This window comes from Oncorhynchus gorbuscha, linkage group LG06 (assembly GCF_021184085.1).
Source record: "Oncorhynchus gorbuscha isolate QuinsamMale2020 ecotype Even-year linkage group LG06, OgorEven_v1.0, whole genome shotgun sequence".
Classification (NCBI taxonomy): Eukaryota; Metazoa; Chordata; class Actinopteri; order Salmoniformes; family Salmonidae; genus Oncorhynchus; species Oncorhynchus gorbuscha.
In genome coordinates, this window is record NC_060178.1 from 21,618,468 (window position 1) to 21,690,556 (window position 72,089).

At 42.8% G+C, this 72,089-nt stretch overlaps 2 protein-coding genes across 3 annotated transcripts; one reads left to right on the forward strand and one right to left on the reverse strand.

Moving 5' to 3' along the window:
• The first annotated feature begins 8,321 nt into the window (after positions 1 to 8,321).
• Positions 8,322 to 28,463, forward strand: LOC124037681 (SH2 domain-containing adapter protein F-like). 2 transcript variants are annotated; one of them, XM_046352635.1, is made up of 7 exons: positions 8,322 to 8,587; positions 9,444 to 9,825; positions 11,463 to 11,613; positions 13,851 to 14,075; positions 21,566 to 21,737; positions 25,158 to 25,277; positions 27,477 to 28,463. In XM_046352635.1, the coding sequence occupies exons 2-7, from the start codon at positions 9,490 to 9,492 to the stop codon at positions 27,661 to 27,663; spliced, it is 1,191 nt and encodes a 396-aa protein (XP_046208591.1). In that variant the 5' UTR covers positions 8,322 to 8,587; positions 9,444 to 9,489; the 3' UTR covers positions 27,664 to 28,463. The 2 variants fall into 2 exon arrangements, with proteins under 2 accessions (XP_046208591.1, XP_046208592.1); XM_046352636.1 differs by lacking the exon at positions 27,477 to 28,463 and adding an exon at positions 25,472 to 27,467.
• Positions 28,464 to 49,053: 20,590 nt separating this feature from the next.
• LOC124037052 (sphingosine 1-phosphate receptor 3-like) lies at positions 49,054 to 53,876 on the reverse strand. The gene is made up of 2 exons (XM_046351679.1): positions 53,555 to 53,876; positions 49,054 to 52,374 (listed from the first exon to the last, which is right to left on the reverse strand). Exon 2 carries the CDS (start codon positions 52,187 to 52,189, stop codon positions 50,996 to 50,998), a length of 1,194 nt encoding a protein of 397 aa, XP_046207635.1. The 5' UTR covers positions 52,190 to 52,374; positions 53,555 to 53,876; the 3' UTR covers positions 49,054 to 50,995.
• Positions 53,877 to 72,089: the final 18,213 nt, after the last annotated feature.

A 72,089-nucleotide genomic window follows, 5' to 3' on the forward strand; every position in this document is an offset into this window, starting at 1 on the left:
TATATACATTAGTGAGACTATAACAGTAGCGAGGCTATATACAGTAGCGAGGCTATATACAGTAGTGAGGCTATAACAGTAGCGTGGCTATATACAGTAGTGAGGCTATATACAGTAGCGAGGCTATATACAGTAGCGAGGCTATAACAGTAGCAAGTCTATATACAGTAGTGAGGCTATAACAGTAGCGAAGCTATATACAGTAGTGAGGCTATATACAGTAGCGAGGCTATATACAGTAGTGAGGCTATATACAGTAGCGAGGCTATATACAGTAGTGAGGCTATAACAGTAGCGAGGCTATATACAGTAGCGAGGCTATATACAGTAGTGAGGCTATAACAGTAGCGAGGCTATATACAGTAGCGAGGCTATATACAGTAGTGAGGCTATAACAGTAGCGAGGCTATATACAGTAGTGAGGCTATATACATTAGTGAGACTATAACAGTAGCGAGGCTATATACAGTAGCGAGGCTATATACAGTAGTGAGGCTATAACAGTAGCGTGGCTATATACAGTAGTGAGGCTATATACAGTAGTGAGGCTATAACAGTAGCGAGGCTATATACATTTACATTTAAGTCATTTAGCAGACGCAGTAGTGAGGCTATAACAGTAGCGAGGCTATATACAGTAGCGAGGCTATATACAGTAGCGAGGCTATATACAGTAGTGAGGCTATATACAGTAGTGAGACTATAACAGTAGCGAGGCTATATACAGTAGTGAGGCTATAACAGTAGCGAGGCTATATACAGTAGTGAGGCTATATACAGTAGTGAGGCTATATACAGTAGTGAGGCTATATACAGTAGTGAGGCTATAACAGTAGCGAGGCTATATACAATAGCGAGGCTATATACAGTAGTGAGGCTATAACAGTAGCGAGGCTATATACAGTAGTGAGGCTATAACAGTAGCGAGGCTATATACAGTAGCGAGGTTATAACAGTAGCGAGGCTATATACAGTAGCGAGGCTATAAAAGAAGCGAGGCTACATACAGACACCGGTTAGTCAGGCTGATTGAGGTAGTATGTACACGTAGGTATGGTTAAAGTGATGAACAGAGAGCAGTAGCAGTAGCATAAAAAGAGGGGTTGGTGGGTCCTCCAGGGTGGGACACAATGCAGACAGCCTGGTTAGCCACTGTGCGGGAGCACTGGTTGGTCAGCCCAATTGAGGTAGTATGTACATGAATGTATAGTTAAAGTGACTATGCATATATGATAAACAGAGAGTAGCAGCAGAGTAAAAAGAGGGGTTGGGGGGGAACACAATGCAAATATTCCGGGTAACCAATTGATTACTTGTTCAGGAGTCTTATGGCTTGGGGGTAAAAACTGTTGGGAATCCTTTATGTCCTAGACTTGGCACTCCGGTAGAGCTTGCCATGCGGTAATAGAGAGAACAGACAGGGGTGGCTGGGGTGTTTGACAATTTTTAGGGCCTTCCTCTGACACCGCCCGGAGGTCCTCAATGGCAGGCAGCTTAGCCCCAGTGATGTACTGGGCCGTACACACTACCCTCTGTAGTGCCTTGCGGTCAGAGGCCGAGCAGGTGCCGTACCAGGCAGTGATGCAACCAATGTTCTCTATGTTGCAACTGTAGACCCTTGAGGATCTCAGGACCCATGTCAAATCTTTTCGTTTCCTGAGGGGGAATAGGCTTTGTCGTACCCTCTTCACGACTGTCTTGGTGTGTTTGGACCATTCTAGTTTGTCGTTGTGAACACCAAGGAACTTGAAGCTCTCAACCTGCTCCACTACAACCCCGTCGATGAGAATGGGGGCGTGCTCGGTCCTCCTTTTCCTGTAGTCCACAATAATCTCCTTAGTCTTGGTTACGTTGAGGGATAGGTTGTTATTCTGGCACCACCCGGCCAGGTCTCTGACTTCCTCCCTATAGGTTGTCTCGTCATTGTCGGTGATCAGGCCCACTGTTGTGTCATCTATTCGGTCAAATGTTGCATTTTTGGACGACTTCAAGACATGGATAGCCGACATTATTTGATACATTCTATCTTGCCCAAGGCAGGAAGACCAAAGCAAGAAGATGTAGCAAATGATGATAATTGGGGGTGGTATTTAAGATCAGCCCGGAAGTAGTTGTGCACTCAGGGCAAAGCTAGTCATTACCAAAGTCATAAACCACGGCCATTTCTACAATTTTTCTGAAAACATTTTAAACCTAATTCTAACCTTAACCACTCTGTCAACCTTGTGTCTAACCCTAATCTTGAAATCAGACCACAGAGCAATTTTTTTCCATAAAATTTTACTGTAGGCCAGTGTTGACTTTGTGGTAAACCCAGGACAGGAGATGGAAAAGAAAGTAAACAAATAAAATAAAAGTGCATTTGTCACATGGTTTGTAAACAACAGTTGTAGACTAACAGTGAAATGCTGACATACGGGTGCTTCCCAACAATGCAGAGAGAAATTAAGATAAATAATAGAAACATAGAAATATAATAATACAAGGAATAAATACACAATGAGCAATGAAAATTAGCTTTGTAGTCTTTATTTAAGGCTATATACACAGGGTAATAGTACAGTTTCGATGTGCAGGGGCACCAGGTATTTGCAGTAGATACAGTTGAAGTCAGAAATTTACACACAATACACTTTAGCCAAATACATTTAAACTAACTTTTTCACAATTCCTGACATTTAATCCTAGTAAATATTACCTGTTTTAGGTCAGGGAGGATCACCACTTTATTTTAAGAATGTGAAATGTCAGAATAATAGTAGAGAGAATTATTTATTTCAGCTTTTATTTCTTTCATCACATTCCCAGTGGGTCAGAAGTTTACATACACTCAATTAGTATTTGGTAGCATTGCCTTTAAATTGTTTAACTTGGGTCAAACATTTCAGGTAGCCTTTCACAAGCTTCCCACAATAAGTTGGGTGAATGTTGGCCCATTCCTACTGACAGAGCTGGTGTAACTGAGTCAGCTTTGTAGGCCTCCTTGCTCACACACACTTTTTCAGTTCTGCCCACAAATGTTCTATAGGATGTGTAACAGCTGCGTAGTCCCATGGTGTTTATACTTGCGTACTATTGTTTGTACAGATGAACGTGGTACCTTCAAGCATTTGGAAATTTCTCCCAAGGATGAAACAGACTTGTGGAGGTCTACAATTTTTTTTTATGAGGTCTTGGCTGATTTCTTTTGATTTTCCCATTATGTCAAGCAAAGAGGCACTGACTTTGAAGGTAGGCCTTAAAATACATCCACAGGTACACACCCAATTGACTCAAATGATGTCAATTAGCCTATCAGAAGCTTCTAAAGCCATGACATCACTTTCTGGAATTTTCCAAGCTGTTTAAAGGCACAGTCAACTTAGTGTATGTAAACGTCTGACCCACTGGAATTGTGATACAGTGAATTATAAGTGAAATAATTTGTCTGTAAACAATTGTTGGAAAGATTACTTGTGTCATGCACATAGTAGATGTCCTAACTGGCCAAACCTATAGTTTGTTAACAAGAAATTTGTGGAGTGGTTGAAAAACAGGTTTTAATGACTCCAACCTAAGTGTATGTAAACTGCCTACTTCAATTGTATGTACATAGGGATAAAGTGACTAGGCAATAGGATATATAATAAACAGTAACAGCAGTATATGTTATGAGTTAAAAGAGTTAGTGCAAAAAAGGTCAACGCAGATCGTCCCGGTAGCTATTTAGCAGTCTTATGGCTTAGGGGTAGAAGCAGTTCAGGGTCCTGTTGGTTCTGGACTTGCCGTGCCGTGCGGTAGCAGAGACAATCGTTTATAACTTTAGGGCCTTCCTCTGACAAGTCCTGGTACAGAGGTCCTGGATGGCAGGGAGTTCTGCCCCAGTGATGTACTGTGCTGTACGCATGACCCTCTGTAGCGCCTTGCGGTCGCATGCCAAGCAGTTGCCATACCAAGCGGTGATGCAACCAGTCAAGATGCTCTCAATGGGGCAGCTATATAACTTTTTGAGGATCTGAGATCCCATGCCAAATCTTTTCAGCCTCCTGAGGGGGAAGAGGCATTGGCGTGCCCTATTCACAACTGTGTTGGTGTGTGTGGACCATGATAATTCCTTAGGGATGTGGACACCGATGAACTTGAAGCTCTCGACATGCTCCACTACAGCCCTGTCGATGTGGATGGGGGTGTGCTCGGCTATCCGTTTCCTGTAGTCCACGATCAGCTCCTTTGCCTTGTTGACTGAGAGGTTGTTGTTCTGGCACCACACTGCCAGGTCTCTGACCTCCTCCAATTAGGCTGTCTTGTCATCGTCGGTGATCAGGCCTAAAACCGCTGTGTCGCTTTGTCGTGGAAGATTCAGAATTTGTTGGTAACATACTGTAAGATGTTTAATATTCATCAAATGTGTGTAAGTTACTTCTCATCAGAATGGTATTTTTGTATAATACTGTGGCGAGGTTGCAGTTATCTGTTCTATGTCAAGACTAAGTTGCATGGGCCACAGAGAGGGGAGAGGTCAAAGTGTCATCATGTGTAAACATATCTTTTACTCCCTACCTTTTTCTTTGGGGAAAGGAGGGTGGCAGTGTCTGGAATCATTCTCATTCTCCCTTTTATCTTAACCTATAGCCTCACTCTCTTCTCCGTGAGCTTGTCCAGGATTGGTTGTATTTAGAGTTGGTTGTATCTAAATGACAATTTGATATATGCCTGTTGATATGGAGGATTGGTTTATGGTTCTGGGGTTTGAGAAAGGAAACAAAGCTGAACGATGAATTATGTCTATGCTGTCTGACTATGTGTGTCTTTGCTATTAAAGGAACTCCGTGGCATTGTAAGGGGGCTCTCAGAGGATTCATTGAGAGACACTGAATTTATCTGAGAGTCACAGGATTGTGATAGAGCTCATATAATTAAAGATGGACTTTTATAACTAACTCTGACTTGTGTGTGTGGTTTGCTCCCATGATTTGGTAAATAGAGGAAATTTCCACGACAGCTTGCAAACTTAATGATGGTGTTGGAGTTGTGCGCATCCAAGCAGTTGTTTTGTCCAGGTGCAAAAGTGGAGTTCAATAGAGATTGTGTCATCTGTGGATCTGTTGGGGCAGTATGCAAATTGTAGTGGGTGCAGGGTGTCTGGGATTATGGTGTTGATGTCAGCCATGACTTGCCTTTCAAAGCATTTCATGGCTACAGATGTGGGTTCTACGGGGCAACTTGAACGAGCTGCAACAAACTTTCAAACTGGGCAGTTTTATCTCAATCTCTTCATTCAAAGACTCAATCGTGGACACTCATACTGACAGTTGTGGCTGCTTTGCGTGATGTATTGTTGTCTCTACTTTCTTGCCCTTTGTGCTGTTGTCTGTGCCCAAAATATGTGTACCCTGTTTTGTGATGCTACCATGTTGTGCTGCTGCCATATTGTGTTGCTACCATGTTGTTGTCATGTTGTGTTGCTACCATGCGGTGTTGTCATGTGTTGCTGCCATGCTATGTTGTTGTCTTAGGCCTCTCTTTATGTAGTGTTGTGGTGTCTCTCTTGTCCCGATGTGTGTTTTGTCCTATATATATATATATATTTTTGCATTTTTAATTCCAGTCCCCATAAGAATTTGTTCTTAACTGACTAGCCTAGTTAAATGAAGGTTAGACAAGGGGGAAAGGGGGATACCTAGTCAGTTGTACAACTGAATGCCTTCAGCTGAAATGCGTCTTCCGCATTTAACCCAACCCTTCTTTGGCACAGGGACTATGGTGGGCTGCTCGAAACATGTAGGCATTGCACAGTGTAACCTAATAAAGTTAGAAAAGTCCGGAGCAGTTTAAATGACATTTGGCTTGTATTCATGTTTCCCTGCCCCCCACATTTTTGCTGTCAAGTTTGTGCCAATTTCAGGCAATTATAACACAATAAATAGACCTACACTAATTTACAGGGAACTAAAATATTGGAACTAAAATATGTATCTATCTAATTGAAACTACTGGATCTTCAGTGTGTAACCCTCCAAAGCTAACTTAATTATACCTGAAATGTGTACTTCACAGAAGGTTGGCTGTGGCTATGTGGATGGTGGAGAGCAGAGCACTGTAGGGAGAGACACAATCCCAGGAACAGCACAGACAAACCACACCAGCCAAACAGTCAGGTCAGCTTCTCCTATCATACAACTTAATCAGAGAAATTATCTAACAGGTGTCATTATGAGAATGATGGATACATAATGACGTCTTTATGCAGTATGTTCAAATCACCAAAAGGGGGCGATAAATGCCAAGCATTAGTATTTGCTATTTTGTCACTGGTCTTCATTGATGATTGTGTTAGAAGTCTGTCCACCACATCGATTTTCATTCAACTGGATTTGATTTCAGTCTTTGGGAGAAAAAACTGGAAGATTGTTTATGCAAACACAACATCGTATCAATAAATGTGGTATTTTCTTTGTCCTCCTCTCTCTGCAGGGGGTTCTGCCTTTTCTTCTGTTTCTTGCACTACTTCACTCTTTTGTTCCCCACTGTCCCTCCTTCCTGGCATACCAGTCTGGAAGAAGTCATTTGGGGAGTATTGCGGGGGAGGCGAGGGGGAATTGTAGCGATGGTGGTGAGGGCTGCTGTTCAGCTATGACCTCATCCTCTCTTTCTCCCGTGGAGGGAGTGAGATCATGGCTGTCGTAAAGAGGCATTAATGGTGTCTTAACTGGCCCAGACAGTACTGGATCACCCACCTAATTGCTGAAATCCAATTGGCTCCTTAACAACCGTGCGCCCAGGATAAATGGACATTTGTGGAAGTATGAAGCACACTCTGCCTAGATGACAAATGTGCAATCCATTTTAACATAAATTATGTTTTCTCTTAGTGTGCAGACCAATTATGTGGTTTTCTTTGCAGATGTTGCATCACCATGCTTTTGCATTGGTGGGCATTTCTTGGAGAGTATGGCAGGCAGGCACCTCATGTCTTCCATTTGCTTGCTCAATGTGTGTGTGTCAGACTTTGCTGAGGATGACAGTTTGTGGGTGTAGGTGTTAATTATTGTGCAGAGGAAATCCTTCGTTCTCTTTTACAAATTGTCCCAAATCATTTACATAATTTAGAGTGGCATAGCCTAACTTGTTATCAAGCCATACTAATCAGCAAAAGAGTGTTGGAACAAGGAACATCTGAGAGGAAAAAAGAGGAAACTTTGCAATTATGCAAAGCTTTTAGTCTCTTTTGATGAGTTTTCAATTGTTATTCAACCAGAACAAGCATTTCATTAATCTGGTCAAGTGTCTGAAATTCATAGCAGCAGGAAGTAGTTTTGGGGTATATAACTGGTCCCTAATATAGGACTAGTAAAGGCCCAGGGCACTACTTTTGTGAAAAATGTTAACTAAATGTACTTGAGTTTTTACCAGCATTTGTAACTTGAGTCTGATAATTATCTGTACAAAACAGTTAATCTGATAATTATTGTGGAAAATAAAAACAGATGCTTGATATATGTTTTCCAGTTTCTTGAAATACTTCTTTTCTATGTGAAAACTGAAGTGGTCTATTAATTCCTTTAAAGTAGACACTCTAATGCCAAGAATACATATTCATACTGGTCCCCTGTGGGAATTGAACCCACAACCCTAGTATTGCAAGTGTCATGCACTACCAACTGAGCCACATCATATCATCACAAACCACTTGATGTCTCTATGTACTCAATGACCAGCCTATGTACAATACATTTACATTAAGTTGTTTGTAAGGATGATTTTTTAATACTGCACAAAAAGTGGCTGTTTTCTATGTTATTTGTTCAAGATAAATATTTCCTTTGATGTGGATGTTTTGTGTCTTTACCCAAAACCTTGCACCTTTTGATGTAAAAGTTTAAGGACAGGGTTTTGTTCTTTCTGAAACCATTAGAATGTCAATCTCAGAGAAAGGGACAGGGCAACAACTCAGAGACACTGAAACATTTTTTTTGCACATGCTACAGAAGTCTATAATCGATCTGATAATACTAGTAAAGGCCCAGTACACTACTTTTGTGAAAAATATATATTTTTCTAACAATAATGTTATTATTAATGTTATTATTATTATTTATATATATATTTTTCAGAGGGTGCTGCTCACCCCTACTTCCGTGGCTATGCTGAAGTTATTTTTTTTTCTTCCTTTAATTTGTAGGGCTACTACATAGAATCGTGTATTTTTTATGTTTCTTTTTTTCTTCTATTTAAGCAATTACTCAGACGATATGGGATTAATGGTCTGTGCTGAATGTTTCAATGATAAATCGGCTGATTTTTAAAGGGATAATCCGCAGGGACTCGTGGGTTGACACCCTCCCCTTTAATCGCGTGGTTTCTCTCGTAGGCTTTGCTCTCACTTGCACATTTGCGATCAGTCGTTTCTTTCTATCGGAACTCTACTGTGCTTCTCCAAGCTCGCACCTGAGCTGACTGTAGTTGTTTTACTTTCTCTATTTACAGTAACGGACAAAAGCTATCAAAATAGGAAGATCTTCCACGTTTGCCTTTATTACGATCAAAATGAAGAAACGTGGAATAAAGCGCTCGAATACTGAGTGGTAGAAGAAGCCAAGGACCGAAGGTTTGTGTCTCAGCGCAATGCACTCTCAGTAGAAAAGCAGGAATTTTGTGAAACTCTTTTTTTAAAAGCTGCAGAATATACATGGAAGTAAAATGATAGATTGCAGTGTATAAATTGTAGTTTGTTTCGATTTTATCGTTGTTGATGGTCAAGTAATGCATAGATCACAGATGACTAGAACGAAAGGAAACTATGATTACAGTGGAAGGTTTTGACCTAGATGTTTTTAACCTATAATAAACTTTGACTAGGTATAATTGCCTTCAATGTGTGTTAAGCCGTTACCTGCATTATTGATTTCATGATAGTGGTAATGCAGTAGGCTAATACAGTCGTTTTTTGTTGTAAAATATAATTGTGATGTAACATTAGTTATTTCATTTGGTGATGATTGCCTGCTGTTTTGAAGCAGGTTTCGAAACTTTTATTTTTATGATATATTACTGACAGTATCAGTGAAGTAAATCAGACTTTCTTACCTGGGCTTTAAATGTAATTGCTCTTCTCGGGCAAAGTCCAGCTTTATTGTTTCTTTGAGCTGACATTTTATAGTAAATAAAGTCCAGCTGTGGTCAGAAATCGGGTTTGATTTTTTTCTTTATTTTTTATGCTGTTGCACAGTGGCCCCTGGACCAATGGATAAGTGTGCAGTGATAGGATTGTCATAGGATTTAAGGCTATCCTAGTAGTCCTGCATTATAAATGGAAGATGTGATGTTAGTGTTCTACATAACTTGAGGGCAGACAATGTCAATCCAATCCACCGTCTGTTGTCTATTTAGTCTGAGGTCTAGAATCAGTTCACCCAAGGGCATGTAAGTAGTTTCACCTGAATCATCATATCTTTCCCCAACAGCAACCTGTCTTTAAGCCCATCAAGTGTCTGCGGGAGCAGAGGTCAAATGGCAAAGTGGCTCAAAGACTATCTGAGTTTTGGGAGCAGGAGGATGCCTCCTCAACCACCCAAACCAGACTACACAGAGAGTGAGATTCTGAAAGCCTATCGGGCTCAGAAGAACCTAGACTTTGAGGACCCGTACGAGAACTCTGAGAACCGGGACAGAAACGACTCTGGGTCATCAGACACTTCCCTTGCTGCCTTTGGTTCTCCTCTGAAGTCCGCCAGCCTGGATATGAAGGTTGTATCTCCCAAACACCGCCTCATCAAGGTGGACTCACAGGAGCTGGGGCGAACTAAGATCTTACTGAGTGCTGTCTCCTTAGAGGAACAAGAGCCTGTAAGTTATTTTTCCTGTTCTACATTAACATTCATTACCATTACAAAGACCCCTCCGCTTATTGATTAAACCCATAAGCAAGTGACTGGTAATGTGAGTCAGAAGTATGCAATGTTTCAATACATCACGCCATATTTGAAGTGGCCCATAACATGGCTGGCCTAGATGGCAAATGGAAGGAAGTGTTATTGATGGGCTGGATGGCTCATTGAGTGGGACGTCACAGTCCCCTGAGTTTATGTCCAGCCATAAATAATAAATGGCGTTTGGTTTAGCAAGCTGAGAGAGACCCCCATGTGAACACATGGTGAAGGAAGCCATGCAGGCACTTGGCTATTGGACGGTATGCTGCCACACTTGTGTTGCCATCAGGCCCACAGTCCCACCCTGGATGAGTACAGTATGTGTTGGCAGGAGAACACACAGGCACAGCTGCAAGGGTCAGGGATGCTCAGGATTTCATAGAGAGATGGAGAGGGAGAGTGAAAGTTTGCCTATGTAGAAAGGCAGTGAATGCACATGAATTCAGTTTTAAAAATCAGCTCACACATCATGACTAAGATAATGATTTATCATTTGAAAAGCCACAAGTGCACAGCTCCTAACAGTACATTGAAGGTCTGAGGGAAAGTAGAGTCGATACAGACTCTCTGTATGCGTGCTCTGGCTGCTCTCATTAATGTCTCAGTGTAGAATTCTGGCGTGTGAGAACATCTATACCCTCATTAACATTTCAGATTCATTCCTGGTCGTTCGATAACCTGTTACTGAATCAACAAGGGAACGTATCTAGTTTGTGTCTGCGTGTCTAACAGGGGTTTGTTGACTGACTTGGTTGTCTGATGTGTGTGACCATATGGCTGCCTTTGTAGTTGTCAGTGTGCCAGCTGACTACTATTCCTTCCTGTGTGCAGCATGTATGGGCTATTCCACACCAGGACAGCCTGAATTGTTTTGTTGTTATCAAATCAAACTTTATTTGTCACATGTGCCGAATACGACAAGTGTAGACCTTACCGTGAAATGCTTACTTACAAGCCCTTAACCAACAGTGCAGTTCAAGAAGGGTTAAGAAAATATTTACTAAATAAACCAAAGTAACACAATAACATTAACGTGGCTATATACATGGGGTACTGGTACCGAGTCGGTGTGCGGGGGTACAGGTTAGAGGTCATACATGTAGGTAGGGGTGAATTGACTATGCATAGATAATAAACAGTGAGTAGCAGCAGTGTACAAAACAAATGGAGGGAGGGGGTCAATGTCTGGCAATTTCCACATAGAAGCTTCAATGGGTGATACCCAAAATATTTTCTGCCTTTCCTGGCATGGAATCGTCCTATGGAGGAACAAATGCTCTCTTCAAATAAACCCCCTCTGTATTCTCTATCTCTGTAACACAAAATAACAAATAACAATTCTATCAGTTTCTGACATACTCATTCCGCATTGCTTTCAGATGTCAACTAATTAATTTCATAGAAAAATTGGCAACATGTAGAAAAACTTGGAAGTCTATTTTTGGACAATGAAAATATTTTTGAATTCTGGTGTCAGTGGTCTGTAGTTGAGACTGCTATGTGTATGAATGGTGTAGTGCACTGTGTCTTTATGTGTGTGTCTCTGTATCCCAGGTAGTTCCATCAGCCCCAGCAGTAGGGGACACAGATTACTCTGATCCGTTTGATGCTCACCCAAACCCCTGGCCAGAGCCTGATCTGGGACACGTTCCCTGTGAGAACAACGGCTACATGGAGCCTTACGAGGCCCAACGTGTCATCACAGGTGAGTCTCAGGGTTTTGGATGTATTTAGGTCCTTTTTTAGACCATTGTTATACATACTACAGACCACACGACAGGTAGGCTGATAACAGGTAGGTCACACATAATTAAAAAGTATATATTATGTATTTACATTCCTATTGTACATCCCAAGCTCATTGCCAGATCTGTTTGTGCTTTAGCCAACTCCTCTGACTTTGGTTGTCATGCCTTAGATAGAACAATTGGCTAGAGCCTAGAGTACAAACAGATCTGCTGACTAGGCTACATCCCCTTCCAGCAGAAACGGTTTCCCCATCTCAGACAGTTCTTTCAGTCTGACTCACTCAGCTCTCACACAGCCTTTCACCACCCCTTACGAATGTCTCTATCCAACTGCGCCCTTTCCCTCTCGCTATTCTTCCATCCTTCAGATCTATCGTTTCTCATTCTGCTTTTCTGTAGCATCATCTCTTATTCCCGACCACTGTCTGTCAGGCTTGTGTAGTGAAGCGTCTCTCCAATCAGAGTGGTGGTTTCTCCCCTTGCTGCCCTCGGGGGAGTCTGGGTAGCTTTTTAGTCCATCTGAGAGTTAGTGAGTGTGTGTTTGACTGTTGTCTTTGCTGGCTTCATTCAGGTCATAAGTAGTTCATAGTCACAGGGTTAGGACGAAAGGGCGTCTAGTCTTTCAGTTTGTTAGATACACAATGGAGTCTGAGCCAGTCAACCAAGGACTGAGTCGGTGTGGTTCGTCTGTGGCCGCTCATTAAAAAACAGAGAACCAGGAGTCTGAGACTGAATATCTCTCCGATTCTCAAATAGAATCGCTATTATAATGCCAGAGACGGATTATTACTGACCATAGCCGTAGCACTCGTACCCTTAAACTGATTGAAAATGGCAGATTTGGACATTGATGAATGCCTAAATTGGAACATAGTGGCTGTATAGTAACATGAATTCAGAGCTCAGCACTTCACATCGCTTCACAGGCGACAAGATGTTTCCCCATCCCTCATGCTAATTGGGAAATTTTGCATGTTTTTTGTTGTCTGAATGAGGGAAATGTTAAGTGTCCAGAGTTTTTTTCACATTTTGTAATAAACACATGTGGCAAAAGAACAGTAAATGTAAAATGCACAAAATCAACATTGTAATTTTTGGATTCAGGTGAACAGTTGCTACCATGGCCATGTATATCCTTTTCATACTTCTCCTGTAAGAAATGTTTCAATGTAGCCCTATCCATATAGGCTAATTTCCACGAGTGTAAAGGGTTAAATTATACAAATATTGGCAGATGTCATCCGAATGTATCTTTGATCTGGTTCTGTCACGTTTTTAAAAGTTTAGTAGAACTCAGTTTCTATTCTCTATCACCCACTGGTCTGCCGTCTATCTGCACACCATAATAGATTCCTCACCCCCCCACCATCATGTTCGCATCCATTTCTCATTTCCAACCCTGCCTGTTTTTATCTCACTCCCCTAATCTCCTCCATCTCCTCTCAGCGCCCTGACACAGGTACAGCAGTATGCCACGACACTGAGCCTACCTCTGTCACAGTGACTTAACATCAAGCCAACCCAGCCCTCCTTTCCTCACCTCCTCCTCCCACCTCAGGGTCTGTCCCCAGGGCCTCCTCTGTCGCCATGGAGACAACAGGGGCCGCCCAATGGCAGTGTGTCCTCTGAAGGTTAAAGTTAGCCCGTTCTGTTTTTCACCAACCAACCCTCCCATTTAGCTCCAGCACTCTTTCCCTCTTACATAACCGCACCTTCATAGCCAGGCTGGTGGTGGAGACGAAAGATCCTTCCACCTTCCTCACACCCAATATGTGATATGCCAGTGTTGAGCTTCTCAGCCCACATCAATGAGACAGCCACTGATTGCTGACGCTCATTGATACGCCTGTTGTTTCAGAAGTCTGCCTTCAGGTGTTTTGTAATGGCAATAATCTATGACTACATAGCTCAAGGTCACACGTAACTCTCTGAAGGTTGATTTTTATAGAACATGCTACACGCTGAGAAATCTGATGAAAATGCTAATGAGAGTGGTTGTTGTGAGATGCAGTAACTCGATTGCTGCTGTGACTGTGAAGAGAAGGGACTGCTGTTTGTTGTGCTCCACAGCTGCGGGTCTATAGCCCAGGGCTCCGTTAAGCCTCCGGCAGGCTGCACTAAAATAATACAAATACAAATAGTTGCATGCTCTTTTTGTTTTAAATAAGGCAAATGTTTGTGTTCTCTCTCCCAGAGTTGCAGCGTGGCCCTGGGGCAGCCCTTGCACGGGGCGAGGTGCAGCTCTACGACACCCCCTATGAGGATGAACGCGGGCGGCCGTTGGGGGTGGGGCTGGGGTACGGAGACCTCCTGGAGGAGGGCAGGGAGAGCCGGCTGCCGCAGGATGACGAGCGGCCAGCAGATGAATACGATCAGCCCTGGGAGTGGAAGAAAGACAACATCTCTAAAGCCTTCGCAGGTACAGACTAACTTCAGTCTCCTCCTCAGCAACATGACCACCAATCTCACACTTTTACTATTACACTCACAACCACACTTTTACACTCAATTACCAGTATTTCACTTTTTTGTCTCACCATACTACACACGTTGAATGACCACTCTCACTCCAGCCACAATGGCCTCTCTTGAATGAATGACCACTCTCACTCCAGCCACAATGGCCTCCCTTGAATGAATGACCACTCTCACTCCAGTCACAATGGCCTCTCTTGAATGAATGACCACTCTCACTCCAGCCACAATGGCCTCCCTCTGAATGAATGACCAATCCAGCCACAATGGCCTCCCTTGAATGAATGACCACTCTCACTCCAGTCACAATGGCCTCTCTTGAATGAATGACCACTCTCACTCCAGCCACAACTTTTGACCACTCTCACTCCAGCCACAATGGCCTCCCTTGAATGAATGACCACTCTCACTCCAGCCACAATGGCCTCTCTTGAATGAATGACCACTCTCACTCCAGCCACAATGGCCTCTCTTGAATGAATGACCACTCTCACTCCAGCCACAATGGCCTCTCTTGAATGAATGACCACTCTCACTCCAGCCACTCTTGAATGAATGACCACTCTCACTCCAGCCACAATGGCCTCTCTTGAATGAATGACCACTCTCACTCCAGCCACAATGGCCTCTCTTGAATGAATGACCACTCTCACTCCAGCCACAATGGCCTCTCTTGAATGAATGACCACTCTCACTCCAGCCACAATGGCCTCCCTTGAATGAATGACCACTCTCACTCCAGCCACAATGGCCTCCCTTGAATGAATGACCACTCTCACTCCAGCCACAATGGCCTCCCTTGAATGAATGACCACTCTCACTCCAGCCACAATGGCCTCTCTTGAATGAATGACCAACTCTTGAATGAATAACCACTCTCACTCCAGCCACAATGGCCTCTCTTGAATGAATGACCACTCTCACTCCAGCCACAATGGCCTCTCTTGAATGAATGACCACTCTCACTCCAGCCACAATGGCCTCCCTTGAATGAATGACCACTCTCACTCCAGCCACAATGGCCTCCCTTGAATGAATGACCACTCTCACTCCAGTCACAATGGCCTCCCTTGAATGAATGACCACTCTCACTCCAGTCACAATGGCCTCTCTTGAATGAATGACCACTCTCACTCCAGCCACAATGGCCTCTCTTGAATGAATAACCACTCTCACTCCAGCCACAATGGCCTCTCTTGAATGAATGACCACTCTCACTCCAGCCACAATGGCCTCTCTTGAATGAATGACCACTCTCACTCCATTGCACACACATGTTGAATGACCCCACTCATGACTACTTGCCTATTGAAGACGAGGCTTTTTTAAATGTTATTTTAGAAAATATATTTTGGGGTATTTTCATGTTTTATTGCCAGATACAGATACAGGTTAGACACGTAGAGGGGGAGACTGATGAGAGGGATAAAGCTAAGAAAGTGAGTGGCGGAACGGGGGATCAAACTGCTGTCCTCCAATGGTGCAGCAGGTAGCCTAGTGGTTAGAGCGTTGGGCCAGTAACCGAAAGGTAAAAATCTGTCGTTCTGAGCAAGGCACTGTTCCACGGGCGCCAAAGACGTGGATGTCGATTATGGCAGCCTCCCCTGCACCACACTGATTCAGAGGGTTTGGGTTAAATGCAGAAGACACATTTCAGTTGAATGCATTCAGTTGTACAACTGACTAGGTATCCCCCTTTCCTACTACCACTATACTACCCTCGGCACACAATGAGTTGTCTGTGTCAGAGAGACCTACATCTTAACAATACAAGGTGTTTTTATGTTGTGAAGCCCTGTCTCTGTCTGGTGTGTGTGAGAGTGACAGATGGCGGTGGGCAGTAGATCAGTGTACGATACGGCAGAGCCTACTTAAATGAGCTGCGTCTCAGAGTCCGGAGGTCAAGGTGGCAGGAGACTAAATCAACACGCTCGCTTTCACTCCCCTTTATTTCATGCTCTCCTTCTCCTCCTCCTCTCTGCTCAGTTAATTACATGCTCACGTTTGCATGACTGATCCAGTGCTAATAAGCCGGTGGTCAGCAGAACTGCTACAGCAGCCCACCACACATACACACACACACACACACACACATAGCTCCCAGGCAAAGAAACACTGTAATTCTAGCGTTGACAGAGAGGATTATGTTGGTCGGGTGAGTGACCCTCTCAGAAGATTTTAAGGGTTTAGAACCCAGAACTGTCTGCCAAATGTGCACTCTTGGACAGGATCTATTACAACACCAATTAGAAAAAGGTAGCAGATGTGGGTAAAAACCTCCGCTCCTGTTTTTCTACCTACAGTCAGTCAGCTACGTGTCGCCCGGCCTGTGTGAACAGATTGGGGTGAAAAACAGAAACACTAATGTATTTTCATTCTTACATTTAATCCATATTCCCAGTCAGATCGCAGGCTTTGCTAGGTCAGGTTGGTATGGCAGCAATACAGGCGGGGGGGGTACCAAGGTGGTTATGGCAGATTTGATGTGAGCTCAGTGGATGTTTGTGGAACCCTTGCAAGGGGGGAGCATTGTGACAGGGTGCAATCAGTCACCTGCTGACAACCTCTCATTTACAGGGCTGTCCCTGCTGTCCTCTCTCCCTACTGAGGTGACACACACAGGCAGCCTGATAATGTAGGGGGATGGGTGGGCATCACGATCTGCCAACAGTGCCTCAGCACTCACCCCCCCCACACACACACACACACATACAAATCACACACACTACTGTCAGTAGGCCTGATTATCACCAGTCACCTCAGTCGGGTGAGAACAGGATGCTCCTAATTAAATATATATTTAGAGGGCTTTTTGCATAGTTGCACAACATTTAACTTCCTGATTATCATAATTGTGCATATCCTCTTGCCAGTGGGACTTACAGTATTTACTGTGGAGTCCAGCTCAGGCGGTTGAGATTAGTGTGAGTTGGTAGTCAATTGCGTTACACCAGTAGTGAGAGCCTGCGGCTGACAGTCCAGTAAGTTTTAATTAGTATACCGCAAAGCTGTCACAAGCACCTAGCTACCCCCTCATCCAGCCACCATTAATTTATGGGAGTCATCGAACATTCAACAGTGAGGGAGGGATAAATAGCCCTGCAGCCATGCAACACCAATTAGTGAGCTAATGAAATGGACAGACTCATTACTCCACACAAAATGCCCTGTCAAATGAGTAAATGAGTGGTGTTCGGTTCACGGTGTCTTTGATTTATGTGCTGTTCGTATTTGATCTCTACCTGGTCTCCCTCCACAAGTAAGGCCTTAAAGCTAGACTCAGCGAAATGATGTTTCCATGAGCAGCACCGGAGATATTGAGATGAGTGAGATGCAAGACTTCACTCTCTCACAGTCACACACAGTATCTGCACATGTGCACGGGTTCGCTTCACGTTGTTAGTGCGTAGTAGCAAAACAAGGTTAGCCCAAAACAGCAGAGCTAAGTTGACTTTCTGCATCCATCACGCGAGAATTTTAAATGTTTTATTTTTATTTTTATTTTACCTTTATTTAACCAGGCAAGTCAGTTAAGAACATATTCTTATTTTCAATGGCGGCCTGGGAAACTGCCTGTTTGATACCTTGTCGCTATGTTGTTTACTTTCTGCATCTACATCATATCGCCGAGAATACCTCTGCATCTACATCATATCGCCGAGAATACCTCTGCATCTACATCATATCGCCGAGAATACCTCTGCATCTACATCATATCGCCGAGAATACCTCTGCATCTACATCATATCGCCGAGAATACCTCTGCATCTACATCATATCGCTGAGAATACCTCTGCATCATATCGCCGAGAATACCTCTGCATCTACATCATATCGCCAAGAATACCTCTGCATCTACATCATATCGCCGAGAATACCTCTGCATCATATTGCCGAGAATACCTCTGCATCATCTTCACACCATCTTTTGCAGATATGGAATATTAGATCGGTTTATACTGGAAAGTCTACAAAGACACGTGTGTGTTTCCTTGACTGTGTGAAGCTGCAAGAATGAGATTTCCATCACTGTGGCCAGTGTGTCCCTGGTCTGTTAGCTCACTCTAAGCAGGCCCTGGGGGTCCCGACTGGCTTCTCCTTCAATTTACAGGATGTGTCGTGAAGATGCTCTCCCATCCATCCCTGCTCTCTCTCCCTCCTTCACTCCCTCGCTCGATGTGAAGTGTTACTGACGTTAATGAAAAGACATGTCCTCCGTGATCCCGGCTCGCTCCCTTGTGAGCTGGATGGGAGGCAGAGCGAGAGGGGAGGAGGGGAGTAGAGAATCAGTGAATGGAGAGATAATGTCCCACTTAGAGGGGAGAATGAGTGGGGGAGACAGGGAGGTGGAGAGAGTGGGGTGCGGGAAGGCACCAGAATATACAATCCCTAGAAAAATGGAGAGAGCGGAGAAAGAGGAAAAGGAGGAATAGAAAGTCTTGAATTACAACATAACACACAAAGCAGCACCTATTTCTGCAGTTCTGTCCATGAATTCCAAATGCCATGCATATTCATCTTGTATGTGCCTCAGTGTGAATTCATGGCTTGTGAACCCATGCATGTTTCACACTCATGTAGGGTGTTAATTGGCTGTCATTAGTAGAGAGCAGTTGTGCCCAGCAGAAGGCCTTTGTTGGCACAGAGAACATGGGGAGCTGGGCATGTTACAAAGCTGATGTCTTCATAATTGTGTTTAATGAAGAGATACGGCAGGATTTATCCAATGCTCATGTCGCTTGATTCCAGGATATTTATTTATGATTATGCTAAATAAAAAAGGCTTTTTATATTTACTCAGCTTTTTAGCTTGTTGTGGCATTTTCTTCCAGACTGAAAGAGTAAAATGGATTGAAAATGTGTTTTGTTAAGATACTAAAATGCCTTTTTCATGGTTCAATCCACTCAAATTGTTTGCATGTGGAATGATTACTATGATTGTGATTCAGCCAAGCCATTAATTAGTGAGTTGCTTTCACCTGTTGCCAACCACACCAATGGACCCACTTCAGTGTGAGGTTTTCTGGCTGCACGCAGGCAGCCCAATTCTGATACTTTTTGACCAATCACATCAGATCTTTTCCTGAGACGATCTGATTGGTCAAAAGACTAATTAGTGTGTCTAAATTCAGCCGCTTTTGTGTATGCTTAGTGGCCTGTTCAGGTTTTTGTACTATAATCCTGAATATTCTATTGTCGTGAAATCTCAATCTGCCTGCAAGTCCTCGCTCAGAACATTATCTTGTTACAATATCTTCTATCACAAGGAAGACCTTTGAGCAAATGGGCTCCCCAGCCTGTGTGACAGAGCCACCAGTTCCCATTAGTAGTAAATGGTGTCCAGATGTGCCTTCTGTTTGAGTGACTTCTCTCTGTGTGTGTGCGCATGCACCAGGCCAGCAGAGGGTCACGTCCTGCCCTTTGTCACGTTGATGAGTGCTGACATCGTCAGGAGGAGGTAAAAGTCATGTCATGAGGGCGTTACAAATGGTTAATTCAGGTTTGATGTTACACTGCAGACAGGTCACACTGAAACACAGATGGACCAAACAGCTTCCCCAGAAATTCAAACATTTATACTTGGCACTTGTGTGCTACATATCGCAGCAACTTTGGAATCACAACTTATGAACAGAATGCACACATGCTCTCATACTAGTGCAACTGGTTCATAAGCACGTGGTGGTATTATACGACACTGAATGTCCTTTGTGTTGAATGCTGTCTGGTACTCCCCCCAAACAGGGCAGCAATTCTGTTGGAATTGTCCCATTAACCATGACACACTCTGTCCTCTTAAAAAAATATAATTAAAAAAATGTCCACACACTCTGAAGTGCGATTTTCTTCACCGAGTTCACTCCCCTCATCCTTAAATTCAAACCCTCCCACATTTTTGTTTGCTCTGAGCCTGTGACTCTTTACCCCACACTCTCCCCTTAGTCCTTTTTTCTCTGTTTTGAGCGAGAGAGAGGTGGGGATGGGAGGCAGCCAGGAGAGGAAGTGTGGTTGGGGGGGGCAGTGGGTGGAGGTCACACTTTAATCATGGCTTCTGCAGGGCTGGGGGGGGGGGGGGGGGGCTCTCCAGATGGGGCCATTGTACTGCACCATGCATCAATAATTCAGAGAGCCAGAGAAAGTGGCGGAGTGTGTCTGCCTGCTCAATAATTAAGCAGAGGGAGGGAGGGATGAGGGAGAGTGGGATGTATGTACAGCAGCACTGGGGTCTCTCTCCTAATGTCCCGTTCAGCTGCCCTTTGATGTCACACACCCAGGGGGTCTTTGGTTTTGTCAGATCATTAAGATGTCAGCCCCCTTTCCCCTTCATTTGTTTTGTAATCCTGTTTCACTGTGTGTGTGTGGTGTGTAACACAGGCATGGAGGATTCTGGGTGAGCTTGTGTGTGTGTTTCTGCCATTGAGGCTGCACTAATGTGTTGCGTGGTTACTTGCCACGGTTTGTAATTGGGCTAATTTGGTCAGCCCCTGCCTCACTGTGCGCCCTGTCCCTGACACACAGTCCACCTCATTGTCAAGCGGACATGCCACATCTACTACGCTCCCTTCCGTTCTCTTCACTCCTTTTAAAAATATTTTTTAAATACTTATTTTCACCAAGACCTTCACATTCTCTATATTATTGTTCTTTCACACCCTTCTCCATATATATTTTCTCTTCCTCTCTACCTGGCTGCCTGTAGAGATGTCAGAACTGGCTGAGCTTCCCTGGCCCCCTCCAGTGGGGCAGCAGCTGGAGGAGGAGCTCCCAACCCCCCCTCAGAGAGCAAGGTGACCTCTCAACCTCTCATCCAGGAAAACAAGACCTCCCCCAACCCCCTCTCTGACCCCCTATGACCCCCCCCAGCCTGAACCCCCAGTGTCCTGCATCTGCCCTGCCTGCTTTCTGTATGATGTTAACACACATCACTGGGTCAAGTGACCTAACAACCCACCACTAGGTTTGGCAACATGTAGGCTAATGTAGATGCTGGTGGTAACACACGGCGATTGGTCTCATAAAGCATTTGGGTCATGATGAGCTTTTGCCAGTTGCCACACATTGCGCTCTCTCTCCCTCTACACAGCACCGCAGCCCCTCGGGGCTCGCTCCCCACCACTACCCATAAGCTCCCTGTGCTATATGGCCCTCTCATGCCTTGTCACATTAGGTCACCCTGGAGCATCTCCCAGTCCCAGCCAGCCACTGGATGATGATAAAGTTGCACCCAGTCAGATCTGTACTACCAGCTCTCTTCTCCTTTGTGGACCCCTTCAGTAGAAACACTGTCTGTCCTCTATCCTATGGCATGCCGAACCCTTTTCCCTCTACACCAACAAGCGTATCTCTATTTTTACCAGGCCTGACTCACTCTCATTCTTTCTTGCTCCTCCCCCTCTCTTTTAATATTTATCCTCCCCCTCTGTCTCTGTACAGTACAGTTTGATGGTGCCGAGTGGGACCGGTCCTCGTCCCCCACGGAGCGCCTGCGTCCTCCCAGGTCCAGTCCCCTGGCAGGAGGGGGTATGAAGTTCCGGATGCCCTGCTCTGACCCCCACAACATGATGGGGGAGAGAGTAGACCCCACCCTGCCCCTGGAGAAACAAGTGTACGTACTGTACTCTTCTTTTGTAATGACAATTTGTTGTGTACTTTGCTTTCTCTGGTTTGGGTTTTATTTCTCTGTCTATACAGTAAAACTGAATGCATGACAGTAGAATGTAAAATATGGTTGTTTTGTTTTATACACATCATTAGAATAAAGTGTGTTTCTCCATATATGAATGAACAGGTCTACTAATCAATCACGTGTACACAATGCCGTAGGCATAAAGTGAGCACAGTGTGAGTGGGTAGTCCATTACTCTTCCTGGTGGTCTCTTAAGGGTTGTTACAGGATCCACTAGAGAGCCCCACTCATCTCTGGGTTTGAGTGAGCATGGTCTGGTCTCAGTGTGACCCCCTGCGCCATCTGCCCTTAGTTAGTAAACCGTGACGAATGGAGATAATGTTTGTTTAAAGTGAGAAGGAACAGATTGTTAAAACACATTTGATGACAGAGCAAACGCATTCCAGCAATGGTGACAATAAAATATTTGCACATCACTTTATTAACACATCTGTGTAGCCTGCATCATGAATAATATCCTGTAATTTGCCCTTCACTTCCATTAGTATTTCACAATGCACTGAGCTGCTGATCTCCTTCCATCCTTTCCATTACAGTTTTTTTTTCAATTGCTAACGGTCAATACTGAAGAAACTCTTTCAAAACTCTTCACACAGTCTGCATTACCAACATGCATCTTGGCCAAACAGTTCATCTCACCTCCAAAACTCACTCAAACCACCGAAACACTTCATACATGTCTCAAAATAAGCTTGTTGGACCATAACACTGGCAACAGTTCTCACTCAGAAAGCATACATTGTCACTCATAACACACTGACCTAAAAAACACTAACAACAGGGAGCCTTACATAAATGATTAACTTTTCTCTTTGAAGTTTGAATGATCTTTCACATAAATCAGTATTTCATTATAGAATAAGAGTGACACCTTTTCACTTTATTCACTGTACTACAGTTTATGTAACAGGAATGAATCAGAAATGCAGCAGTTTGCTTCAATAGACTTTTTTTTCTATATCTTTGCATATACTAGTTTACTTGTGAAAAATAAAAAGTTGAAACAAAAAAACAAGTTCCAGGGCTGCAATAATAATTATAAACAAAAAAACAAGTATAATCACTCATACTGTACATTAGTGTGAGGGGTCTAGTTCTCATCAACATGTATAGTATAATCACTCATACTGTACAGTACTGTGAGGGGTCTAGTTCTCATCAACATGTATAGTATAATCACTCATACTGTAGATTACTGTGAGGGGTCTAGTTCTCATCAACATGTATAGTATAATCACTCATACTGTACAGTACTGTGAGGGGTCTAGTTCTCTCTCTCTCTCCTGCATTTGGCCACAAGTTCTCATCAACATCACATCTTATGTCTTCTCTGGTGATGCATCTTGGAAAGTATCTTCTGGAATGTCTAATCCAACCCTGGCAGTCTTCAGGAGAAGTGTCTCCACACCCTGTCAGTCTTCTGTAGAAGTGTCTCCACACCCTGCATTCATGGCATCCAGTAAGGACATCTGGTCATGTGGATGTTGGTCATAAACCTTCCACCTCCACGCAAAGAACTCTTCTATGGGGTGTAGGAAGGGGGAGTATGGAGGCAGGAATAGTACTGACATCCTGGGATGTGCAGCAAACCAGTCGGTGACTGCAGCAGAGTGGTGGAATGCCACATTATCCCACGCAACAACGAAGGTAGGGGAGTTTCTTGCCCCTCTCTCCTCCGCTGGCACAAGTCGACTATACAGGTCATCAAGAAAATAAATGAGCCTCTCTGTATTGTAGGGGCCAATGAGTGGTTTGTGTAACAGAAAACCATCATTGGACAGTGCTGCACACATTGTGATGTTAGCTCCTCTCTGGCCTGGGATATCCACGGTTGCTCTCTGTCCAGTCACATTTCTTCCCCTGCGGTGTGTTTTTGCCAGGTTGAGTCCAGCTTCATCCACGAAGATGAATGTGTGTGCAGTTTGCCTGGCTTCCATCTCCATTACTCTCTAAAACACAGTAAATCCACCGTTTTACAGTACTTTACATAATGCATAGCTGTGAATGTACCCTGTTTGGTTATTGAACAGACGTCTTACCTGGACATATTGATACCAGAGTTCTTTCACACGTTCACCGTTTCTCTCAAAGGGTACAGTGTACAACGGCTTCATCCTTATCTTATGTTTCTGGGGCGGCAGGGTAGCCTCGTGCTTAGAGCATTGGACTAGTAACCGAAAGGTTGCAAGTTCAAATCCCCGAGCTGACAAGGTACAAAATCTGTCGTTCTGCCCTTGAACAGGCAGTTAACCCACTGTTCCTAGGCCGTCATTGAAAATAAGATTTTTCTTAACTGACTTGCCTAGTAAAATAAAGGTCAAATTAAAATTAAAATTCTCTGGGACTCTGGCAACTGTCATTGTGCTGACCGTATTCACATTCCCAGAAGTGATATTGTCTGCCAGCACTCTGTCCCGAATTTCCCACAGTTTCATTGCATTGTTGCCCATTACCATGTCAAAAATGGCAATTTCCTGTGCATCTGATAATATTCTGCTTCTCCCTCCTGTGGGAGGCAACCTTTTGGATCCTACTGATAAACACAAAACAATCAATATATTTCAAAATGTCAGTACAAAATGTGAACGTATTGTACTGTAATATGTAGTTCAATTATCATTGAAGGATGCACATCTCACCTGTCGTTTTGCCGGAAAATGTGTACTAGTGATGCAACTGTTGAATGCTGCAGATTTGGTTGCAGCCATAAACTGGCCTCTCGCAAAGAGATACCGTGGTTTACAACATGGTCAATAACTGTGGCCCTTATCTCATCAGAGACCACCGCTATTGGTCTTCCTCTCCTTTGTCCTGCATGCATTCTCCCTGCCACTCTTATTTCCCCAACAACCTGTCTTCCTTGATGCATGTTTCTAAACTAAATCATTCCAAAGCCATCCTCTTTTGTCTGTTAGGTAATGAGACTAAAGACAGGACACATGGGTAGGCTTTCAGCTGTGTTTGGAATTATAAAATATTCTGCTGAGATTTCCTATGTTTCAATCTGGTTACTGCAGAAATGCACTACATTTGCCATCATTCTGTTTTGAATGGGTATATAACAGTTTTGGAAACTGTGTGTTAGCATTTGAAAACATGTGCTGCAAATATATAGTTTTGCAGGTGGTGGAGTATGAATGAGAAAAGAGTTTATGGATTTTGGAGAATGTGGTCTTTGAATGCATTTTGTGTGAAAGCAATGAAAAATGATTCACAGTTTGGTCCACATACACTTCTGTTTCGCTGACTGTGGGAAGAGTTTTGACAATGTGACTTCAGTTTTGACCAATGCATGTTAGCAATTGAAAAAAACGAATGTCCCTGTGGTATGTTTGTCAGGTGGTACCACGGGGCCCTATCACGTTCAGAGGCGGAGTCTCTTCTGACCCTGTGTAAGGAGTGTAGCTACCTGGTGAGGAACAGCCAGACCAGCCGCAACGACTACTCCCTCTCACTACGGTATGACACTCAACATAATCACACCATTGATGTTTACATTTCAACGGCAACATCAAATCACTGCTAATGCACTTAAATACAGATTGATATGAGTCACATGGTGCAACAAGTACAGTAGGTTAGACTATTTATTGAATCATCCTCAGATGGACTACTGTAGTAATCTGTTGAATGTTTTTCTGCTGTGTGTTCAGGATACTTGCTGCCATCTCCACTGATCTTTTATCTCACTATATGTAGGCCTCAATCTGTCTCTCTTCCTCTCCTCCTTCCCCTACTCCTCTCTCTTCTTCTCCCTCACATCCACCGAAGATCATTGACACACTGATTTTCCTTTCAATACTTTTTCAAGCTGCATACTGCATATCTGGACAAATCTCTTCTCTCTAATTACTAGCTTGATCTATAACCTTTTTTCTATCGCTGTCCCCCTGTCCTCCCTCCCTTCCTCTGTCCCTCCCCACGGTCCTTCTCTCTCTCTCTCTCTCTCTCTCTCTCTCTCTCTCTCTCTCTCTCTCTCTCTCTCTCTGAGAGGTAATCAGGCAGGGAGAGCACACTCCAGCTCTCACATCAGCCACTCTCACATCAGCCACTCTCACATCAGCCGTTCTCACTTCAGTAATGAATATGAATCACCTTCGGTGGGCCACACACAGGTGCACGTGAGTGAGTGGACACGTACACTCACACTCTCTCACACACAGATGTTAACAGTGGAAACGCACAGGATGGCATTGTGTGAAGAGACAAAGCGACAGTATGTGGTCTCACAATAGGAGGTACCAGGGGTCTATGAGAAGAAGCGGTTTGATCTTTTCTCTGAATCGTTGTGAGGGAGACAGAGGTAGTAAAAGGGAGATAACCAGTAGAGCAGGGTTCCTCAACTGGTGCCCCCACTCCCGCAATTTTTGGAATCTGTTCCCTAGTATTTGCACACGTAATAGAGAGACACGTGATTGTATACAAACCTAAGCAAAGTTTGAAATTGTGTTTTAGTCAAATAAATATGTTTGTGCAAATTGACCACAAGAAACAGTCTACAAATGATTTGTAATTATGTTCCAGCCACCCGACCATTCGCTCCAAGAATTGGCCCACTGTTGAATCTAGTTGATGATACCTGGTGCAGAGAGTAATTCGGCTTGGAAACAGACTGACAGACAGCCCAGCGTCACACCAATATGAATGTAGATCAGACAAACAATGTCTCTTCGAGAGATTTTACTCAGTGACCTGTGGCTATTTAATAAAAAAACATACCTTTCATTCCTTGATGTGCACTAAAGTACATTAAGGTTGAACCAAAAGATTGAAATGAATTATGAAATGAAAAAAGAAATCATTATGTGAAATTGAATGAAACAATGTTTGCTGATGCTAATATGATGTACAATATTCCATTATGTTTCTATATGATAACAATAGCGTAATATATTTAATATGCCATATACTATTTTTTAAGTTTCACTAATTAATTCAAATGAACTGAATCATTGACACACCCCTCACTATTGTCATTGGTTGCACTAATTGCACTATTTGTCTACATAACCTGGTTCAATTATTCATGACATTACCCTGAGGGCGGCACATTGATGCCGAAACGTTGGTAAATACCCATTAAATTGCTGGAGTGTGCAATTTTCTTTATTTTGATAGTTACACTAAAGTACACACACAAAATAGTGCTAGCAGTTTAGCGATGCTGGTTCTGTTTGTTTGTTGTTGTTGTTGTGAAGAACAACAGACTTCCCTGGTCTTTAATGTTGATTTTGCTAACTGTAATAATGACTAAATGTAGCTCCCCAATTAGAGCCCTTGTCTTTCCCTCTGCTTCTGTAATTAGACATCCATCACGATGGGCTGGTTGCTCTTAAAGGGGAGGTGCAGCTCTGCTCTACCGCTAGTACTGTATCGCCCCCCACCCCCTCCCTCATCCCTTCATTTCTTTGTCTTTCTTTTTTGTCTTTTCTCTCACATGCCATTAGATCACTCATTTATACTGTATCACTCCCCCAGTCCCTCTCTGCTTTCTAGTCATACATTATGATATGGTGTTAAATCTTGGTGAGAAATACCTCGTAAAATGCCAGAAATATGTAGGCTGTATTTCAGCCCTGTCCCTTCCACTGTGTCATTATGTGATGTGATGTGGTCCATGACTCTTCCGTGCTCTGCCTACGCTGTCTTCTCTCTCAGGAGCTGCCAAGGCTTCATGCACATGAAGTTCAGCCAGTGTAAGGATGGGAAGTACGTCCTTGGGCAGAACAGCCTGCCATTCGACACCATCCCAGAGGTCATCCACTTCTACACCGCACACAAGCTACCAATCAGAGGAGCTGAACACTTGTCTCTGCTCTTCCCTGTGCTCGTACAGACCCTCTGATTGGCAGGGACTCTGTTCCTGGTATCCTGGGTCACATTGTGATTGGATACTGACTTTAGATTGGGTAAATCCCTTCGTTATTCAAGTCAATCAGGCCACCAGTGCTCTAGTTGGACTGGACTATTTTGTTGAGGATTCAGCATCTGCTGGCTTGTCAGTACAGTACCTTCACGGACCTTCTTGTTTCTATGATGCCAACTCTCTCTGATTTGGGAACATATTCACGTAAAATGCAATACCTGGACTATACCGGCGCCTTCGGTACCTGGGATGCTATCTGGAGTACCTGTTGCAGAATGAGCTTCTCACTGAGCTCATATTGCTCCACTGGTTGACAGTCTCAAGGAAAACTTGGTTGTACTCACACAAACACATCTCTGTTGATTTGTTACTTTCTGTACTGTTGAGTAAATCCTATCATGTTGACAAATTGGAAGTCAAACCCGCATCACTGTATGGCTGTTGTAGCAGCAGCTGTAGAGCTGTGTCTAATTGTACTACTGTTTCCATGCGTTTGTCATAATGATCTGTGTGTCTGGACACCTTTACTGCCTGGTTGCAGTGCTCTGTAGTTGACCAGCACCATTTTCAGTAGAGAGACAAAGGTTTATATGGCCATATAAATGGCCAAATCACAATGATAACGGTTGTTATGTTTTAATGATCATTCTTATTACCTGGATATTCATACTGTAATTGGTATGATTTCTCTGATATATCATTATGGATAGGACATGTTTTCTCATTTACCTGCTGTGTTCAAACGTTTCACCTGTGGTTAAAAACAATAAATGGTTTCTGAAAGAGCAGTGTCTGCTTTGTGTATCATGTGGAAAGATGAGTATCACAGTTTCTGATTCTGTAGATTTGTCCTTTGGTTTTAACCAAAGCCATATAGAGAGTTAAGCCAGCCGCTGTGTTAATGCCCCATACAGAACTTTATTCTTGAAATGTTGTTGACATTTCGAGAGCACCTCTGACAATTTCTATATGAAATGCCCGGCAAAATGAAGACGTTTTTATTGATTAGCATTCGGCATAATGTTTATCCCAGTCTTTACTGTGTTGTAGTGTCAACACATTTCTTAATATACTTTCACTGAACATCTTCATAGGTTTTGAAAAATATTGGAAATAAACAGTGCAACTCGGAAGCATTAATTATCAACGGCTATGGAGAAGAAAGTGGCGCGCTCCGGAACGTTCAACTGCATTGGTCTAACTCCATTTGTACAACGGGTGGGTCTAATCCTGAATACTGATTGGTTAAAAACGCATTCCAGACGGTGTCTATTCAACATGTTACCACCAGCTAAATCTAAGACATTAAAATGCCTATTTACTCTGTTCCTTCTGACTGCGCATTCCATTGTCTCATCGGCCCAGGCAGGGAAATTATAATTTTATTGAACCTTTATTTAACTAGGCAAGTCAGTTAAGAACAAATTCTTATTTACAATGATGGCCTAACCCGGCCAAACCCGAACCCGGACGACGCTGGGCCAACTGCACAACACTATGGGACTCCCGAATCACGGCCGGTTGTGATACAGCCTGGAATCGAACCAGGGTCTGTAGTGAGGGTCTGTGCTAGAGGCAGACTGTAGTGAGGGTCTAGAGGCAGACTGTTCTGTTTAATGTCAAAATTCGGACAAATGAGCGTGTAAAATACAAACATTTAGGAAGTCAGGGAAGGAGCAGGACATAATCAAACGTCAGTGGCTGTTGGCCAATGGTGGTTCTAGTGTTAGATTAGGAAGGATTTTTTTTTTCATGAGCATGGCCTTATTTCTATTACAGCATATTGGATGACTATCAATCATATTCCATTCACCCAGTTCAATGTAAAAGCGATAGGTTTAGGCTACTACGTGATACTCAAAATGTCCCTATTCCCATCATGAGTTTGCTACAACCTAGCCTATGAATGAAAGTTTATTACGTATGTGCACACAGGTTGAGAGAAAATTGAGGTGACACATTCAATACCACCTTGCACACTTATTTCTGCATCTAGCTGATATAGGGTGTAAATCATTAGTCCAACAGTTGCAAACAAGAGTTTTTATTGAAGAAAATTCAGGTGTGTTTATTCCCATTTTGTTCCGTTTGAGAAATGTTTTTCAACAGAATATGCAGAATGAATACACCCCTGATCACGGGTAAACAGTTCACTTTCATAGCAGCCATATTGTATTTCTTCTCGCATCTAAGCGCTCTCCTCTCACCTTGTCCCTTTGCTTGTGGACTTCAATGCACAACACATCAGTTGTATGTGACCAGGTGAAAAAACCTTTCCAAGCCAAACTATATTAAAACCACTACAGACAGCCTACATCATTGTCACCATAGTAGCTAAAGTAACATCATAGTCAACATAGCTAATAGAACTAACGCATTAGTAAACCCACTACAATCATGCAGTAACGTTAGTGTACAGTCAGTAAGCAGCACTTACCCCAGGGGCAATAAATTTGTAAAACCAAAAGCTTACCTTGACTTGGAAGAGGTCCACTGTTGTGTTGGATAGTCATAGCCAACTAGCTAACATAGCATCCCTCTGTTTGAGCAGGGTGTTTCAGTAGGCAAAACTAGCTAGCTGCATTTGCTAGCTAAGTAAGTGAAACTAAAAGTGGGAAAAATGACTCTCTCCCTCGCTTCTCCTTCATTTTTGAAAAAATACATTTGTTCAAAACTGTTCAACTTTTGTCTTTCTCTCTTTGAGTCAACTACTCACCACATTGTATGCACTGCAGTGCTAGCTATCTGTAGTTTATGCTTTCAGTACTAGAATAATTATCTGATCCTTTGATTTGGTGGACAACATGTCTGCAAGAGCTCTGATAGGTTGGAGGATGTCCACCTGGAAGTTGTCATAATTACTGTGTAAGTCCATGGAAGGGGGTAAGAACCATGAACCGAGATTTTGTATTGAAATCAATGTATCCAGAGGAGGACGGAAGCTAGCTGTCCTCCGGCTACACCATGGTGCTACCCTACAGAGTGCTGTTGAGGCTACTGTAGACCGTCATTATAAAAGTGTGTTTCAATCAATTATTTGGTGACGTGATTATATTTAGTATAGTTGTATCTAAAAAAGTATACCTTTTTAAATGTTTTTAAATTTGTATTTTTGTGAAATTCATTGAGGATGGTCCTCTCCTTCCTCCTTTGGAGACTCCACTGATTTACACGGAGTATACAAAACATTAGGAACACCTGCTCTTTCCATTACATAGATTGACCAGGTGAATACAGGTGAAAACTATCCCTTATTGACAGAGGTGGGACCAAGTCACTATTATTTGAGTCACAAGCAAGTCACAAGGTCAGAGTCTCAAGTCGAGTCTCAAGAAAAACGGGTCAAGAGTCAAGTCCAAGCCATGCATTCTAAGAACAAGTCAAGTATTGGGAATTGGAACTGGAAAGCGGCCGCAGTCATCCCCCTCTTCAAAGGGGGATACACTCTAGACCCAAACTGTTACAGACCTACAGTATATCACAAAAGTGAGTACACCCCTCACATTTTTGTAAATATTTGAGTATATCTTTTCATGTGACAACACTGAATTAATGACACTTTGCTACAATGTAATGTAGTGAGTGTACAGCTTGTATAACAGTGTAAATTTGCTGTCCCCTCAAAATAACTCAACAAACAGCCATTAATGTCTAAACCCCTGGCAAGAAAAGTGAGTACACCCCTAAGTGAAAATCAACGCTATACAACACTCCTTCCATGGCCTCCAACTGCTCTTAAATGCTAGTAAAACTAAATGCATGCTCTTCAACCGATCGCTGCCCGCACCCGCCCGCACGACTAGCATCACTACTCTGGAAGGTTCTGACTTAGAATATGTGGACAACTACAAATACCTAGGTGTCTGGTTAGACTGTAAACTCTCCTTCCAGACTCATATTAAGCATCTCCAATCCAAAGTTAAATCTAGAATCTGCTTTCTATTTCGCAACAAAGCATCTTTCACTCATGCTGCCAAACATACCCTCGTAAAACTGACTATCCTACTGATCCTTGATTTTGTCGATGTCATTTACAAAATAGCCTCCAACACTACTCAACAAATTGGATGCAGTCTATCACAGTGCCATCCGTTTTGTCACCAAAGCCCCACTACCCACCATTGCGACCTGAATGCTCGTTGGCTGGTCCTCACTACATATTTGTTGTCAAACTCACTGGCTCCAGGTCATCTATAAGTATTTGCTAGGTAAAGCTCCGCCTTATCTCAGCTCACTGGTCACCATAGCAACACCCACCCGTAGCACACGCTCCAGCAGGTATATTTCACTGGTCATCCCCAAAGCCTTTCCTCTCCCTCTCTCCCCCTCGCCTCCCTCCTCCTCACCTGTCTCTCACCCCTGCTGCCTAATGGCTGGGGAAGAGCTTTTGTGTGCTGGAGTAGAGGAAGCATGGACACGCTAGAATGCTTTTGTACTCCACCATCCTCTCTTTGTTCCACTCTGAGTTCTGCAAATCGATGTCTATTCTTGAGATATAGTGCATTCGGAAAGTATTCAGACCCCCTTGACTTTTTCCACATTGTGTTACATTACAGAGTTATTCTAAAATGGATTAAATTGTTCCCCCCCTCAATCTACACACAATACCCCATACTGACAAAGCAAAAACACGTAAAAAAAAATAAATAAATACATTTACATAAGTATTCAGACCCTTTACTCAGTACTTCATTGAAGCAATTTTGGTAGCGATTACAGCTTTGAGTCTTCTTGGGTATGACGCTACATGCTTGGCATACCTGTACTGCTGCTCCAGCAGGTATATTTCACTGGTCATTGCCAAAGCCAACACCTCCTTTGGCCGCCTTTCCTTCTAGGTCTCTGCTGCCAATGACTGGAATGTAGAGGTCGACCGATTATGATTTTTCAACGCCAATCCCGATTATTGGAGGACCCAAAAAAAAAAGCCGATACCGATTAATCGACCAATTTTTATTTTTTATTTGTAATAATGACAATTACAACAATACTGAATTAACACTTATTTTAACTTAATATAATACATCAATAAAATCAATTTAGCCTCAAATAAATAATGAAACATGTTCAAATTGGTTTAAATAATGCAAAAACACAGTGTTGGAGAAGAAAGTAAAAGTGCAATATGTGCCATGTAAGAAAGCTAACGTTTAACTTCCTTGCTCAGAACATATGAAAGCTGGTGGTTCCTTTTAACAAGAGTCTTCAATATTCCCAGGTAAGAAGTTTTAGGTTGTAGTTATTATAGGAATTATATGACTATTTCTCTCTATACGATTTGTATTTCATATACCTTTGGCTATTGGATGTACTTATTGGCACTTTAGTATTGACAGTATAACAGTATAGCTTCCATCCCTCTCCTCGCTCCTACCTGGGCTCGAACCAGGAACACATCGACAACAGCCACCCTCGAAGCAACGTTAACCATGCAGAGCAAGGGGAACAACTACTCCAAGTCTCAGAGCGAGTGATGTTTGAAACACTATTAGCTCGCACCCCGCTAACTAGCTAGCCATTTCACATCGGTTACACCAGCCTAATCTCGGGAGTTGATAGGCTTGAAGTCATAAACAGCTCAATGCTTGAAGCATTGCGAAGAGCTGCTGGCAGAGATGTTCAAGTCCAGGCTCTGGCTGGGCCATTCAAGGACATTCAGAGACTTGTCCCGAAACCACTCTTGTGTTGTTTTGGCTGTATGTTTAGGGTCATTGTTATGTTGGAAGGTGAACCTTCGCCTCAGTCTGAGTTCCTGAAAATAGCTGTGCAGTAATGCTCCCCATCCAACCTGACAGAGCTTGAGAGGATCTGCAGAGATGAATGGGACATTTTTTTTATTTCACCGTTATTTAGTCCAATTGAGAACAAGTTCTTACAACTGCGACCTGGCCAAGATAAAGCAAAGCAGTGTGACAAAAACAACACAGAGTTACACATGGGATAAACAAACATACAGTCAATAACACAATAGAAAAATCTGTATAGAGTGTGTGCAAATGAAGTAAGGAGGTAAGGTCATAAATAGTCCAATAGTGGTGAAGTAATTACAATTTAGTAATTTACACTGGAGTGATATATGTGCAGATTGAAGATGTGCAAGTAGAAATACTGGTGTGAAAAAGAGCAGAAAAACAAAAACAAATATGGGGATGAGGTAGTTGGTTGGATGGGCTATTTACAGATGGGCTGTGTACAGCTGCAGCGATCTGTAAGCTGCTCTGACAGCTGACACTTAAAGTTAGTGAGGGAGATATAAGTCTCCAACTTCAGTGATATTTGCAATTCCTTCCAGTCATTGGCAGCAGAGAACTGGAAGGAAAGTGGCGATGACCAGTGAAATACACCTGCTGGAGCAGCAGTGCAGGTATGCCAAGCGTGTAGTGTCATACCCAATAAGACTTACAGCTGTAATCGCTACCAAAATTGCTTCAACGAAGTACTGAGTAGAGAGTCTGAATACTTATGTAAATGTCATATATTTCTTTACGTGTTTTTGCTTTGTCATTATGGGGGGGGGGGGTTATTCCGTTTTAGAATAAATCTCTAATGTAACAATGTGGAAAAAGTCAAGGGGGTCTGAATACTTTCCGAATGCACTATATCTCAAGAATAGACATCGATTTGCAGAACTCAGAGTGGAACAAAGAGAGGATGGTGGAGTACAAAAGCATTCTAGCGTGTCCATGCTTCTTCTACTCCAGCACACACAAGCTCTTCCCCAGCCATTAGGCAGCAGGGAAGAGGCGGGGGAGGCGAGGGGGAGAGAGGGAGAGGAAAGCAGGGCTCATTATTTAGGGTGTGCTGGAGTGAAAGGTACTGGGATTGCTTTCATTGCTGAGCCAAATGAAATGGCACCGGCTGATTACAAGTGTGACGGAGAGCAGAGATGAGAGAGATCACTCTCCGTTAACAGCCTGAGAGAGAGAGAGAGATACAAAGAGAGTAGGCACGAGGGAGGGAGGGAGAGTGTCTATGCCTGTGTTCAAACAGGACTCCCTAGAGATAAAGATGACTAATAACAACAGTGTAAGTATACCACAAACACAATGATATGACACCTTTTCAGCTTTCTCCCTTTTGCTTTGCATGTGTTCAGATAAGCTTTCTATCAAATTTGCTATGTTATTGGGGACTGATAGATTATTTCTATAAGGCTTTTGTTTGAATATGGTTGCACAATGAGTGGGTGGGTTCTGGACAGTATATGTACACGTGCATTACAGGCAATATCCAGCTGTTATCAGAATGTGTGTATGTAATATGAGGTTTGTGGTGTGTGTCGATAATATGGCAGTAGCTGAAAAGCTATTAGACGGGTTGACATCAACACCTGTGATCCCTGTGGAGTCAGAGAAATGCTTCTCACACACACACACACACACACACACACACACACACACACACACACACACACACACACACACACACACACACACACACACACACACACACACACACACACACACACACACACACACACACACACACACACACACACACACACACACACACACACACACACACACACACACACACACACACACACCTTGAGATTTACTCTGTGGCACTTCCAACACGCAATAAGCTCAAGGTCATGGGTGATACCACCACACATAGCGTTCTCACACACATACTATACCTAGAGCAGAGAAATACCCAGCTGTGAACACACACACTGCTACAAGTGGAGGACACGCACAATGAGCCAGGGATACTGTCTCCCCTGTCACATGCTCCCACAGACACTAATCTCTGCTGTTGTGCTGCAGCAATGAGACTGGGCAGCCAGCTGGGGGAGCATGCCTGTCTGTTTGGTCAGGTGTGTGCACGCCGTCAGGCCCCAGACACTGCAATCAGAGATGGGTCACAAAAGCAGCTAGATTGGGGAGGTGGAAGGGGCTCGACCATAGAGGAGGAAGCAGGGGGTGGGTGGTGGAGGGGTTGCCTGGCTACCTAAACTCCTTTCTCCGTCCAAACACTATGCCCATGCCGGGGGACATTAGTTTCTTTTCCTTAATGAGTCTGGATCTGAGTACCTCCCCGACCCTTCACAGAATGTGAACACATTCGGGGCCGTCTAGAAACCGATGGGTTGAGCCAGAACACTCGTGGGTAAAGTGTCAGTTTGAAATTTGCTTTCATACTCTGATTGATTAGAGATGATCCGAGCGCTGATGACTTTGTTTTGTACAACACCCCTCATACCCCTCGTCAACACAAACAACTTTAATGATGGCAGTCTCAAACTAAAGTATGTATCGAACGACAGAGCAGCGGAAGAATTTAGTGTGAGTCGTCAGGCTAGTGGAGGGGCCTGCTTAGACCACTTTAAACCTACAGTACTGCCCCTGTCAGAAATGGATGGGCAGCATTCATAGGTCATCAATTACGAACTTTGACAGCGTCCATCATTAATCTCTCTATATTGAATATTACATTACCTAACTGACAATAATGAAAAATAGCTAAGTGTTTGTCAAATTAGAATTTAACATTAGAGATTAGAGGAGGCACTTGAGATTCTATGGTTGAGATACTTGCTGAAGTTGGTCATGTATATTTCTAGCAATGCCTATGCAGTATTAATGTGTAAGCAACATTTCAGTGCTCGACAGAGCATAGCAGGCTGGGGGGTTATGCCTGGGTAATGTTTAGGGGGTGATTGAAAGGCGATGGGGCATGGGTATATGGGATGTGCAACACTGCTCTCTGTCCTCCAATATCCTGTGGAATGACCTTTAAATCTCCACCAGCCTGCTCCCAGCTGCTCCCAGATAAACCTCCTGACCCTGGAGAGTTTATCACTAAAGCCTGCCCGGATTCCAGCTGCTCCCAGACAAACCTCCTGACCCTGGGGAGTTTATCACTAAAGCCTGTCTGGATACCAGCTGCTCCCAGATAAACTCCCCAGGGTCAGGAGGTTTATCACTAAAGCCTGCCTGGATTCCAGCTGCTCCCAGATGAACTCCCCAGGGTCAGGAGGTTTATCACTAAAGCCTGCCTGGATTCCAGCTGCTCCCAGACAAACCTCCTGACCCTGGGGAGTTTATCACTAAAGCCTGCCTGGATTCCAGCTGCTCCCAGACAAACCTCCTGACCCTGGGGAGTTTATCACTAAAGCCTGCCTGGATTCCAGCTCTTGTTGTTCCAGATGCAATTACATTGTGTTGGACTAAGGAGGTGTGTGTGTGCGTGCGAGGGTGCGTGCATGCATGCGAGTGCCAACCACTATCCTTGTGAGTACCAGTCCTCACAAGGAAAATTTGGACAAGTGGGGACAATTCGCCGGTCCCAACAAGGAAAAAGGCTTTTTTAAGTTTAGGGGTTTAGTGTAACAATTGGAGTTATGAATTAAGATCAGTTTTAGGGTTTGGTGTAAGGGTTCAGTTTAGGTTAGGGGTTAGGGAAAATAGGATTTTGAATGGGAATACATTTTTGGGTCCCCACAAGGATATTTAAACGCATGTTGGTATGAAATATTCAGTTGTGATGGACAAAGGAGAGATTGGGAGGATCATCCAGGACTCTGGGGTGCTAAAGTGACACCTCCCAACGCCAACCAGCTACCCTCATAATGCTCTGACCCACTCCATCCCTGAGCTTGTGAAGAGGAACCTGTGGTCTTGTGAATAGAATAAATGTTCCACACGGGCACATCCTTTGGCGGAGGCCAGATGGAGTCTTTGTCTTCTCACACAGACACCAGTGGGCTCAGTGGAATGCCGTGCCTAGTGTGACTCTCTTGTCCTTCACCATGTTCACATGACTCGTATGCTAATAAACAATATTCAGAGAATTATACAAATCCTCCTTGTCTAAGACCATCATAGCACACTGGTGATGCTTATTTAGCATGACGGCACAATTTAAGGTGCGTGATATGACTTCGAACCCAGTTGGAGATCCCAACAGTTTTTGATGTGTTTATTATGAAGCAGGGCATATTAGCGGTTATTGACTGTTATCAGCAAGTGATGTGAATGATGATGCAAATGTCCCGATGCACTGTTTCATATGAAAACTATGTACACTGTAGATTTGTTTTTGCTAGTAAACCAACATTGACCTTTAAGCTAGATACTTTTTATCAGACTGAGAGATGGAGAAAGAGAGACTGCCTATGGGTTAGGTGAGTGTCTGCTCTCAAATGTCATTCTGTCAGCAACAATTGGATCCACCTATCACTGAGATGTCGTTACTGAACAGTAGGACATATTGTTGTAGACATATTTGCAGATCTCATGAAAATAGAGCTCTTTGGCCACATAATCCGGTGGTGGGTTTCGCATCAAAAGAAAGATGCATATGTAGAAAGGGGGGTGGGGTGATTTCTGCTAAGCTATATGGAATTGTTTTAAGAAGTTCGCACCAAGGATCATTTGATTTTGAATTTTAATGTTATGGAAGTTTGTTCTAAAGTGTCTATCCTATATCTGAGAGATATAAGAATTTGTAATTATTATTATTATTTTTTTACATCTATTTAACCTTTTATTTTTGTCACTAAACAGTCTCCATACAGTGGGGCAAAAAAGTATTTAGTCAGCCACCAATTGTGCAAGTTCTCCCACTTAAAAAGATGAGAGAGGCCTGGAATTTTCGTCATAGGTATACTTCAACTATGACAGACAAAATGAGAAGAAAAAAATCCAGAAAATCACATTGTAGGATTTTTAATGAATTTATTTGCAAATTATGGTGGAAAATAAGTATTTGGTCACTTACAAACAAGCAAGATTTCTGGCTCTCACAGACCTGTAACTTCTTCTTTAAGAGGCTCCTCTGTCCTCCATTCGTTACCTGTATTAATGGCACCTGTTTGAACTTGTTATCAGTATAAAAGACACCTGTCCACAGCTTCAAACAGTCACACTCCAAACTCCACTATGGCCAAGACCAAAGAGCTGTCAAAGGACACCAGAAACAAAATTGTGGACCTGCACCAGGCTGGGAAGACTGAATCTGCAATAGGTAAGCAGCTTGCTTTGAAGAAATCAACCGTGGGAGCAATTATTAGGAAATGGAAGACATACAAGACCACTGATAATCTCCCTCGATCTGGGGCTCCACGCAAGATCTCACCCCGTGGGGTCAAAATGATCACAAGAGCGGTGAGAAAAAATCCCAGAACCACATGGGGGGACCTAGTGAATGACCTGCAGAGAGCTGGGACTAAAGCAACAAAGCCTACCATCAGTAACACACTACGCCGCCAGGGACTCAAATCCTGCAGTGCCAGACGTGTCCCCCTGCTTAAGCCAGTACATGTCCAGGCCAGTCTGAAGTTGGCTAGAGAGCATTTGGATGATCTAGAAGAAGATTGGGAGAATGTCATATGGTCAGGTGAAACCAAAATATAACTTTTTGGTAAAAACTCAACTCGTCGTGTTTGGAGGACAAAGAATGCTGAGTTGCATCCAAAGAACACCATACCTACTGTGAAGCATGGGGGTGGAAACATCATGCTTTGGGGCTGTTTTTCTGCAAAGGGACCAGGACGACTGATCCGTGTAAAGGAAAGAAAAAATCGTGAGATTTTGAGTGAAAACCTCTTTCCATCAGCAAGGGCATTGAAGATGAAACGTGGCAGGGTCTTTCAGCATGACAATGATCCCAAACACACCGCCCGGGCAACGAAGGAGTGGCTTCGTAAGAAGCATTTCAAGGTCCTCGAGTGGCCTAGTCAGTCTCCAGATCTCAACCCCAAAGAAAATCTTTGGAGGGAGTTGAAAGTCCGTGTTGCCCAGCAACAGCCCCAAAACATCACTGCTCTAGAGGAGATCTGCATGGAGGAATGGGCCAAAATACCAGCAACAGTGTGTGAAAACCTTGTGAAGACTTACAGAAAACGTTTGACCTCTGTCATTGCCAACAAAGGGTATATAACAAAGTATTGAGATAAACTTTGTTATTGACCAAATACTTATTTTCCACCATAATTTGCAAATAAATTCATAAAAAATCCTACAATGTGATTTTCTGGATTTTTTTCCCTAATTTTGTCTGTCATAGTTGAAGTGTACCTATGATGAAAATTACAGGCCTCTCTCCTCTTTTTAAGTGGGAGAACTTGCACAATTGGTGGCTGACCAAATACTTTTTTGCCCCACTGTACTTCCATAAATGTGTTCAACTGGTACCAGGGGACGAGTCTTGTGAGGCCTGTGGACGTCCTAGAGCAAAACAACAGACATGTACATGTTCTTGAGAGTCTCACCTTTCAACAGAGGGCTCATAATAGTGTGTAGCCATCGGACATTACTGTACATACAGAAGTTGGCAGATCGGCTGTACTGACTTCAGACGAGTCCCAAGACGCTTGTGGGGGTAGGAGAGCAAAACGGAGAACACCGTCATGTTCGGGATGCTACAGACAATTTTGTGCAAAGACCGATTTTAAGGATGTCTCATTGTTCTGACAAACACTGCACTAGCTCTGTCACCTTTCACCTCCTAAAGATATCTCTTGCTTAAACTGACAGATGTTGATGAGTATTTTTTCATTATGCTAATTAGATTTCCGTGCAGTTGAGGCTTTGGGCCCCATGAAAAGATATCACATTGGGCCACACCAACCCTGGGCTATTGCTGTAACCACACCTCCAGAACCCAATCGACCCATTCAAAGTTTTAAATAACTCTACCTTTGCAGGCTTGCAACTCTTGTAGTCCAATATTTACTGTACTATATTTACTGACAGTGAGCTGTGAAAATATAACACTGCAGACATGCATGCAACATTCACTATTTGATGCAAGACTGATACCCTCTATAACAAATGTATTAAAGGTCATCTTTTAGTCTAAATGTAATTTTAATGGTAAAATTCATGAATGGAAAATTCTCTTAAAACATGAATGAATAACTTAAAATAAATATAACTTAAATATATACATTAACCTCTTCAATTAAGCAATAAATTATAATCTATAGAATGATATAACAAACAAAATAATAGATTTGTGAACTAAGTATACATACCAACTTGAAAATAAGCAGCTGTAAAAGTGGAAATGGAAAATGGAAAACAAACTGGAAATGAAAAAGCATGATGGTGGCACTAGAAGAAAAGGTCAAGAGGTCACCAAATCAATAGACATCTTCCACTTGTGGTCTTGATTGTGCACACCAAATTGTATGGCAATCCAGCCATTACTTTGAGATATTTCTTGTTCTCAGTCTGTTCTCAGTCTTGTTCTCAGCATGTGGGCATCATGTGTGTAGTGATCCAATATCCATAACGATGCCATTTAACAGTTATCACTGGCCCTTGTTCAGCCTTACTCACCAAGAGCCCAGCGCCGAGCCTTCTTGCTAGCAAAGTCATTGATCAAGTCTTTGAAGTCCAGCTTTCTATCTAACTGACTTTCAATGGACAGCATGGAAAGACTGCAAAGCCTGTCCTGCGACATAGAGGACCTCAAATACTTTATCAGTTTTAGTTTACTGAAAGCTCTCTCTCCACCAGCAACAGTCACGAGCAGTATGCAAAATATACGTAAAGCAATGCACTCTTCAAAACTTCTTTGCAGCTGCATCTTGCAAATTGCATTCAGGAGACCAAGAGGGCACAAGTTATGGGGGGGAAAGTGGCAGCATATACAGTGTTCAGGTGTCTTACTCCATTTTGAAACTCAGGTGTCAGATCTGTGGAATACTTCATGATCAGGGGTTGGTACACAGAGGGGACTTCATCCTCACTAATCTGCCCAACTTTCAGAACAGTAGACAATTCTAATACAATTTTTGCAGTGTTGTGGATCCTAGTGTCCAAGTCACTTATGATGTTGTCCGTAACAGTAAAAAAAAAACTTTTGAAACACCGTTGCTGCACTGTCCTGAACTGTCTCCTCTTGAGAGATCTCATCATGGAATCTCTTCCTTTTCCTCTGGCGGCTGTGTTCCTTGCTAAATTGGAGTGCAACTTCAATTTGCGTAGCAATCAGTGTTGCCTCAGACAGGAGAGACTCCCATCCATCTCTAAGAGTCTGCATCTCTTCCTTTAAGGCTCTGATATTGGCTGCCTTCTGTGCCAGGTGAGATTTTTCCTGACTGGAGAATCACATTCCTGTCCTCAATGCATTGCAGTACCTGCAATTATGCCAACTGACATGTCATCCAACACTCACGGACTACACCCACCTTCTTTTGTGAAGCATTGGGTGACATGCTGTCGCCCTTTCTTTTCTCTCTCCTGTCTTTCTGTCATGATCGTCATAATAACATTCAGACCAAGGCGCCGCGTGTTATGGGTTCCACATCTTTTATTCGTGAAATGCACAAAAACAATAACACGCAAACAACACGTGACGCTATGGAGTGCTCACATGCAATTACACATAAACAAGATCCCACAAAACACAGTGGGGAAATGGCTGCCTAAATATGATCCCCAATCAGAGACAACTATAAACAGCTGCCTCTGATTGGGAACCATACCAGGCCAACATAGAAATACACAACCTAGATTACCCACCCTAGTCACACCCCGACCTAACCAAAATAGAGAATAAAAAGGCTCTCTATAGTCAGTGCGTGACACTTTCTTTTAGTTTTTGGAAGCCAGATTTTTCAACTATTTCATAGTTTTGATATCTTCAGTATTATTTTACAATGTAGAAAACAGTAAAAACTAAGAAAAACCCTTGAATGATTAGGTGTGTCCAAACTTTTGACTGAGTAGTTTGTAATAGTATTTTGGTTGTCTCTCAGTGTCTTTCCAATATTTAACCAATATTTCGTTTTTTATTTTAAATTTAATGTTATATCTTATGTTTTCTTGTCTATAACTGTTCTGTACTTTGTCATGTATTTGTACATTTTTGTGGACCCCAGGAAGAGCAGTAGTACTGCATGTGCAGTAGTTAATGGAGATCCTAATTAACTAAACACACCAATTAGGAGTATTATATTATGGTATCTGTCTGTGAATTAAAGCATAGATGAACAAGTCTTGGAGTTTTGTGGGTCCGTGCTAGGTAAGAATTTTGTCAAAGGGAATGTCAGAAAGTGCTTGACAAGCTGCAAATCTTCAAAACCATGCAGCCACTTTAATTCTAAATTGCTGTTATGCAATTAATACGCCCCCAATTACTGTAATTTCTCTTGAAGGTTTATGTCAAGGTCCCAGGTTTCCGGGCTGGAAGCACACTTTCCACTCCACCTGCAGGTCCGCTTCGGTATTGCCATTTAGTATTTGGTATTTTATTAGGATCCCCATTAGCTGTTGCAAAACCAGCAGCAGCTCTTCCTGGGGTCCACACAAAACATGAAACATAACACAGAATGACATAATACAGAACATCATTAGACAAGAACAGCTCAAGGACAGAATTACATAAAAATGTTCAAAGGCACACGTAGCCTACGTATCAATGCATACACACAAACTATCTAGATCAAATAGGGGAGAGGTGTTGTGTCGTGAGGTGTTGCTTTATCTGTTTTTTGAAACCAGGTTTGTTGTTTATTGGAGCAATATGAGATGGAAGGAAGTTCCATGCAATAAGGGCTCTATATAATACTGTACGCTTTCTTGATTTTATGGATTTGGGGACTGTGAAAAGACCCCTGGTGGCATGTCTGGTGGGATAAGTGTGTGTGTCAGAGCTGTGTGTAAAAAGAATAAGTGATGCAGTCAGTCTCTCCTCAACTTTTTATTTTATTTTTTTATTTTATTTCACCAGGTAGTCGAGTTGAGAACAAGTTCTCATTTGCAACTGCAACATGGCCAAGATAAATCATAGCAATTCGACACATACAACAACGCAGAGTTACACATGGAATAAACAAAACATAGTCAATAATACAGTAGAACAAAAGAAAACAAAAAGTCTATATACAGTGAGTGCAAATGAGGTAAGATAAGGGCATGGTGGCGAAGTAATTACAATATAGCAATTAAACACCGGAATGGTAATGTGCAGAAGATGAATGTGCAAGTAGAGATACTGGGGTGCAAAGGAGAAAGATAAATAAATAAATACTGTATGGGGATGAGGTAGGTAGATAGATGGGCTGTTTACAGATGGGCTATGTACAGGTGCAGTGATCTGTGAGCTGCTCTGACAGCTGGTGCTTAAAGCTAGTGAGGGAGATATGGGTCTCCAGCTTCATAGATTTTTGCAGTTTGTTCCAGTCATTGGCAGCAGAGAACTGGAAGGAAAGACGACCAAAGGAGGAATTTGCTTTGGGGGTGACCAGTGAGATATACCTACTGGAGCGCGTGCTACGAGTGGGTGCTGCTATGGTGACCAGTGAGCTGAGATAAGACGGGGCTTTACATAGCAGAGACTGGTAGATAACCTGTAGCCAGTGGGTTTGGCGACGAGTATGAAGCGAGGGCCAACCAACGAGAGCGTACAGGTCACAATGGTGGGTAGTGTATGGGGCTTTGGTGACAAAACGGGTGTCACTGTGATAGACTGCATCCAGTTTGTTGAGTAGAGTGTTGGAGGCTATTTTATAGATGACATCACCGAAGTTGAGGATCGGTAGGATGGTCAGTTTTATGAGGGCATGTTTGGCAGCATGAGAGAAGGATGCTTTGTTGCGAAATAGGAAGCCAATTCTAGATTTAATTTTGGATTGGAGATGCTTAATGTGAGTCTGGAAGAAGAGTTTACAGTATAACCAGACACCTAGGTATTTGTAGTTGTCCACGTATTCTAAGTCGGAGCCGTCCAGAGTAGTGATGCTGGACGGGCGAGCAGGTGCAGGCAGTGATCGGTTGAATAGCATGCATTTAGTTTTACTTGCGTTTAAGAGCAGCTGGAGGCCACGGAAGGAGAGTTGTATGGCATTGAAGCTCGTCTGGAGGTTTGCTAACACAGTGTCCAAAGAGGGGCCAGAAGTATACAGAATGGTGTCGTCTGCGTAGAGGTGGATCAGAGAATCACCAGCAGCAAGAGCAACATCGTTGATGTACACAGAGAAGAGAGTCGGCCCGAGGATTGAACCCTGTGGCACCCCCATAGAGACTGCCAGAGGTCCGAACAACAGGCCCTCCGATTTGACACACTGAACTCTATCAGTGAAGTAGTTGGTAAATCAGGCGAGGCAATCATTTGAGAAACCAAGGCTGTCGAGTCTGCCAATAAGAATGTGTTGATTGACAGTCGAAAGCCTTGGCCAGGTCGATGAATACAGTTGCACAGTAATGTCTCTTATCGATGGCAGTTATGATGTCGTTTAGGACATTGAGCGTGGCTGAGGTGTACCCATGACCAGCTCTGAACCCAGATTGCATAGCGGAGAAGGTACGGTGGGATTCGAAATGGTCGGTAATCTGTTTGTTAACTTGGCTTTCGAAGACCTTAGAAAGACAGGGTAGGATAGATATAGGTCTGTAGCAGTTTGGCTCTAGAGTGTCACCCCCTTTGAAGAGGCGGATGACCGCGGCAGCTTTCCAATCTTTGGGAATCTCAGACGATATGAAAGAGAGGTTGAACAGGCTAGTAATAGGGGTTGCATCAATTTCGGCAGATAATTATCTGGATTTGGCTAAAGGAGAAATGGTGGAGGTTTTGGCGGGTTGCTGTGAAGGGTGCCGGGCAGTTGACCGGGGTTGGAGTATCCAGGTGGAAAACATGGCCAGCCGTAGAGAAATGCTTTTTGAAATTCTCAATTATAGTGGATTTATCGGTGGTGACAGTGTTTCCTAGCCTCAGAGCAGTGGGCAGCTGGGAGGAGGTGGTCTTATTCGCCATGGACTTTACAGTGTCCCAGAACCTTTTTGAGTTAGTACTACAGGATGCAAATTTCTGTTTGAAAAAGCTAGCCTTAGCTTTCCTAACTGCCTGTGTATATTTGTTCCTAACTTCCATGAAAAGTTTCATATCACGGGGGCTATGCGATGCTAATGCAGAATGCCACAGGATGTTTTTGTGCTGGTCAAGGGCAGACAGGTCTGGAGTGAACCAAGGACTATATCTATTCCTAGTTCTACATTTTTTGAATGGGGCATTTTTATTTAAGATGGTGAGGAAGGCACTTTTAAAGAATAGCCAGGCATCATCTACTGATGGGATGAGGTCTATGTCATTCCAGGATACCCCGGCTAGGTCAATTAGAAAGGCCTGCTCACAGAAGTGTTTTAGGGAGTGTTTGACAGTGATGAGGGGTGGTCGTTTGGTCGCAGACCCATTACGGATGCAGTCAATGAGGCAGTGATCACTGAGATCTTGATTGAAAACAGCAGAGGTGTATTTGGAGGGTGAGTTAGAATGACATCTATGAGGGTGCCCGTGTTTACAGATTTGGAGTTGTACCTGGTAGGTTCATTGATAATTTCTTTGAGATTGAGGGCATCAAGCTTGGATTGTAGGATGGCCAAGGTGTTAAGAATGTCCCGGTTTAGGTCACCTAGTAGCACGAGCTCAGAAGATAGATGGGGGGCAATCAATTCACATATGGTATCGAGGGCACAGCTGGGGGCAGAGGGAGGTCTATAGCAAGCGGCAACAGTGAGAGACTTGTTTCTGGAAAGGTGAATTTTTAGAAGTAGACGTTTGAATTGTTTGGGTACAGACTTGGATAGTAGGACAGAACTCTGCATGCTATCTTTGCAGTAGATTGCAACACCGCCCCCTTTGGCAGTTCTATCTTGGCGGAACATGTTATAGTTAGCGATGTAGATTTCCAGGTTTTTGGTGGTTTTCCTAAGCCAGGATTCAGACACGACTAAGACATCCAGGTGTGCAGTGTGCTAAAGCAGTGAGTAAAACACACTTAGGGAGTAGGCTTCTAATGTTAACATGCATGCAGGACCTGGATTAACCTCTACATCACCAGAGGAACAGAGGAGAAGTAGGATAAGGGTACGGCTAAATGCTATACGAACTGGCCGTCCAGCACGTTCGGAACAGAGAGTAAAAGGAGCACGATAGCACAGATCCAAGGTATAGTGTACAGACAAAGGTAAGGTAGGATGTGAGTATATTGGAGGTAAACCTAGGCATTGAGTAATGATAAGAGAGATATAGTCTCTAGAGATGTTTAAACCAGGTGATGTCATCGCATATGTAGGAGGTGGAACAACATGGTTAGAACTTCTTAGGGCTGCAATCCTGTTAACGGGATCGATATGACAACAGCCAGTGAAAGTGCAGGGCGCCAAATTGAAAACAACAGAAATCCCATAAATAAAATCACTCAAGCATACAAGTATTTTATACCATTTTAAAGGTAATCTTGTTGTTAATCCCACCAAAGTGTCCAATTTCAAATAGGCTTTAGAGCGAAAGCACCACAAACGATTATGTTAGGCCAGAGCCAAGCCACAGAAAAACACAGCCATTTTTCCAGCCAAAGAGAGGAGTCACAAAAAGCACAAATAGAGATTAAATTAATCACTAACCTTTGATGATCTTTATCAGATGACACTCATAGGACTTCATGTTACACAATACATGTATGTTTTGTTCGGTAAAATTCATATTTATATAAAAACATCTCAGTATACATTGGGCGTGTTATGTTCAGTAGTTCCAAAAACATCCGGTGAATTTGCAGAGAGCCACATCAATTTACAGCAATACTCATCATAAATGTTGATGAAAATACAAGTGTTATACATGTAATTAAAGATATACAGCTCCTTAATGCAACCACTGTGTCAGATTTCAAAAAAGCTTTACGGAAAAAGCAAACCATGCTATAATCTGAGAACAGAGCTCAGAGAACAAATACATATATCCGCCATGTTGGAGTCAACAGAAGTCAGAAATAACATTATAAATATTCACCTACATTTGATGATCTTCATCAGAATGCACTCACAGGAATCCCAGGTCCACAATCAATGTTTGATTTGTTTAATAATGTCTATCATTTATGTCCAAATAGCTACTTTTGTTAGTGCATTTGGTAAACAGATCAAAACTCATGAAGCGCGTTCACTAGTTCTGTTACAGACAGTAGAAACTTGTCAAATGATGTATGGGATCAATCTTTAGGATGTTTTTAACATAAATTCCAACCGGAGAGTTCCTTTGTCTTCAGAAAAGCAAAGGAACGGGAGATACCTCTCATGTGAAATGCTCGTGTCCAGCACGTGACTGCTGCCAGACCTCTGACTCAATCCACTCTCATTCGGCCCCACTTCACAGTAGAAGCCTCAAACAAGTTTCAAAAGACGGTTGACAAATAGTGGAAGCCTTAGGAAGTGCAAGATGACCAATATCCCACTGTAACTTCAATAGGGGCTGAATTGAAAATCGACCAACCTCAGATTTCCCACTTCCTGATTGGATCTTTTCTCAGGTTTTTGCCTGCCATATGAGTTCTCTTATACTCACAGACATCATTCAAACAGTTTTAGAAACTTCAGAGTGGTTTCTATCCAGTACGAATAATAATATGCATATTTTAGCAACTGGGACTGAGGAGCAGGCAGTTTACTCTGGGCACCTCTTCATCCAAGCTACTCAATACTGCCCTGCAGCCATAAGACGTTTTAAGGCATATTGAGCAGGGCTAGAGGCTCTACAGTGAAATAAGACAGTAATCACTAACCAGGACAGTAATGGACAAGGCATATTGATATTAGAGAGAGGCATGCGTAGCCAAGTGAACATATGGGTCCAGTGAGTGGTTGGGCTGACTGGGAACTCGGCGATTCAGACAGTTAGCAGGCTGATGCTAACACGCTAACAGTTAGTAGGCCGGGGCTAAACAAGCTAGCAGTTAGCAGACCGGGGCTGATAACTCTTAACCAAGAGACTGGCATGAATAGTATTTATATCAGCCCTCTGATAGCAATTATAAGCAAAACATGCCGCTCTGTTCTGGGCCAGCTGCAGCTTAACTAGGTCTTTCCTTGCAGCACTGGACCACACGACTGGACAATAATCAAGATTAGTCTAAACTAGAGCCTGCAGAATTAGCTTTTTTTAGTGTGGTGTCAAAAAAGCAGAGCATCTCTTTATTACGGACAGACCACTCCCCATCTTTACCACCATTGAATCTATATGTTTTGTATTAAGGCACAAGGCAATACCCAAATGCAGACACAGGAGGCAGATGGTTGGAGTCTTACAATGTTTATTAATCCAAAAGGGTTCTTCTGCCTGTCGTGGACAGGCAAAAAGGTCAAAACCAGATCAGAGTCTAGGAGGTACAAAGTGGCAGATAGGCTCGTCATGAAGGCAGGCAGAATGGTCAGGCAGGCGGGTACAAAGTCCAGAAACAGGCAAGGGTCAAAACCGGGAGGACTAGAAAAAGGAGAATGCAAAAAGCAGGAGAACGGGAAAAACGCTAGTTGACTTGGAAACATATAAGACGAACTGGCACAGAGAGACAGGAAAAACAGGGATGAAAACACTGGGGAAAATAAGTGACACCTGGAAGGGGTGGAGACAATCACAGGAACAGGTGAAACAGATGAAGGCGTGACAGTTTTGACCATGACAGTTTACAATCTAAAGTAACGCCAAGTAATTTAGTCTCCTCAACTTGTTCAACAGCCACACCATTCATTACCAGTTGAGCCCAAAAAGACCATTCCCACATTTGTAAATATTAGTAAGCTAGTTATTCATACATTTATAAACAACTTTTAAAGTATATAATAATGATTCATAAGGTAGTTCCTTATAAATCATTTACTAATAATTACTGACTCATTTATACTTTATAAATGTTTTGAGTGGCCAGTGTAATTTCTCACAAAAAGATGGACATGCCATTCATTGGTAGACATTCCAGCAGTACCTGATGCAGCCTCCCTTCTCTAATTCCTTTCTTTCCCCACTAGGTGGCAGTGTGAAACAGATTGAGTTGTTGAAATGAGTCATCCTTTCATGATATGCAAGATTAATTTCTGAAAGAATAGCTTGCAAATTTTGTGTGAACGGGTTGAATGAATGGCCTGGATATTTTATATTAGGATATTAAACGGTATCATCTGAAGAGTTAATAAACCATTAAAATATACCTTTATTCTGTCTCATTAATGATAGTATGTTTATTATCTCGTGGATTAGGATCCCTGTTAAAATTGGGATGATTAAGGCTTGGGATATGGCCCTTAACTAAAACAAGTTCAAATGTAACTTATGTCATGTCTACATACAGTAGCAAATTGAATTAAAACATAATATTGTGAGAAAACATGCTGCAATGTTGTTGTGTACAGTAACTACTCTGAGAATGCATTACATGAAAGCCTAACATACAAAACCACGAAAAGTGACCAATGCTTATGAAGCAAGAATCGTTTTTATTCAATTGGTATGTAATGGTTTTAGACACCACACCACTCAAGATTTAAATGTAACTTAGTCCATTGTTGGTTAAATCATTTGTGTGAGTGTCTTGCATCTATGTGGCTAAGAGTAACCATAATCGATATTGACACGTTCTTTACTCTGGCAGTAAACTTCAAATCATTACAAAATCAATATTTGACTCACTATACAGTTAAGGCACACACACAAAGGATTGTCACACAGTTCATAGCACTAAGAAGGCCTTGGTCTTCATTGAAAATAAATACCCTGTGCTGACATAGAAAGAGAAAGGGAGGTGAATCGGAAAAACAATAGACACTGCATGTGCAATACACAGTGATCCTACCTTTAGTTGCACACCACCCATCCTCTATTACACACATATAAACAATGAATTCACTGATCCCACACTATATATAGTTAATAAAGCTATATTATGCTCTATTACAGGGCTGTTCAATTCAAAACACTTCTGATTGTTGTTTGTACCTGGTAGTCAACTGCACTCACCTGCTGTCCCAGGTCTGAATCAGTCAGTCCCTGGTTAGAAAGAGAAGATGAAAAACAGAAGTGTTTTGGCCCTCCAGGACCAACATTAAACAGCCCTGCTCTTTTGCATGACTTGGTAACATTTTGCATTGTGTTCCATAGTTATGTAAATTATGTATTAGGTACAAAGGTTCAATGTGAGTCCTTTGAATGTTTTTTGCAAAATAGTGGCTTTAGATGAGCTATGGTAAGAGTAGATCCTTCGCGGATCTTCGCTTTGCGGTCTCATTGGTGAAGCAATGTATTTACAGAAGGTTCATCAGTAGAAACCTCATCCAAATGTTTACCTAAGGTCTCCTCGGTCATTACTTTCACCAGTACATACTGAAATTGTCTCATTTTCATGCCTGTACAATGCCCACACACAGCATTGTCAGCTAGCCATGTCGTGTGAATCTAGCCTGGTCCAATATCTGGATGTGCATTAGCCAACTATGACAAACGTGGCATGACAACGATAATCAGAGTAGTTGGCTAGACTACTAGAGCGCATACATATCTGGGACCAGTCTACAGTGAATTAGCTGTCCAGTCAGAACTTGCTGAGGGAGGGCAGTGCCCCAGCCTTGACCAGCACCGCTGACAGAAGGTCGGCCGGTCCAGAGAGGTGTGGCACCGTGGGGGCGGAGGGGTCTAAATGCTGGTTGTTAGAGTTCAGGGGCGTTGCAATCTTCCCCCGGGTCAGAGACTTGGCCGCCCCCGTTATCCCACTACCTCCTCCCCCCACACTGGACTTGCTGTTCTCAGCCGTGGGGATGACAGTCCCCAGGTGGGGGTTGCCTGCCATGGGGGCTGGGGCCTCCAGTTGAGGCTGATAGCAGCACAGCAGCCTGAAGAAAGCTGCTCTCATCTCCCTGCTGGACAGGGTGTAGATGAGGGGGTTGAGTGCTGAGTTGAGCACAGCCAGGGCAATGAACCAGTCCACATGGTAGAGCACAGGGCACCGCTCCGGACTGCAGCCCACGTCCAGTAGCAGCAGCAGGAACAGCGGGGCCCAGCACATCACAAACACCCCCAGAACTATTACCACCGTCCTCAGCAGGGCCAGTGAGTGCTCCGAGGGCCTGCTGCTAACCCTCCGCCCGCTGGACGTCACCAGCCGGTAGATGCGGATGTAGAGGATGATGATGGCCACCAGCAGGGCGCTAAACACGCTGATGCAGAAGGCCACGTAACTCTTGTCATAGAGGGGCAGCACGGTAGAGCAGGAGGCCAGGTGCTCCAGGCAGTTCCAGCCCAGGGAAGGCAGGGCACTGAGCAGCACAGACACGGCCCAGCATGCCCCCAGCAGCCCCAGTAACCTCCCCCGCCCCGCCGCCTTGCACAGACGAACCATGGTCATGTGTCTCTCGATACCGATGGCCAGTAGGCTGAAGGTGGATGCACTGAGGGCCACGAACATGCTTCCCTCTCTTGCCAGCCACTGGGCCGGCGTCAGGAAGAAGGTACTGCTACCAGAGGTGAAGATATTAACCATATAGGCCACCCCAGCCAACAGGTCAGACAGGGCCAGGTTACCGATGAGAAAGTACATGCGACTCAGGAAGCGTTTGTTCCTCCACAGCGCCAGCAGCACTGTGATGTTCTCCAGCACGATGAGGACACAGATGAGGAGGAGGACAACAGTCTTACAGGCCGCACTGCTCCGAGGTCGACCCCACTTCCCAGAGTGGTTGTAGTGGGCAATGATAACAGGGTTCATCCCCTCCTCAAACACGTTCTCCATCCTGTCTGTCCCTGGCCTTCCCTCGTCACACAACAGAGGGCGCCAGAACACCACCGACTGTAGACAGAGGATCTACTGGCAGTGGATGACTTTATCTGGCACTGTTGGTATCACACTCTTTATCTGGCACTGTTGGTATCACACTCTTTATCTGGCACTGTTGGTATCACACTCTTTATAGGGACCTGTTGGATAGACTGGATTAAAATGTATTTCACTAATTCAGTAGGAACTTTATTATGAATGAAGGAATTGCTAATATGTTGATTTAACACATGATATATTCCATGCCAGAGGTTAAGAATTAACTGACAAATCTCATGTCACATCTCAGGTTAGTTTGAAAACTTTTAGTAGGCTGCAAAGGCATGCTATAGGCATGCTTCATAATGAATTACATTTAAGAACAGGTTTTCTACATCTTGATGTCATTCAAAACATTTGCATTTGTATTCAAAAATACATTATTGAAGACTGTAAGTTTGGTGGATAATTATTTCCCCTATGTTTGGATAGAATGTGTTACTTCCATTCTGCCCATCTCATTAGAATAAGAACCGACAAAGTAAGATGGTTCATTACTAATGTGTTTTCCAGTAATCCCTCGAATGAAAGTTATTTTTTCCCTTACTATAAAAGATTGCTGTCAGAGTGCTGTGTAACTCCAGTACGCTGTAGTATAACTGCAATTATAGTGCAGAATAACTGCAGCGTGCTGACAATACTGCCGTTAGAGTGCAGAAGACTGTAGTATAACTGTGGTACGCTGTAGTATAACTGTGGTACACTGTAGTATAACTGTGGTACACTGTAGTATAACTGTGGTACACTGTAGTATAACTGTGGTACACTGTAGTATAACTGCGGTACACTGTAGTATAACTGTGGTACACTGTTAGAGTGCAGAATAACTCAGTATGCTGTAAATACTGTGTCCAAAATAACCTATTTTTTACTGTAGTAATTTTGCAGTATAACTGCAGTCCAATTGCAGTAAACTACAGTTATTACTGCATCCAAAATTCCACAGTCGACTTCAGTTACTGCACTTTTACTGCAGTTTAAAAACTGCAATCTTTTTTGTAAGGGCTGTTTTGAAACTGCAGTAAAAGTACATAAGCAGCGGTTGATAGTTGTATTTTGGACACAGTAACTGAAGTGTACTGCAAAATTACAGCAGTGAAAAAACGGTGTTATTTTGGACATACTGCAGTTATTCTGCACTCTAACAGTGTACCGCAGTTATACCTCATACTGAATGCAATATTTTTCGTAAGGGCACAATCGTTTTTTGTAAGAGTTCGCTGTAAAAGTATGAAATGGTCCATTATTAAAATGAGGTACATCAGTCAAACCTAGACCTACCTGAAGGACTGTTTACATTTTCATTTGAGATAGTAAGTGTGGATACGTTCATATAGCCCCTTGACAGATGTGTTGGTTCACAATCCCTGCTTCAATATCCAAACAATCATCGGATTACGTGGTGGCATCGATTCTATATTTTATCGCGGACATTCAAGTAAACTATATGAATATGCCTGTTATTGATATTCCCGCTAAAATGTCATTCCGATAAATTAGCTATAGCCCACAACTCCGAAACAGTCTTCTCACATCCGTCAAACTCTTTAATGGTCCTTTATTCAGCGACTTCTCCCTTCTCTGAAACGTCCAACTCTCACGTCTCCCAGTGTCAAACTGAATAGGGCGGGATCATTCCGTATTCCCCAGCTACATGTCATGACTGGGAGGTCTGGATGAAACCAAATCAAATCAAATGTAATTTGTCACACGCGCCAAACACAACAGGTGTAGTAGACCTTACAGTGAAATGCTTACTTACACGCCCTAACTAACAATGAAGTTTTAAAAAACTAAAATAAGAAAAGGAAATTAAAGTAACAAATAATTAAAGAGCAGCAGTAAAATAACAATAGGGAGGCTATGTACAGGGGGTACCAATACAGAGTCAATGTGCAGGGGCACAGTTTAGTCAAGGTAATTGAGGTAATATGTACATGTAGGTAGAGTTATTAAAGTGACTATGCATAGATAACAGAGTAGCAGCAGTGTAAAAGCAATTTAATTAGATGTTCAGGAGTCTTATGGCTTGGGGGTTGAAGCTGTTTAGAATCCTCTTGGACCTAGATTTGGAGCTCCAGTACTGCTTGCCATGCGGTATCAGAGAGAACAGACTAGGGTGGCTGGAGTCTTTTTGGCCTTCCTCTGACACCGCCTGGTATAGAGGTCCTGGATGGCAGGAATCCCAGTGATGTACTGGGCCGAATGCACTACCCTCTGTAGTGCCTTGCGGTCAAAGGCCGAGCAGTTGCCGTACCAGACAGTGATGCAACCATGCTCTCGATGGTGCAGCTGTAGAACCTTTTGAGGATCTGAAGACCCATACCAAATCTTTTCAGTCTCCTGAGGGGGAATAGGTTTTGTCGTGCCCTCTTCACGACAGTCTTGGTGTGCTTGAACCATGTTAGTTTGTTGGTGATTTGGACACCAAGGAAGGGCATGACGGGATTTCTTATAAGCTTCCGGGTTCCGAGTCCCGCTCCTTAAAAGCGCCAGCTCTACCCTTTAGCTTAGTGCGGCTGTTGCCTGTAATCCATGGCTTCTAGTTGGGGTATGTACGTACAGTCACTGTGGGGATGATGTCATCAATGCACTTATTGATGAAGCCAGTGACTGATGTTGTGTACTCCTCGATGCCATTGGAAGATTCATATTCCAGCCTGTGCTAACAAAACAGTTCTGCAGCTCAGCATCTGTTTCACCTGACCACTTTTTTATTGCCCGAGTCACTGGTACAACCTGCTAGAATTTTTGTTTGTAAGCAGCAATCAGGAGGATATAAATATGGTCAGATTTACCAAATGGAGGGCAAGGGAGAGCTTAGTATGAGTCTCTGTATGTGGAGTAAAGGTGCACTAGAGTTTTTTCCCCTCTGGTTGCACATTTAACATGCTGGTGTAAATTTGGTAAAACGTATTAAAGTTTCCCTGCATTAATGTCCCCGGACACTAGGAGCGCAGCCTCTGGATGAGCATTTTCCTGTTTGCTTATGGCGGTATTCTCAGAGGCCAAGAGGCCAAAGTTGGTGTGATGCTGATGTTTGACTCAATAGCGCAAGATACACTGAATCCCTTCTTACTGTAGCTGGGCTGGAGATGATTTATTTTGAATTACTCATGTATGTGTGTGTGTTTTGTTTCTTTAGTCAAAGTTTTTTGTGTTTACACTTTGTCGGCACCAATACATGCCGAGGTAAATGACTAGTTTGAGGCTAGAAAACACACTTATCACCCTTTAGGTGTTGATGGTAGCCTACTATACATACAGTAGTGCTATTAAAATGATTGCCTCTGTCTGTCTTTTACTTTCAGCAAAAGGTCTTATGCACCTTGTGAGTCATTCCTGAAATCAAATGTTGTCCAATACCACCACAAACAATCCGCTACAAACACAATACAGAACAAAATGATTCACTTAGATGAAACAAACACGAGACAATATAAAACAAACAACACAACATTGATCGTTTTGAAAAACAAAACAGACTGATGCTCCGATGGTTTGTTTATTTGCCTTAGAACTTCTGCTAATTGACAAGTCAAGAAAAAAAATCAGTTATGACCCTTCATATCCACGCTTTGATCAGACATTGTTTTTCATGTTCAGAAAGATGGATCACTGTTTTCTCTTGGCCCTTCCTGTGTTTGGGATAGGTCACCCCTCTCCCACTGCCCTGCCTGCCTACAGCGGATGAGGAGTTACAGTAACACACATTCTATCTTTCTGACAGGATCGTACAGTCACTCACTCTAAGTTACTCACAGGATGAGAAGCTTCTCCCTGGCTGCTGCCAAACACAATGTGACATGAATTTGATGAATTCAACAGAATGACCAAAACAGGAGGGAAGACTACAGCTCAACATTTTGGAACTTGAGGCAGGTATTCTGAGTGCTGTGTTACCTCAGCCCTCCTCCCCATTTTAGAAATTTAGATGATGCTCTTTTCCAGAGAAACTTACAGTAGTGAGTGTAACGATGTTCGTCTGTTGTAAGAAGAGAGTCAGACCGAAATGCAGCGTGTAGGTTACTCATGACTTTAATGAATGAAAACGGTACATGAAATAACTGATATAAGAAAACAACAAACGAAACGTGAAACTAATTACAGCCTATCTGGTGACAACAACACAGAGACAGGAACAAACACCCACAAAATACAACGCGAACTCAGGCTACCTAAATACGGTTCCCAATCCGAGACAACGAGAATCACCTGACACCAATTGAGAATCGTCTCAGGCAGCCAAGCCTAACTAGACACACCCCTAATCATACACAATCCCAATTAATACAAACCTCAATACGAAACACAACATATAAACCCATGTCACACCCTGGCCTACCCAAACATATACCAAAAACACAAAATACAATGACCAAGGCGTGACAGTGAGTGCATAATTTTTTGGACTCCCCCCTATACTGGTCCCCCATGGGAATAGAACTCACAACCTTGAAGTTGCAAGCACCATGGTCCATCAACTGAGCCACACAGTATGACTCGCTACTCCACACTTGGCTCTCTCCCATATTGTGTTGATAGTCCAGGCAGCACCTTCCCTGTATGGTATCCCCAGGGGAAAGTGAACCAATCTATTATTCCAACTGTTAGATGGTACACTGGCAGGGGAATGCTAACAGGCTGCCATTACATGCCATTTTCTCGACTGCTTGCAATACACTGAGTGTAGTAAACATTAGGAACACCTGCTCTTTCCATGACATAGACCACCAGGTGAATCCAGGTAAAAGCTATGATCCCTTATTCATGTTAATTATTAAAGTGCCTTTGAACAGAGTATGGTAATAGGTGTCAGTCACACCAGTTTGAGTGTGTCAAGAACTGCAACACTGCTGGGTTTTTCAAGCTCAACAGTTTCCCTTGTGTATCAAGAATAGTCCACCACCCAAAGGACATCCAGCCGACTTGACACAACTGTGGGAAGCACTGGAGTCAACATGGGCCAGCATCCCTGTGGAACGCTTTCGACACCTTGTAGAGTCCATGCCTGTTCTGGGCTGTTCTGAGAGTAACTTCATATTAGGAAGATGTTCTTAATGTTCTGATACAGTATTTACCTTTTCAAAACAACCCTGCTCCCCAAAAACAAATCCACCAAGATTCTCAGTACAAAACCAAAGTCCATCCAAACAGTATCACTTGTCAACTAATGAGAAGGTTGTCTCATCATTTATTACTTAGCAATGGCACAACAAATATAGACATGTTTCATTCACTCTATTTCTATAGAGAAGTTAGATGTTTTCTTCTTCTGAATAACATTAAAGAAATCTCAGAAAATCTGGAAGAACTTCACTGAAAAATATATATTTTTTATTTGCTATTGCAAGAGTTCCTGATAGAGATAGTGCTGTTATTGTTTACATGACACGATCTAAGCTGTGATGCAAGACTTGGCTAACAAAGCCATCCAAAAACATGATAGGGCATCTGCAAAGGGTCCACTGAGACTTAGACAGATGTTAAGAGTGAAGGGTTGAGTAGTACACCCTTAGAAAAAAATGCCATCTAGAACCTAAAAGGATTCTTTGGCTGTCCCCATAGGATAACCTTTTGAAGAACCAATTTTGGTTCCAGGTAGTACTTTTTCGGTTCCAGGTAGAACCCTTTTCAGTTCAATGTAGAACCCTTTCCAAAGAGGGTTATATTTCTACCTGGAACAAAAAAGGGTTCTCCTATGGGGACAACCAAATAACCCCTTTGGAACCCTTTATCTAAGAGTGTATAAGGGGATATAAACCGACAAGGAGATGGAGGAGAGTGAAATAGAGACTGAGAGATGGGAATTGAGAAGGAGAAGTTGGAGGGAACTGAGTGCAGACAACTGAAGAGTAGGAGAGGGGTGTGTGGAGGAGAGAGGACAGAGACTGCGAGAAAGTGGTGGAGGCTGTGAGAATGAGGGATTGAGTAAGAGAGGATAGATGGGACTATGAGATTTGGCTGTATCCCACTTTGGGCTTGGGTGTCAGTGAGTGTGAGGAGTTACAAGCGGCCTGGCCCTCTCATATGTGAGCCCCAGACCCTGCAGATGAATGAATGGCACTCAGCACTGTTGACTTTACCCTGATCAACAAGCAATTTGCAGTACAACTCATTTCTGAACATATTAAAACACTCCAGAGCTCTTGTTGATGCAAGCTTTGGGATTTCCTGGATATATGGCAGCCTGGTCACTCAAGATCTAAGGCAATTTTTGACATTCGTCCAGGTTCCCAGGACTTTGGGAGATGCCTTCAAAACTGGCCACTAGGTCCAACGGTGAGTGCTGTTTCCATCAAGAAGTCTTGCAGCTTGCTAGGATGTTGTGGATGGGATGGGCCATCCCCATTCACATGTTGTGGATGGCCGGCTTTAGCCTTTTAGGGGCGCCTCACCGGCAAAAGTATTTGAGTGGATCTTCTCTTGACGGCGGAGAGAAACATTTTAGTTTGAAAGTTCCTTTCCTGCAATTCAACACATTTTGCCATGAGGCGGAGAATTTTTTTAGCAATTTAATAAAACATTGAATGGAATTTCTATTCATCTTTTTTTGTTGTAGCAGTTTTACAGCTAGCTAATTTCTTGCAATTCTACCCATTTTGCCATGGGGTCGAGATACATTTTTGCAGTTTCAAGGCTAATTTCCTACAATTCTACACATTTTGTTATCACTTATGCCATGTTAATGCGATATCTGTGTGAGAATGACTAACAACATCAATGGGGGTGACCTGAAAGTCAGGGCCCCTGACAATATGCCCTGCGTGCCCGGTCGATATTTGGCCATGATTACTGCAAATGAAGATATCTGGCTGGATTAACTACCAATTAAAACATTTACATGGCTAATTGTCAGCTAATTGAGTGACCGATACGACAAGAGAATTCCGAATTTGCACCTAGTGTTTTCTACTATTCTTAAGTTGAGATCCCGACAGTTCCTCCCCCCAAAAAACACCAGCTTTCAGGGGCCCTAAGCGACCACTATATTGCTTATGCCTGGAGCCAACCCCGGGGACGGCTCCAAGCTGTGAGCTCTGGCTACGAGGGTCACGTATTCAGTCCCAGTGTTAGGCACTTCTTTACATATATTTTGTTTTAACTGTCTCAGCCTCCAGTATTTATGCTGCAGTAGTTTGTGTCGGGGGGCTAGGGTCAGTTTGTTATATCTGGAGTACTTCTCCTGTCCTATTCGGTGTCCTGTGTGAATCTAAGTGTACGTTCTCTAATTCTCTCCTTCTTTCTTTCTCTCTCTCGGAGGACCTGAGCCCTAGGACCATGCCCCAGGACTACCTGACATGATGACTCCTTGCTGTCCCCAGTCCACCTGGCCATGCTGCTGCTCCAGTTTCAACTGTTCTGCCTTACTATTATTTGACCATGCTGGTCATTTATGAACATTTGAACATCTTGGCCATGTTCTGTTATAATCTCCACCCGGCACAGCCAGAAGAGGACTGGCCACCCCACATATGCTCTCTCTAATTCTCTCTTTCTTTCTCTCTCTCGGAGGACCTGAGCCCAAGGACCGTGCCCCAGGATGACCTGACATGATGACTCCTTGCTGTCCCCAGTCCACCTGACTGTGCTGCTGCTCCAGTTTCAACTGTTCTGCCTTATTATTATTCGACCATGCTGGTCATTTATAAACATTTGAACATCTTGGCCATGTTCTGTTATAATCTCCACCCGGCACAGCCAGAAGAGGACTGGCCACCCCACATAGCCTGGTTCCTCTCTAGGTTTCTTCCTAGGTTTTGGCCTTTCTAGGGAGTTTTTCCTAGCCACTGTGCTTCTACAACTGCATTGCTTGCTGTTTGGGGTTTTAGGCTGGGTTTCTGTACAGCACTTTGAGATATCAGCTGATGTACGAAGGGCTATATAAATACATTTGATTTGATTTGATTTAACCCTATCCCAAACCTTAACCCTTAATATTCAGTATTAATGCCGTCGAAATTGGACATGTATCCCCCCTGGACAAACATTGAATACTGAAGTTAAACTGTTTCAAACTAAATGTTCTCTCCCCATGGCAACATGTTGCATATGGTGCCATGGGGAGAGAAGAAATGCATTTATGGGTCAAGAGAGAACATTTAGCATTTTCCAGTGTCTAGGTTTACAATCCTGTGTGTGTGTGTGTGTACGCTAATGCTATTGTTGGTTACATGTGTGTATGTTCGTGTGTATGTGAAGGGCACTGTGAGTCAAGGCTGGCTGGCTGATGCACAGTTTGGCGGTGAGTTAGCTCGTTTGGAATTTAATTCTTTGTGGGAACTGGGGGGGGTGGTTCTGTGGTGGAAAGCTCTTGGGACTTCATCGTTCTACCCCTAACCCTCCCTGCCCCCCTCTGTCTACCCTGCCTCTCTCTCTCTCTCTCTCTCTCTCTCTCTCTCTCTCTCTCTCTCTCTCTCTCTCTCTCTCTCTCTCTCTCTCTCTCTCTCTCTCTCTCTCTCTCTCTCTCTCTCTCCCACACTGAAACAGTTATACAAGAATGAGATGTCCTTCTCAACCAACCCTTAAAACCTCCACATTCTCAATGTTTACCCTCTGAGTTGAATTTCATCAGACTATCTTGTACAGGATATCCTAGAACTCAGACAAACAAAGCATTAGCACAACAGAGAGGTGTTTGCTATTTTATATCTCTGTTAGGCCATCATCCCCATACAGGAATATGAATTTCAAATAGATTTTTAGATTATTTTTTTAGGATAAATGAGAAATATAAATAATTAGCTAAATAATGTATTTTTTATATTTATTTAATACATTTGTGTCACGCCTTGGTCATTGTATTTTGTGTTTCTGTTATATGTTTGGGTAGGCCAGGGTGTGACATGGGTTTATATGTTGTGTTTCGTATTGGGGTTTGTATTATTTGGGATCGCGGCTGATTAGGGGTGTGGTATAGGCTTGGCTGCCTGAGGCGATTCTCAATTAGAGTCAGGTGCTTATCGTTGTCTCTGATTGGGAACCGTATTTAGGCAGCCTGAATTTCGCTTTGTATTTCGTGGGTGTTTGTACCTGTCTCTGTGTTGTAGTCACCAGATAGGCTGTAATTAGTTTCACGTTCCGTTCTGTTGTTTTTGTATTTAGTTTTCAGTTATTTCATGTACCGCATATTCTTTCATTAAAGTCATGAGTAACCTACACGCTGCATTTCGGTCCGCCTCTCTTCTTTCAACAGACGAACGCCGTTACAATTTGAAATATATTTCAACATATATTATGGAATGTATTTAAAATGTATATATAAATGTATATAAAATGTATATCACAATATATGTTGAATACATCGGCAAATGTATTTCAAAATAAATTATATTTTAGAATATATTTTCACATGTATTTGTAAATGTTTTGTAAAATATATATATTCCAACATGCATTTAAATGTAACTGTAAGACATATATATATTTATTATAATGTACAGTGCATTCGGAAAGTATTCAGACCCCTTGACTTTTTCCACATTCTGTTACGTTCAAGCCTTATTTAAAAGTAATTACATTTTTTTAAATGACAATACCCAATAATGACAAAGCAAAAAGAGATTTGTATAAATGTTTGCACATTTATTAAAAATAAATGTATTTACGTAAGTATTCAGACCCTTTGCAATGAGACTCAAAATTGAGCTCAGGTGCATCCTGTTTCCATTAATCATTGTTGAGATGGTTCTACACATTGATTGGAGCCCATCTGTGGTATATTCAATTGATCGGACATGATTTTGAAAGGCACACACCTGTCTATATAAGGTCCCACAGTTGACAGTGCATGTCAGAGCAAAACCCAAGCCATGAGGTCGAAGGAATTGTCGGTAGAGCTCCGAGACAGCATTGTTTCGAGGCACAGATCTGGGGAAGGATACCAAAACATTTCTGCAGCATTGAAGGTCCCCAAGAACACAGTGGCCTCCATCATTCTTAAATGGAAGAAGTTTCTCCTCAGTAAAAGGCACATGACAGCCCATTTGGAGTTTGCCAAAATGCACCTAAAGGACTCAGACCATGAGAAACAAGATTTTCTGCTCTGATGAAACCAAGTTTGAACTCTTTGGCCCGAATGCCAAGTGCCACGTCTGGAGGAAATATGGTACCATCCCTGTAGTGAAGCATGGTGGTGGCAGCATCATGCTGTTGGGATGGTTTTGTGTCAGTGGCAGGGACTGGGAGACGAGTCGAAACATGTGCCCTTTATGACAGAATTATTCAAATTAAGAGAAATCAAACAGTTTTTTAATTCACCGCCACAATTGAAATTATGTTTTTGACTTGGTGGCAAAAACGTTAGCTCCATTAATCAATTAGGAACCATTTTGGCCACCATGTAGACTAGATGTCATAGCCATGCATCTCTGGAATACATTGTAAGGTGTTACATGCATTTTAGCAAAGATGCAAATGTATCTACATGTATTTGAAATACATTTTCCGTGACATTAAATATATATATGTATATATATATTGACGGGGAAAAAACTGTATATGTCTGTATCTCTATCACATGTCAGTCTGATATCTCTCTATGGGAGGTCTTGATTAGAGCTCTGAGAGTTGACAGTCTATCTGGACCTGTATAACTAACGGTTTCTGAGAGTCTGTGGCCCCTACAGGGTCCAGGTGGCAGACAGTCTGAGGAGCAGTCCTGCTGCGCTCCTGAGATAGCTCTTTATCTTGGTTGGTTGAAAATAGCAACATCAAAGGTACCACATGAAGAGGTATGTGTAAGTGACTCCGGGTTGAAGTTGCAGTGGCACAGATGTAGGATCAATTTACCCTCTCTAGATCCTAACCATAGGCACGTTTGTGTGCTTCTTGATTTTTTTTTGCATGGGTACAGTGTCACTACTGCCATGTTAGGGCAGATTTGCTTAGAGAAAGTGGGTTGTCGTGATCACCTCCTGTTCCTGAAAAGAAGTAATCAGTTAACAGGAAGTCTGATTAGAGAAAAAGATAACAAGGGGTGATTCCACGCCAAGAAGGCCAACAAAATATATTTTTTACATTTATGGAACCAGGGGCACACTTCAATACACAGACATAATTTACAAAAAGAATCATTTATGTTTAGTGAGTCTGCCAGATTCAGCGGCAGTAGGGATGACTAGGGATGCTCTCTTGATAAGTGTGTGAATTGGACCATTTTCCTGTCCTGCTAAGCATTGAAAATGTAACAAGTACTTTTTGGTGTCAGGGAAAATGTATGGAGCAAAAAGTACATTGTTTTAATTAGGAATGTAGTGGAGTAGAAGTAAAAGTTGTCCAAAATATAAATAGTAAAGTAAAGTACAGATACCCCAAAAATCTACTTAAGTAGTACTTTAAAGCATTTTTACTTGACGTTGCACTATGCAGAAGTCACTTCGCCATTTACTGGTTGCTAAAACTCTAATACTTTTACTCATTTCCATTTATGTGACAAAATAAGCTAATATAGTGTCGAGAATCATTGTACGATCTAAACCGCTGTGAAATATATGTTCCATTCCCAAAAATATTGTTGTTTCAGCTGTTTGAAGCTGCTGTACAAAACTGAAAGTAAAAGACTCAAAAACAAATCTTAAGAATGGAAAGCATAGAATTAGGGCACATAACAGATATACCGCTTCTTAGACTTGCTTTCAAGTAAAATGATAGATCTATAACTCACATTTCTATCATCCAAAATGTTACATATTGCTTTGACAATTATCATATATACACTTAATTGGAAGGAAGAATGTTTGATAAGCATTGTACATTTGTATCACAAACCATTTGAAACCTATACATGCCTCCTGTAAGACCCTATGACCTTTGAACCGTACACGATACTGACAATTCATTTTCTTCATATTTATTTATTCAACATTAAATATATGAATATCTCAAAAGCACTCTTTTGGATTTTGTTCATTTTTAGACATATGGTTTCAAACAAGTACATACAATTTCCAGAGTGGGTGCTCTGCTACTCTTGTAGTTATGATGATACATTTTACGAGTACCACCAACACAGTGAATGAGGAAATTGATTCAAAGGGAACTCTCTCTGCTGGTGATTTGCTGAATGTGATTGGTTAATGACCTATTATATCCATTTCTATGTATAAAATGGGTCATATCATTAAAAGTAGCAGAGCACCCACTCTGGAAATGTGACTTGTTTGAAGAGTATATTGTTCCAAGCAATATGTCTAAAAAATAAGCTAAATTAAAAAGGTTTATTTTGAGATATTCATATTAATATTTGTAATGTTGAATAAATGAATGTGACATGTTTTTCCTTCAGAATCTAGACATACTCCATATTTGAGAGATGTTGTCTGTATCATGAATAGTTCCTAGATCATAGGGTCTTACAGGAGGCATGAATAGGTCTAAAAATGGCCTAAAATGGCCACGTTCATCCTTATTTTCAAAACAATGGATTGCGATACAAATGTAAAAAGCATATCAAACATACATCCTCCCAATTACATTTCTATATGAGAATTGGCAGAACAATTTGACATACTAAACATATTTTTGGGTCTTCCTGGCCATGCAATTGCCCTCAGATGAATGGTAGTTCACTCATGTAGATTTCTATACTTTGCAAAACAGGCGGACCGCAGGTTAACAGCACCATCAAGGTGAGCAAAGACAATTGATGTTCTTATGGTGACAACAGATGAAGCAATATAGATTAATCTTTTTGAGGGAAAAAGCAGAAGATACTTGTCCTCAGGAGAGTTTACTATGTTGAGTTTACTGTAGTGAGAAACCAGTGGAAACCAGCCTTTTCGAGGAGCTCAACTTTAATGAGCCAGCAGAGAGATAGGGGAGGTTTTAATATAAATAAATTTAGTCAAATGTCCGATTAGTAAAAATTGACATTAAGTGCTTGTAAACATTGTGCTACAGTCCATCAAAAAAAGTATTGTCCCATCTTTGAGCTATTCTTCTTCTTCTTCATCTTATTTTACATGTAATCTGTTGTTGGTTAGAATGGTGCTGGAGAGGATGGCTGCCGTTTTACGTGCTGCTCACCAACTATGCTATTTTGTTACTTTTTTAGCATTGTTTGTAACTTTTATTTTTGTACTTATTTTGTACATAATGTTGCTGCTACTGTCTCTACTGTCTCTTATGGCCGAAAATAACTTCCGGACATCAGAACAGCGATTACTCACCTCAACCTGGAAGACGATTTTTTCTTTATCGAATCCTACGCAAAGGATAAACTGCTTTCTCGGGAACGGGCCCAATTCCCTGTCATTTGCTAAAGAAAAGACAGGGAAAAAGGGGACAGAGGTCGGGCTGCGTTCTGAGAATTCATAGGCAAGTGAGTAAACCCCCACCGCCATCCATTCTATTGGCCAAGGTGCAATCATTGGAAAATAAAATGGATGATCTACGATCAAGATTATCCTACCAACGGGACATTAAAAACTGTAATATCTTATGTTACACCGAGTCGTAGCTGAAAGACGACACAGATAATAAAGAGCTGTTGGGATTTTCCATGCATCGGCAGGACATAGAAGCTACGTCTGGTAAGATGAGGGGTGAGGGTGTGTGTCTATTTGTCAATAACAGCTGGTGCACAATGTCTAATATTAAAGAAGTCTCGAGGTATTGCTCGCCTGAAATTGGGTACCTTGTGATAAGCTGTAGACCATACAATCTACCAAGAAATTTCTCATCTATATTGTTCGTAACCGTCTATTTACCACCACAAACCGACGCTGGCACTAAGACCGCACTCAAAAAGCTGTATAAGACCACAAGCAAACAAGACAATGCTCATCCAGAAGTGGCGCTCCTAGTGGCTGGGGACTTTACTGCAGGTAAACTTAAATCCGTTTTGCCTAATTTCCACCAGAATGTCACATGTGCAATCAGAGGAAAAATCTATGGACCACCTTTACTCCACACACAGTGATGCATACAAAGCACTCTCCTACCCTCAATTTGGCAAATCTGACGATAATTCTATCCTCCTGATTCTTGCTTACAAGCAACAACTAAAGCACCAGTGACTCGCTCAATACAGAAGTGGTCAGATGACGCAAATGCTACGCTACAGGACTGTTTTGCTAGCACAGATTGGAATATGTTCCGGTATTCATCCAATGGCATTGAGGCGTATACCCCCTCAGTCATCAGCTTCATAAATAAGTGCATCGACAACGTCGTCCCCACAGTGACCGTACGTACATATCCCAACCAGAAGCCATGGATTACAGGCAACATCCGCATCAAGCTAAAGGCTAGTGCTGTCGATTTCAATGAGCGGAACACCATTCAGGACACTTGTAAGAAATCCTTCAGATGAACCATCAAACAGGCACAGTCAATACAGGATTAAGATTGAATCCTACTACACCGGCTCTGGCGCTCGTAGGATGTGGCAGGGCTTGAAAACTATTGTGGACTACAAAGGGAAATCCAGCCGCAAATTGCCCAGTGATGCGAGCCTACCAGACGAGCTTAATGCCTTTTATGCTCGAGAAAAGCAACACTGAAGCATGCATGAGAGCACCAGCTGTTCCGGACAACTGTGTGATAATGCTCTCGGTAGCCGATGTGAGCAAGACCTTTAAACAGGGCAACATTCACAAAGCCAGAGGGCCAGACAGATAACCAGGACATGTACTCAAAGCCCCTATCCCTGATTGAGTCTCTAATACCTACATGTTTCGAGCAGACCATCATAGTCCCTTGTGCCCAAGGAAGTGAAGGTAACCTGCCTAAATGATTACCTTTGAAAGGCTGGTCATGGCTCACATCAACAGTATCATTACGGATACCCTAGACCCACTCCAATTTGCATACCGCCCCAACTGACGCAATCTCAATGCCCTTTCCCACCTGGACAAAAGGAACACCTATGTGAGAATGCTGTTCATTGACTACAGCTCAGCGTTCAACACCATAGTGCCCATAAAGCTCATCCCTAAGCTAAGGACCCTAGGACTAATCACCTCCCTCTGCAACTTCATCCTGGACCTCCTGACGGGCTGCTCCTAGGTAGTAAGGGAAAGCAACAAGACCACTGCCACACTGATCCTCAACACTGGGTCCCCTCAGTTGTGTGTGCTTAATCCCATCCTGTACTCCCTGTTCACCCACGACTGCGTGGCCAAACACGAATCCAACACCATCATTAAGTTTGCTGATGACACAACATTGGTAGGCCTGATCACCAACAATGATGAGGCAGCCTATGGGGAGGAGGTCAGAGATCTGGCATTGCGGAGCCAGGACAAAAACCTCTTACTCAATGTGAGCAAGACAAAGGAGCTGATCGTGGACTACAGGAAAAGGCAGGCCGAACATGCCCCCATTAACATTGACGGGGCTGTAATGGAGTGGGTCGAGAGTTTCAAGTTCCTTGGTGTTCACATCACCAACTAACTGTCATGGTCCAAACACACCAAGACAGACATGAAGAGGGCACAACAACATATTTTCACCCCCAGGAGACTGAAAAGATAGTCCCCAGATTCTCAAAAAGTTATACAGCTGCACCATCGAGAGCATCACCGCCTGGTATGGCAACTGCTCAGCATCTGACCGGAAGGTGCTACAGAGTGTAGTGCGTACGACCGAGTACATCACTGGGGCCAAGCTTCCTGCCATCTAGGACCTATATACCAGGCAGTGTCAGAGGAAAGCCCAGAAAATTGTCAAAGATTTCAGTCACCCAAGTCATAGACTGTTCTTTCTGCTTCCACACGGAAAGCGGTACTGGAGCGCCAAGTCTAGGACCAATAGGCTCCTTCATAGCTTCTACCCCCGAGCCATAAGCCTGCTGAACAATTAATCAAATGGCCACCGGACTTTTTACATTGACACCCCTCAATTTGTTTTTTACACTGATGCCACTCGCTGTTTATTATCTATGCATAGTCACTTCACCCCTAACTACATGTACAAATTATCTTGACTAACTGGTACCCCCTGTATAAAGCCTAGTTATTGTTATTTTATTGTGTTACTCTTTATTATTTTTTACTTTAGTTTATTTGGTAAATATTTTTTTAACACTTTCTTGAACTGCACTGTTGGTTAAGGGCTTGTAAGTAAGCATTTCACGGTAAGGTCTACAACTGTTTTATTCGGTGCATGTGACAAATAAAGTTATATTTGATATTAATGTAATTTTTTTGTGGCATTAGTTTATTTGCCTTGTAATCATGGCCTTAAACACTAGATAAAGTTCTGGCCTTTGCCTTCCCAAATAAAAAAAAAATTACTTGGACCTCAGTCATATAAACAACCCTCTTTTGATTCTGCCCGATTCTCTCAGCACTGGTCCGTTTATGCCTGGGAATGCTTGTATAAGTCAGACTCGTGTATGACTTGTCCATGTCTGTGGGTATATGTTCCTGCATGTGACTTGTCCATGTCTGTGGGTATATGTGTCATGTTTTGTCATATATTGTCTTGTCCTTGTGCTTTCCCTTCTGTTCGTTTCCCCCTGCTGGTCTTATTAGGTTCGTTCCCTTTTTCTATCCCTCTCTCTCCCCCTCCCTCTCTCTCTTCTCTCTATCGTTCTGTTCCTGCTCCCAGCTGTTCCTCATTCTCCTAACTCACTCATTTACTCTTTTCACACCTGTCCCCTATTTTGCCCTCTGATTAGAGTCCCTATTTCTCCCCTTGTTTTCCGCTTCTGTCCTTGTCAGATCCTTGTATGATGTTGGCTGTTCTGTGTCCTTGTCTCGCCCTGTCGTGTTTTGTCTCCTTCAGATGCTGCGTGTGAGCAGGTGTCTTAGTCTGCTACGGTCGGTGCCTTCCCGAAGCAACCTGCAGTCAATGGTCGAGTCTCCAGTCTGTCCTCGTTACTACGAGTGGATTTAAGTTTTTTCCTGTTTTGTTTTCTTCTTGATTTTTCCAGGATTATTACTTTTGTCATATACTGGAATAAAGACTCTGTTTTCGTTAAGTCGCTTTTGGGTCCTCATTCACCAGCATAACAATATGTTCCTGCGTGTGACTTGTCCATGTCTGTGGGTATATGTTCCTGCGTGTGACTTGTCCATGTCTGTGGGTATATGTTCCTGCGTGTGACTTGTCCATGTCTGTGGGTATACGTTTCTGCGTGTGACTTGTCCATGTCTGTGGGTATATGTTCCTGCGTGTGACTTGTCCATGTCTGTGGGTATAAGTTCCTGCGTGTGACTTGTCCATGTCTGTGGGTATAAGTTCCTGCGTGTGACTTGTCCATGTCTGTGGGTATAAGTTCCTGCGTGTGACTTGTCCATGTCTGTGGGTGTCCCCGCAACTACAGGCGTGTATCAGTATATGTCTATTCGTACTGTAGCTCGTTTGACTATATCGGCTATACAGTAGTTGCACAGAACTATAATTATAACTTAAGAGTGGCTTCAATGAGCCAATTATGGATATTAAAATACATCCCATCTGCGTCTCTCGAGGAAAAAAATATTTTGGCCGTTTACACTATGTCTGTCGTCTGCTGTTGTATAGGCTGAGGTCAGAGGGTGATAAAGAGGCTTCGGAATGCTCAAGTGTTCCAGTGTGTGTCGCTCCAGACGGTTCCTGTCTCATGTTCCCAAGGCCTCCTTTTTCCATATCTCACCCTGGGCCAGAAGATCAAGAGAGGGAGCAGAGAGCCCCCTCACCCTGAGCCTGGAGCCTAAGAAAGGGCTTACCTCACCCACCAGCTAAACACAGGCCAGACTCAATTACACTCCTGACTTATTACTGTGCAGTGGTATGTTTCAGGCTAAGCATCGCAAACTCTTACACAACTTCATCACTGCACATCAACGCAACTGCTTGGGTATTTGGCTTTGTTTCAGCAATGCTCATTGGGTTGGACAAGCAAACAACGCTTTTGGGGAGTTTGTTGAATGAGCCTCCGATCTTGTTTGTCTGTATTTGAAGAGAGAGGGGGAGAGTTGTGTGTGTGTGTGTGTGTGTGTGTGTGTGTGTGTGTGTGTGTGTGTGTGTGTGTGTGTGTGTGTGTGTGTGTGTGTGTGTGTGTGTGTGTGTGTGTGTGTGTGTGTGTGTGTGTGTGTGTGTGTGTGTGTGTGTGTGTGTGTGTGTGTGTGTGTGTGTGTGTGTGTAGGTGTGTGAATGGAGCAGATCCCTGGCCCCTTGGCTGCTGACATTAGAAGCCATAGTGAGTGACGCTCCACATAAAGAGCTGGGATAGAGATCTGCAGAGGTAGCAGGCAGTATCTCTGCTGCGCCAGCAACAAGAACAAGACAGGCAGACCATGAGGCAGGGCTCCCCAAAGCTCTCTGGCACCACAGGCAAGCCTACAGAACACTAAGTTAAAAACACGCTTCACATCTCATTAAGCAGCACTGCTCTGACATCTGGCCCAAACTACACCACACACTAACAGAAATGTTTCACATGTTCCCTTCCCTAAATGTTCCCATCAGAGATAAGAAATGTACACCTTTGTTCTCCACAGAGATCTGTTGTTTTGAATTTAATTGGCTTGAGAATTCCAGAGATTTGCAGAAAAGGAATTGACTATGAGAAAAAGTCAGCTTTAATAATCCATGTCATAGCCTATCAGTTTGTTTATCTATGAATTGATTTATGATGATTGACATATAAATGCTTTAGAGAGAAATATGTTTTAATTTACAATTTAACAATGCCCAAACAACAATCAAATGATCTTAGCTACTGACTCTGCTTGCCATTCTTCCAGACCCTGCTCTTATCATGACAATCACAACATTTCCATCCCTCATTTTATATTTTATATTTATTTGATCAGACAGAGTTGCTTGAGCATGAACATGAGTTTGAATCCACATATTGGGCTCTATTTTCGCCTTGCGTTAAGGCGGAGCTAGTTATAAACAAACGTTAGTTTACAATAGCGTCATGTGAAAACTGGCGCACTAGCATTTTCCAGCCCTAATGCCATGTTCGGCAATTTACCCGTCTTCTATCAGCTCGCTTGCGCTCAGATGTGCGGGTGGAAATATTTGAGGTGCGTCCTAAAAAATATGAACCAAAGTGCTTATTTCAGGCAGCGCTGATGAAAATATTTAAGACCAACCAAACGCTGGTTTTAGTGGTGAAGCAGTTGGTTATGGCATGCATTTCGGGAAACGCAGCCTATCCAGCCATGACGCACACTGCCCATATGCACATGGAAAAAGAGTAACCCAATATGCTTTTGGTGCCTGTATACTTTGTATTTAGAAACATACAAACTAATGTGTTTTCCCCATTTCGTTGAACTGTAATAAAAACCAAGCATAGCCTCCCCTCCACTCAATTAAGATGGTTTTATGTCTGCCCAATGCAATCGCTAAGTAGTCATGACTGTAGATAAAGGTTTTGACTCCCGACTGCTTGGAAATACATCTTAATCACCAAAGCTTCACTAAAATGTCCAGTTTGAGAGGAGTAAAACAGTGAGCTGACATTGCCTTTTTATCTCTGTACTGTAGGCATGCCGACATTTTAGCCATGCAGGTCCCATTTTGGACGAGTGAAAAAACCCCTCCATGATGTAGGCTACGTTTCCATGCCCATCATGAAACGAGAGATGAGAACCACAGTGTATACGGGTGAACCTTGTATTTAGAAGTGATATATAACCTGTCAAAATGGCTTGTTTTCCGTTTAATACGTGTCTTTTTTTATCCGGCAGATTTATGATATCGTTACATTTTCCATGTATTTATTGTTGTTGTTTAAAAAACTAATTATGGGTTGTTTTTTGTTTAATTTTATTACAACCGAACTTATTTAGAATGATTCACCTTCCTGGTTTTATGGTGACAAAGTCCGTGGTGTGCCTGCAATGCAACATCTGGGGATGTGTGAATGTGA

Excerpts from the sequence above, each read along its gene's own strand:
- LOC124037681 (XM_046352635.1), top strand. The coding sequence starts at position 9,490 with ATGGCAAAGTGGCTCAAAGACTATCTGAGTTTTGGGAGCAGGAGGATG. Across the intron at positions 9,826-11,462 it reads CCTTAGAGGAACAAGAGCCT|GTAGTTCCATCAGCCCCAGC; the intron begins GTAAGTTATTTT and ends TCTGTATCCCAG. Across the intron at positions 25,278-27,476 it reads GACTACTCCCTCTCACTACG|GAGCTGCCAAGGCTTCATGC; the intron begins GTATGACACTCA and ends CTTCTCTCTCAG.
- LOC124037052 (XM_046351679.1), bottom strand. The coding sequence starts at position 52,189 with ATGGAGAACGTGTTTGAGGAGGGGATGAACCCTGTTATCATTGCCCAC.